Source organism: Girardinichthys multiradiatus, chromosome 23, assembly GCF_021462225.1.
Source record: "Girardinichthys multiradiatus isolate DD_20200921_A chromosome 23, DD_fGirMul_XY1, whole genome shotgun sequence".
Classification (NCBI taxonomy): domain Eukaryota; kingdom Metazoa; phylum Chordata; class Actinopteri; order Cyprinodontiformes; family Goodeidae; genus Girardinichthys; species Girardinichthys multiradiatus.
In genome coordinates, this window is record NC_061815.1 from 51,660,288 (window position 1) to 51,731,932 (window position 71,645).

The window sequence follows — 71,645 nt, forward strand, 5'->3', positions numbered from 1 at the left end:
TCTATCTAAAAAAAACCTAGAAAGTTTTAAGCCCAGCTGTTACATGTCTGCTGGACTGTGTGTTTTTCTCCCCCCTTGTGTCTCCTGTCTCTCACGGGTTCAGAGTTCAGAGTGATGACAATTTGCCTTGATTGGCTTGAGGGAGCCGATCAGGCAGCTCTACATAAACTGCTCACCTGTAGGGCAGGGGGTGTGGCTTCACCTGGCTGGCTTTTTGGCACATGCTTTGTTCTCCAGCATTGTTTCAAGGTTTGTGGTGGGGGTTTGTGGGCTAGGTAAGTTTGGGGTACCCTGTACATTTCCATCACGTAGGTTTTTCTCTGTTATACACACTAGGTTAGTAGGTTGGTGCCACCCATGTAATATTTTTGGCTTGTTTTGTTAGTCTAGAATAGCAGAGCTTTCTTTTCCTCTATTTCTTCTGGCTTAGTTTAGGTGACAGTTAGGCCCTATTTTGTTTTATTTATTTTTTTGATTTGGCACAACTTAACCGCCCCTTTCCCCCCCACAGGTGGTTCAACCTTTTTGGGGTCTGTTTTTTTTAAAAGAGAAAAATAAATCCCATTGTACCACACTTACAAAGACTCTGACATTTTATTATGGTTGTCCTGTTTGTTCTCCCTCCTTCAACTTGAGGGGGGGCCGTAACACCAGCCTTAAAAGTAGACAGGGTGTCTGCCTCACGGACTAAAACTGGGAGCTGGTTCCACAGGAGAGGAGCCTGATAACTAAAGGATCTGCCTCCCATTCTACTTCTAGAGACTCTAGGAACCACCAGTAAACCTGCAGTCTGAGAACAAAGTGCTCTGTTAGGAACATATGGACCAATCAGATCTCTGATGTATGATGGAGCTAGATCATTAAGGGCTTTATATGTGAGGAGGATAATTTTAAATTATATTCTGGATTTAACAGGGAGCCAATGAAGGGAAGCTAAAATAGGAGAAATATGATCTCTCTTTTTAATTTTCATCAGAACTCTTGCTGCAGCATTTTGAATCAGCTGAAGGCTTTTAACTGCATTTTGTGGACATCCTGATAGTAAAGAATTACAATAGTCCAGCCTTGAAGTAACAAATGCATGGACTAGTTTTTCAGCGTCACTCCTGGACAGGATATTTCTAATTTTGGCAATGTTCTGGAGATGAAAGAAGGAAATCCTAGAAACCTGTTTAATATGGGATTAAAATGACATGTCCTAGTCAAAGTTAACACCAAGGTTTTTTACTTTATTACCAGAGGTCAATTTAATGCCATCCAGGTTAAGTGATTGACTAAGCAGTTTCTTTTTTAAAGACTCCGGTCCAAAGACGACAACTTCTGTCTTGTCTGAATTTAGAACCACAAAATTTAAAGTCATCCAAGTTTTTATATCTTCAAGACATGCTTGTAGTCTATCTAACTGGTTGGGCTCATCAGGATTTATGGATAAGTAAAGCTGAGTATCATCAGCATAACAGTGAAAATTTATCCTATGCTGCCTGATAATTTGACCTATTGGAAGCATATATATAGTAAAGAGAATTGGCCCAAGTACTGAACCCTGTGGTACTCCACAATTAACCCTGGAGTTTAAAGATGATTTATCATTTACATGAACAAACTGGAATCTGTCAGACAGATAAGATTTAAACCAGCCTAGCGCTGTTCCCCTGATCCCTACAGCATATTCCAGCCTTTCTAAGAGAATATTATGGTCGACTGGATCAAATGCAGCACTAAGATCTAACAGAACCAGAACAGACACAAGTCCATTATCTGAGGCCATAAGAATATCATTAGTGACTTTCAGCAGAGCTGTTTCTGTGCTATGATGAGCTCTGAAACCTGACTGGAACTCTTCAAACAGGTCATTGCTGTATAAATGTTCACACATTTAATTAGCAACTATTTTCTCAAGAATTTTAGATAAGAATGGAAGATTGGATATAGGTCTGTAATTTATTAAATCATCTCAATCAAGCGAAGGTTTCTTAAGTAAAGGTTTAATTACAGCTAACTTAAAAGCCTGAAGCTGCTCTAAAATTTTAGAGCAGCTTTAATGTAAATTAAGGCTGGAGACGGTGACAGCATCTCAGCTTATGGTCCATTTATTTAGTCTCATATGATCTTCAGCAGATAATGTTCTGAGCAGTTTAGATGCACATTGGATCTTCATGTTCATGTTTAGGAGCCACTTTAGCTTGAGTTGTAACACAAATCTAAATGAGGTTTCCTGATTAATTTTTTACTGTTATTCCACTTAACTGGATTGTGTTGGAGCTGAAACTGCAGGGATGTGAGGTGCTCTTCCATTTTAATGACTAAACAAACTGCTGCTCAGACAAAACACTGATTTAAACATTAATGCTGCTGCAGATGTCGATCCAGAGGGGGGAAATGGGGCAGAAGGCTGACGGGAGGAGTCGCCAGGCTTGGGAAGGGCACAGTAAGTGCTGGAATGAACAAAACATCCATACATAATGCAGAAGCATCCATTTATCATCTTTGACTGTGAGCGTGACAGACAGCAGGGACAGGCTGAAGGAGCGCTTCATTATCGTCATCCTGAAAGAATAAACTCTGGAGGAGGTCTGAGTATGGGCAGCGTTGACAGATTTTTAGGGGATTATCCCTTTAAAAGGAGAAATCCCAGGTACCAGCAGCAGTGGCACACCTGAGCCTGATCCAAGGAAGTGCTGTTAATAACTGCTGCCAATGCTGTTAGATGGGCTGTGCATTAACTCAGCTGCAGGGTCCTAATTATCCCCTCAGGATTAACTGTTGGACGCCATCAGCTGATTGAAACTTCCTTTAATCACTGATGGAAGACTTTCTGAAACTCAGTTACGTGTCTCAGGTCCGTTGTCATGTTTACGCCTCAGAACCAGAGCAGTTCTCCTTTGCACCAGGTCTTTCTTTCTTTCTCAAACACTTCATTCTCCGTGAATAATAATGAAAACCGATAATATGAAGGAGGAAAATATCCTCCCACAGAGATCCAGAGATTCTTATGAAACAAGCTTAATTACAGAGCAATTAAAAGTTAGGTTGAACTGCACGGGGAGACCCAGAGCATGCTTCATTACCGAGAGAATAAAGAGTGAAGATTAATAAAGGAGGAACCAGTAGACAATAATTATTATTCTTAACACTTTTCTTTGCATCAGCTGCAGAGGATGTGATCTACACTGATAGCATACACACCTACACAACCTGACACAAAACTCCTCCCTGTTAGTGTTTAAAATGTGCACACCTGCTGCATCCCAGCCGAGTGCACGAACTATCCAACCTTTCTCTGTTGATGTTCACCGTCTGCCTGCAGGCTTTAAGCTGCAGCGGTGTTAACAGAAAGAGCCAGAGGAGATCTACATCCATACACTTCAAAGTCCCAAGACGGGATGGCTGAAAAAACTTTCTGAGCCTGATTCAAAGCAACATTAATCTGTCATTAACTCATCTAAATACCATCCATCTATCCATTCATCTAAACTCCTGTTGTCTATTGCTTATCCTTGTATCCTTGCAGGGTCGTGGACAGGTCGCTAGTCTATCACAGGACAAACAAACATACACACTTATTCCTAAGGTCAGTTAGAGAGGCCAATTAACCTAAAGATTGTGTTTTTGACTGTGGTAAGAAGTCAGAGTACCCGGAGAGAACTCATTGATGCAGAGGGAGAACATGTTAACTTCATGCAGAAAGACTCCAGCATGGGGGTTCAAACCTGGAACCACCTTGGTGTAACAACGCTAACCACTGACCTCATCATCACCCATAGCTTTAGCTCCCTCCGCACGCAGGCAGGCAGGCAGGCAGGCAGGCAGGCAGGCAGGCAGGCAGATTGATCAAAAAAATGAACAACACCCCATTATCATCACAAAGAGCTGCAATTTTAGCAAAGAGTCAAGGATGAAAAGCAGCAACACATTATAAATCAGGTCAAATGGAAACACCTCTGGTAAAGACAAAAAGGTGACAAATTAGTGATCCGTCCCACAGGCGGACATGTTTAAAATCTGACACCATCAGTGTCTGGTATTACTGCTCAGCACAGTAAAATATATCATCCCCACCAAAAATAACAGATACAGATTAACTTACACACTAAAGGGATGTGAACGTTCAAATACAGCAATTTAGGAGCATTTTCAACTTTTTCCTTGATCCAAATAAAGACGGAAAACAGTGACTTCAACAACAATTACCCAATCAATTTTAATTAAAGTCTGAGGCAGAGCACCAGCTGAGGGAGACACAAGCTAACACAACTCACAGTTAATGTTGTATGTTAGCAACATGTGGCTAAAATTATACAAGAACAATGTAATACCATCTAGCAATTTATTTTAGAAATGTAAATGACATTTAAAGATAATTCAGATTAGAAATAATATGAATGTGTCCTGGTTGTTTTAAACTTGAAGAAGAATTATTAAATAGCCTTAATAAATATTTAGAAAATGTATTTCGGTAAGAAAATTCTTAATAAAATCAGCTCTGTTGGTTAAAAACTTAAGTGTACAGAAATAAACCAGAGATGAGAATATATAACAGGTTAATGTTAACTATGTGAGGCTAAAACTGCTGGAATAATGAGCTGAAAGCTTTTCTCCGCCTTAAAGATAATACAATGGCATTAATAAATACATTTATAAACAGTAATAAGACATTTCAGGTAAATTAGGATTTTATTTTAAAAATGCAGCGGTGCTACACTACTTCAGTTTACTAAAATTGATCACAGGACAAAATGATGTTAATGATGATGATTTTAATGTTAATTATTCTGTTGTTTTCTGTCTGATAAAGAATAAAACATTCTTAATATGTACTAACCTATTTTAGTTACCTTAACATTCAAAATATTAAGGTTTGGTGCTAAACGACCTATATAACAAACTAAAATATGAGATAAATCACATCATAAAAATAATTATACTTTTCCAGTAATTTAGAGGGAAATATCTTTTGTTAAATCAGAGGAAGAACATTTAGAGGGAACATGAGCAGCTACACACTTTTATTCTCCATATTTTCATTGACAATGACACCTTTAAATATAATGTACATGAGCTCAGTCATGGAGGAAAGTACCACAGGACATTTTATAAAAGTAGCCTAATAATAATAATAATAATAATATGGAAGCAGAAAACATATTTGGCATTCATCTAGATTCATCTTTCAGTCTTTTTCTGGGCTAAATGAACAATGAGCACCCGACAAAAAACAGGCACATATAATGACAATAATATCTACAAAACTAAACTATAAAAGATACATTTTCCAATTCCCAAATGAATAAAAACCATATATATATTTTGAATTTTCAGTTAAACTTCGGTGTGTTTACTAATTAGTTTAAATCCATTGTAAAACACAAGGTAAAATTAAAGTTACATCTAGTCCAATTAAAGTACTGCTAAAATGATCTGTTTATTGTTTGATTCACATTTTACTGAATATCTCAATGCTGCAGAAATTCTCCTCAGAAATACATGTTTTCAGTAGGCAACCAAGACCTGCTGCTCAGATATTACAGTATTTCACATAATTACTGTTAATACTGTTACTGTTCATTTATTTTAACCAATTATCAAAGCGTAAAAAAAGAGAAAACAATCCGTTACTTAATAATCATTAAAACTGTTCGCATATCTAACATGATGACGTTTTCTAGTGGTCTGCAGCGCCACCTGCTGTACCACCCGCCGTACTACCTCAGCGCTGATAAGATAAATCATTTATTTAATATTTAGTTTTGACCTGAATGTTTGGATGTTAGAAATGATTTTATGCTAAAGGTCTGAGGTCATTTGGAGGTTGTTGTTGTGATAACCTGCTGGTGGAGAAAAATATGAAAATAAAAATATTTATATTCAAATGATTTAACTAAGTAAATTAGAACGATCTGGAATACACAATATTAAAACATTTGGTTGAACATTGTGTGTTTTATTTTATGTTCTACTCTCCTTTATTTATTTATTGTTTTATTTTATATTTGACCTCCAAGCATCATAAATCAATTATATTCAGAGATAATAGTTTGCTTGACGTTTTTGCTGATTTTTGGTGGTTAAGTCCTCATTTTTTAACAAATATATATTTTGCTTTATCCCTAAAAACCAACTTTTTTCATGTGAAAGTGGATTTAACAATTTTCAAATGAGCTTTAAATCTAACTGTAGTTTTACCTTCTCCTGATTTCAGGTTATGTAAATTATGTTTAGTTTTTAATTGAATATTCAGAATCATTGGATGTAATTATCATCATCATCTGTAGTCTAAAAAAAGCCTTTGTGCCATTGTGTGGTGAACTTCTCTAAATGTATTGCTCTGCATGTATTAGAATATATGCTTTTATGGCATTTATTCCCGTTTTCTGCCATTTTTCTGATAAATCTTTGAAGGTTTATCATCAATGCATCATATTTTCTGATATAAATCGCATAATGTTTATATTGATCATTAAGCTGTGGCATTATTTAGGTTTCTGTCACCTACAGCTCTCATCACAAAGAGAACTGATCCAGAAATGACTGTGAAAAACGCTCGTACAGCGCCATCTGCTGGTTTGAATCAAATAATAAATTCTGTTCACGTCTTTAAATACGAGAAAAAGACATTTAAAAACGAATAACACATAAAACGTACTTCATCCATGTTATTGCTATGTCTTTTTGCATTATTTGTAAAACTGATTGTCTTTCCAGATTTGGTGATTGATTAATTGGCCCAGTCCACAGAGGACTGTAAAAGTACTGAAACGGATCGAACCTTTCTACATTCTGTACCGTTTCAGCCACAAACATCAGCGTCTTATTTGGATTTCATGTGACGGACAAAGCAAACCATAAATATGAAGTGTAAGGAGGATGACACATACTTTTATATATTTCTAACCAATAAAAAACTGAAAAGTGTGGCATGCATTTGTATTCAGCCCCCCTGATTAAAGGTTCATGGGATATGACTCCATTTGCAAGGCAGTGTAAGTCATTAAATGACATTAAACTGACCAAAAAAAAAAAAAAAAGCAGGTACAAATTTAAAAGTCAACCTGTCAATAATACTATAAAAAAAACACCTCAATAAGGTAATATACCTCAGGCTCATATAATAAAATTAAATTTTAGTGTTTTACTATTACTTTTTAAAGCTTCTCACTTCTCTTACTTTTTAATTACAATTTCATCATTATTTATAGATGAATTTATATCTGTTCCTAGGAACCACTCTTTTTTTGTGAAACCAAAGTCAAATAGTTTGTGCACACATTCTTGGCCAATAAAGCTGATACTAATTTCAACCTGAAAAGACTCACAATAAGAAACACAAAGATGGCGATTAGAAAAGTTTACTGATAAAAGTTAATATCTTTGGCGCTCAGACCCTGGAGGAAGACATGAATGCTGAGAATGACATGAGCTTGAATGAACGTCTTAGGCTTGGAATTAGATGAGTCTTCCCCCCTTGGGATCCGATACTGATGGTGGAGTGAAGGCCTCAGAAGGTGAGGGAGCAGGGAGGAGTATGGGAGGGAGATGGTGGAGGTGGGGCGGAGGAGGGCCAAAGCTCAGCTGAAGAGCGTGGAATCCATGACTGGAGGTCCTTAAAAGTGAAGCCTCGGAGGATGATCGTTTGAAGATACATGCGGATCTAACGCTTATTGGATGGAGGAGAGACGCACGGTGGAGTCATAGGACGGCCGAGGGGTGGAGGTGAGTCTTTCAGTTTGAATTTTCATCAAAACTCCATTATTTAAAATTTATGAAGATAGTTTTTCCTTTTGACAGAAATAATTATGTTAAAATCTTGTATTTATTCTGCTGTGAACATTTAAAGATTCTGTATAACAACCATTAAACATTGAACAGACTATTGATTTAGATTATTTGACAGTTGCCGAGGGTGTCTGCATGCATGTCTGCTTGTCCCTATGTGTCTCTGTGTTGTCCTGTGATGGACTAACCTGTCCAGGGTTCCCACTTCTCGCCCTCTGACCGCTGGAGATAGGCACCAGCCCCCCAGCACCCTGCTGATGGATGAATGTTGGTACAGCTCTGATGAAGACAGGGGAGCAGCTTCAATTATCATTTCTTACAGCAGGTGGCGGTAATGCACCATAACACAGTTTGTAAACCCCCAGTAAAACCAGTAGAAAAGAACGAAATGAGCTCTGTTAACATCTCCCTGTCAGCTGGTGTTTTCTTCGGCCATTTTCGCCATTAACTGATATTTTTTATATTAATGTGAGAGTGTGTATTGAAGGCAGTTGGGTGTTCCGTCTGAAAGTCCGTCCAGTTGATCTGAGGTGAGTGTGCCGGATATTACTGTCCGCTGTTAGCCCCGCAAGCTAACTGTTAGCCCCGCAAGCTAACTGTTAGCCCCGCAAGCTAACTGTTAGCCCCGCAAGCTAACTGTTAGCCTCGCAAGCTAACTGTTAGCCCCGCAAGCTAAGTGTTAGCGCCGGAAGCTAACTGGCTAACAGATGTAACTAAAAATTAGGTTCTGCACATTCACGGGGAATTTAGTTTGTACGGTACGGAGCCCGCGAAGGGAGATGGGGGGATTTTTCTTTTGCGCCCCACGCAATAGCCTTTGCGTTTTCTTGTAATACTTTGTGGTCTAGTTTCCAAACCAGATAACTGCAAAAATTGAACCAATACTGAGCCCGTTTTTGAGATTTATTGAGTTTTATTTCGAGATTGGCCTTAAAGACAGTTATTATCCACCAGCTGTCAGACTACTGAACTCTGGACAATAATACTGCAGTAAACTACATTGGTGACACTTTATTAGCTTATTGTTGCTGCATGATGTGTACTTTGTTATTGTACGTCATTAGTGCTTTTGTTTTTATAGTTAGGGGTTCTTCTTACAAGCATTTCATTGCATTGTTTGACTGCGTGTTAACCTGCATATGACAAAGAAACCATATTAATGTTTGTTTTAGGAGCAGTTTATGTGTACTGCTGTTCCTAAATGCACAGCTTTCTCAATGTAATAACTTTTGCGTGGTAACGAGAAAGTATTGCGAGAAAACGCAAAGAAAAAAATCCCCCCTGTCCTCTTGTCTGATTGAAGATCCTTTTATTTAAGGCCGATTTCAAAATAAAACTCAATAAATCTCAAAAACGGGTGTAATGTTTGTTGCATTTTTGCAGTTATCTGGTTTGGAAACTTTCCCACAAAGTATTGCAAGCGAACCCAAAACAAATCCCCCCGTGTCCCTTCGCGGGCTCCGTACGTTTGAAACTAACTCGGTTCTGTGCTTTACTTCAATCGCTTCTATCTGATTTTGGACAGAAATAATTATGTTAAAATCTTGTTAATTATACCATAGCTTCTTTGGTTTCCTCTACGTTTTATTTACTGTCAGACAGCCTGAAGCCAAAATGTTTCCTGTTCTCTCTGCGCTTACCTTATTATCCACCACTTCCTGTTGTTCGGTTGGACATTGTCCGGTCCAGACTCGGCACTGTTGGACCTGAGAGGGCAACTAAACGTTTTGGTTGAATCAGAGTTTGTCTGCTAATGTTGTTCTGTGGGTTCCTCCAGGTTCTGCTAAAGAACTTTGGCACGAAATTCTATGGGAAACAATTTGGATTTGATTTATTGAATAAAAAAACCAAAACGTTTTTAATAAACAAAATAGATATTTTATATAAATAATTAAACATTTATTGCCTTTTATATATTATAATTTTTATTAATATGTATATTAAACCCAGCTGTATAATTTGTAGTAACATCTTATTGAAATATGTTAAATGTATGTTTATACAGTAACTGTCCTTTTTTTGTGCGATTTATTTTCAGATTTTAAGTCATTATTGTATTTTTTTATGAATGGAATTTTGTGTATAAATGTCTAATTGGTATCTATACATATATTACGCACAACCAATCAAAAGTTTTAGATACACTTTCTCACCTAATGCGTCTCTTTATTTTCATGACTATTTACATTGTAGATTCTCAGCAAAGGCATCAAAACTATGAATGAAGACACATGGAAATATGTAGTAAACAAAAACTGTGAAATAACTCCCAACATTTTTATACACTGCTCAAAAAAATAAAGGGAAGACTCAAATAACATCCTAGATCTGAATGAATGAAATATTCTCATTGAATACTTTGTTCTGTACAAAGTTAAATGTTCTGACAACAAAATCACACAAAAATCATCAAAAATCAAATTTATGAACCAATGGAGGCCTGGATTTGGAGTCACACACAAAATTAAAGTGGAAAACACACTAGAGGCTGATCCAACTTTGATGTACAGGTCCTTCTCAAAATATTAGCATATTGTTATAAAGTTCATTATTTTCTATAATGTCATGATGAAAATTTAACATTTATATATTTTAGATTCATTGCACACTAACTGAAATATTTCAGGTCTTTTATTGTCTTAATATGGATGATTTTGGCAAACATCTCATGAAAACCCAAAATTCCTATCTCACAAAATTAGCATATCATTAAAAGGGTCTCTAAACGAGCTATGAACCTAATCATCTGAATCAACAAGTTAACTCTAAACACCTGCAAAAGATTCCTGAGGCCTTTAAAACTCCCAGCCTGGTTCATCACTCAAAACCCCAATCATAGGTAAGACTGCCGACCTGACTGCTGTCCAGAAGGCCACTATTGACACCCTCAAGCAAGAGGGTAAGACACAGAAAGACATTTCTGAACCAATAGGCTGTTCCCAGAGTGCTGTATCAAGGCACCTCAGTGGGAAGTCTGTGGGAAGGAAAAAGTGTGGCAGAAAACGCTGCACAACGAGAAGAGGTGACCGGACCCTGAGGAAGATTGTGGAGAAGGGCCGATTCCAGACCTTGGGGGACCTGCGGAAGCAGTGGACTGAGTCTGGAGTAGAAACATCCAGAGCCACCGTGCACAGGCGTGTGCAGGAAATGGGCTACAGAGAAGCAGCACTGGACTGTTGCTCAGTGGTCCAAAGTACTTTTTTCGGATGAAAGCAAATTCTGCATGTCATTCGGAAATCAAGGTGCCAGAGTCTGGAGGAAGACTGGGGAGAAGGAAATGCCAAAATGCCAGAAGTCCAGTGTCAAGTACCCACAGTCAGTGATGGTCTGGGGTGCCGTGTCAGCTGCTGGTGTTGGTCCACTGTGTTTTATCAAGGGCAGGGTCAATGCAGCTAGCTATCAGGAGATTTTGGAGCTCTTCATGCTTCCATCTGCTGAAAAGCTTTATGGAGATGAAGATTTCATTTTTCAGCACGACCTGGCACCTGCTCACAGTGCCAAAACCACTGGTAAATGGTTTACTGACCATGGTATCACTGTGCTCAATTGGCCTGCCAACTCTCCTGACCTGAACCCCATAGAGAATCTGTGGGATATTGTGAAGAGAACGTTGAGAGACTCAAGACCCAACACTCTGGATGAGCTAAAGGCCGCTATCGAAGCATCCTGGGCCTCCATAAGACCTCAGCAGTGCCACAGGCTGATTGCCTCCATGCCACGCCGCATTGAAGCAGTCATTTCTGCAAAAGGATTCCCGACCAAGTATTGAGTGCATAACTGTACATGATTATTTGAAGGTTGACGTTTTTTGTATTAAAAACACTTTTCTTTTATTGGTCGGATGAAATATGCTAATTTTGTGAGATAGGAATTTTGGGTTTTCATGAGCTGTATGCCAAAATCATCCGTATTAAGACAATAAAAGACCTGAAATATTTCAGTTAGTGTGCAATGAATCTAAAATATATGAATGCTAAATTTTCATCATGACATTATGGAAAATAATGAACTTTATCACAATATGCTAATATTTTGAGAAGGACCTGTAATGTCCTTAAAACAAGTCAAAATGAGGCTCAGTATTGTGTGTGACCTCCACGTGTCTTTATGACCTCCCTACAACACCTGGACATGCTCCTGATGAGACGGTGGATGGTCTCCTGAGGGATCTCCTCCCAGACCTGGACTAAAGCATCCAACTCCTGGACAGTCTGTGGTACAACGTGACGTTGGTGGATGGAGCGAGACATGATGTCCCAGATGTGCTCAATCGGATTCAGGTCTGGGGAACGGGCGGGCCGGTCCATAGCTTCAATGTCTTCATCTTGCAGGAACTTCTGACACACTCACACACAGTGTGAACCTGCTTTCATCTGTGAAGACCACAGGGCACCAGTGGTGAATTTACCAATCCTGATGTTCTCTGGCAAATGCCAAGTGTCCTGCACGGTGTTGGGTTGTGAGCACAACCACCATTTGTGGACCTTGGGCCCTCATACCATCCTCATGGAGTTGGTTTCTAACCGTTTGTGCAGACACATGTACATTGGTGGCCTGCTGGAGGTCATTTTGCAGGGCTCTGGCAGTGCTCCTCCTGTTCCTCCTTGTACAAAGGTGGAGGTAGCGGTCCTGCTGCTGGGTTGTTGCCCTCCTACGGCCTCCTCCACGTCTCCTGGTGTACTGGCCTGTCTCCTGGTAGCGCCTCCAGGTTCTGGACACTACGCTGACAGACAGCAAACCTTCTTGCCACAGCTGGCATTGATGTGCCATCCTGGATGAGCTGCACTACCTGAGCCACTTGTGTGGGTTGTAGAGTCCGTCTCATGCTACCACGAGTGTGAAAGCACCACCAACATTCAAAAGTGACCAAAACATCAGCCAGAAATCATCGGTACTGAGAAGTGGTTTGTGGTCCCCACCTGCAGAACCACTCCTTTATTGAGTGTCTTGATAATCACCAAAGATTTCCTCCTGTTGTCTTTTTAATTTGAACAACAAGATGTGAAATTGATTGTTAATCAGTGTTTCTTCCTAAGTGGACAGTTTGATTTCACTGAAGTTAGATTTACTTGGAGTTATATTGTGTTGTTTAAGTCTTCCCTTTATTTTTTTCAGAAGTGTAGTTTAGGTTCTTCCTAACAGCCTCCCTTCGCTCTCTTGGCGTTCTCTCCAGGAGCTTCTTGAGGTGCTCACCTGGAATGGTTTTCCAGAGAGTCTTGAATGAATTTCTCAGAGGTTAATTGAGAGAAGGTCAAAGGTTAATATTTCAGTCATCACAGCAAAGGGCAGCTATTTGAAGGAATCTAAGATATAAAACATATTTAAAGTTATTTTACAGTTTGATGCCTTCAGTAAGAATCAATGAACAATGCAAATAGTCATAAACAGAAAGAAAACCATTAAATGAGAAAGCTGTTCTAAAACCTTTGACCGGTAGTGTACATGAGCACAAGACGGCAGCTTTGTTTATAAAAATGTAATTACAAGTGCCTTGACTTTCATGATTTGGTCGGTCATAAACTGCTCTAAATCCCCTCAAATATAATCTCAATGGGTTTGATTCACATCCAAAGAAATGTCATATTTTTTATTGAGTATTTGAAAATCCATCTTTCTGTGGTTAGAAAGAGACATAATTTATGTTTTAACTAGACTGTTTGGGATGCACTGATGAAGCTCCATCTACTTTTAATGAACCCAGTCCAGAAAGAGTTGTTCCTGTGCAGCTTTTCCACTTTGCCATTGTCCAGTTTCTTCTTCCAACAAATAAAAAAAAACTTGAGGCACTGATGATTCCGATCCACAAAGAGTTCTGGGTTTCATCTTTGTCCCGTTCTTCCTGAAACGTGTTTTAAGGTGTCCAATTGTACAGGGTCACCATTCAACAGTCTCTGATGGGGGCAGGTCAGTCCATCGGCCGCACCCTCTTCTTCCTCCGCCATGCCTTGGGAATGTGTATTTTCCAAAGACTTGGTGAGACACTCATGGACATCCCTGGAAAAGATCAGGAACGCTGACTGCAGTGTGGAGCAGTGGTGCTGGAGGTAAGAGTCACTTTGGGACGTCAGACTGAAGAAACTCAGTAAATAAACATCAGCTGAGCAGCTCTTTGTGTAAAATGTTGGAATGCACTCTAAGTTTCTCTGCAAAGTTTTCTGGTTTTGAGTTTGATAAGAGAAGCAGCAGGAGGATCAAACTTTCCTAAATTTCCCTGAAACAAAGAGAAGAACAGAGCTCTGATCTAATATTGATGACCTTCTTTTCTCCTGACGACCAACGTTTGGTCCTCTCATGTTTCATCAAATATTAACGAAGCTCTGCGTTCCTTCATTCTCCTCCCTCACATCCCATAATGCATCTGTAATGTTGTGTCAGGTGAGGCATGACGGGAGGTGGGATGATGGAGAGGAGCTCCTGGAGGGAAGAAGGAGGATAATTTCTGATCACAAACAGCTTGTGGAGGTTTTTACCTGAACCCAGAGGAGCTCAGAGCATGTCTTCATGCTTTACCTTCAGCCTGACTTTCTGCTCTCAGGGTTCAGGTTTTCCTTCCAGCAGACGGATATGAACCAACGACAGTAGGAAGTATCGCTCTCCTGAACTAAGCTGTCAAATCATTCAGGAACCGATTTGTTCTGGCTGCTTTCTGAAGTCGGAACCTCAAAGCTTTCTTCGTGATTCCTCCACATCTTGACCTTTTCTGATCTTCCTGCTCAGATTTCACAAACATGTAAAACAATGCTGGATGCTCCGTTTCCTCTTTGCTCCACTTCTTCCAACAAATATGGAGAACTGATCCTCCACTGTGTGGTGGTCCATCTCTGAGGTTAGGAGGAAGTTTCATCTGCTTATGATGGAACTGGATGCAGAACTGTGATGGATAAGAGACCACAGCTGGCCAGCTGAAGCTGCACCTTGAAACTCCTCCAGGTTCCTTGGATGGTTTCATGATGTTCTGCTCCAAAGAAGGTGAAATCCTCAAGTTCTTCTGATCTTTTTTTTTTTGTCAATCAGTAAAATGTAAACAGGAAGTGTTTTGGTTTCACTCTGTCTGCAGGTAAATCTTACTTTTCGCGCCTTAAAAAGTTTCGGTTTACCGAAGATCTTGAGGCTTGAGGTCTTTAGATGTTCCTCAGATGTTCTGGTGCCTCTTCCTTCCAGCTGATGGTTTTATCTTCATGCAGTCAGTTTTCTGTTTTGTTGCAGGTCTACTTGTCCCTGAGCTTCAAAGCTTATATTTTCTGTCTTTCCTGAAATTTCTGTTTACAGGAAACGCCTCAAACGTTTTTCCACAGGCTCCCATCATGTCCCACAACTACCCGTACCGCCAGCCGGCCTCTGACTCTGACCTACGGCCTGATCCACGGCGTTATGGTGCTGGAGCTGACAGAGACTTTTACAGACAGCCTCAGGAGTCTTTCTCCTCCTCTTCCAGGAGCTCAGCAGCACTGCAATCGGCTCACGGCTCCCAAGATGGAGTTCTGAGCCTTCTGAGCAGCTGCGGTCTGGAGCCTGAAGATCTGTCCGTGTTAGCGAAGCTTCCTGAAGACATCCTCACTGTTGAGTCTCTTCCTCAAATCCTGAAACACATCAAAGGGAAGAAAGGATCGGTCCAACCTTTTGCTCCCAGATCTCCTGAAGATGTTGAGTTCACAGGGAAGGTCGGAACCATTAAACCTTTGCCTACCAGAGCTCCTACTTCCCCACCATCGTCCTCTGCTTCATTTAAGCCCTTAAGCTCCGGCCATTGGCCCTCCACCAGCACGGCCTCCAGAGACTGGGAGCAGCTCCGCAGGCAGCCGGTCCAGTACCCGCTGCACCTGATCTCCTCCTCTTCTGCTCCGCCTGAGTCACAGCTGGACCGCTGGGTGGGTCATAAGACCATCGGCTCTGTCAGGTCCCCACCATCATCATCCAGACGTGCCGTAGACCACGACCACAGGCCACGCCCCCCTAGTTATGGTAAGGAAGGTTCTTCTTTCAGCACACCAGGATCAGTGGACAGAGCCCGTCCTTCTCGTTTGTCCACTGCTGGATCGGCTGATTACAGATCAGTTCCTCCTCGTCTTGACGAGGATCGCCGTGACTCCAGGTCGTCCTACAGCAGCCGGGGCCCAATGCCTTCCAAAAAACAAGCTCTGGACTTCCATGGAACATCGCCAGCGGTGTTCCCGTACTCATGCTCTCTGTGTGATATCACGGTTCTTTCAGAGAAGGTAAGTTCACCCGTTCTTCTCCAGTATGTGTCTGCAGGTGAGTGGGTGTGCGTGGTCACTGAAGGATAATGGGCGGTGTCGAGGATGAGTGGGAGCGTGGCAGTGGAGGCAGACTAACTTCCTGTTTGTGTTTCAGGCTTGGATTCAGCACATCAACACCACTGGACATGCAGATGGACAGCTCAACCTGCTGCAGCAGTGAGTCACACACATGGACACACATGGACACACATGGACACGGTTACCTTAACTCTGTCTCCACTGCAGGTTTCCAAGGTGGGACTGTCGCCTGGGAAGAGTTGGGAGGTCAGTAACGATAATCAGAACCATTGTCCTGATCCGAAGCTCTCCAGGCTTTAGCTGCTTTTTTTACTCGGTCCTTTGAGCATTTGTCAGCCAGGTGTGTAGTAGCATTAAAACATCTGGCAATCTGATCTAGAACCTGGTAGACGCTCCATGCTTCAGCTCATCGTTAACCAAGATGAATCAGTAGCTTATTAGATGATGATGGAAAGTCTGGAGGTTTCACACCTTAAAGTCAAGAAAGAGAAGATCTGTCTATTAAAGCAACGTTCCCTGCAGATATGTTCACTCTTTACAGTAAGAGCACCATCTTTAAACAAACCGGAGAACTGGGTCAGAACCATGAGAACCAACCTGCAACACCCATCACCCAGATGTTCACACATCCAGACTTTTCTATTGCTTCATGGAGGAGTTAGAAGACCTCTGCTGTGGTGAACTCAAAGGAACAAGGGGCATCTTTTCTGTCAGTGTGAGAGGAGGAGCTCTCAGGGTCAGAGGTCAGGAACCTTATGCCAGGATCTCAGTTAGCAGCGTTCTGGGAATCAGCTGTTTGGAGATGTATGTCCTGTCAGAGTGAACTTGAAACCATTACAGTGAGGATATATATGTGTGTGTGTGTTTCAGGCTGTAATGATGGCGTTTACAGAGAATGGGTCGGGTCGCACTAGAACCTGCTTATCTGAATAAAACCTTTTTGTTGTTAAAGGGACGATAACCAATCAGACCAGCGGAAAGATGGACCAAGGCCTGCCCCACCAACTCCCAGACCCAATCAGAACCGAGGTAAGGGCTCCCAATTGAGATGACTCTGTGGTTCTGATCCACGTTGAAAGTCTAACTGGTTGTTTGTATTCGGCAGATCCTCAGACATCCAAAAAGCAGCAGAAGGTAAGAACTGGTGTAAGTTTCTGTTCAGGCCTGAGAACATCTGCTGCACTTTGGACTTACCGTGTGTGTGTGTGTGTGTGTGTGTGTGTGTGTGTGTGTGTGTGTGTGTGTGTGTGTGTGTGTGTGTGTGTGGGGGGGGCGGGTCAGGCATCTGATAAGGGGAAGGTGGTGTGTGCCAAGTTTCCTCCTCAGTCTGTAGATGAGGTGCGTCTGAGGAAACTCATCGAGCCATTTGGAAAAGTTGGAAAGATCCTCATGTTTCCATCTCTGGTGAGTCCCTCTCCTGCATCTCCACCCACTCAGTGTGTCATGGTGGTGGGGGGTGTTTAACGTTCACCGTTGCACTGCAGGCGTTTGTGGAGATGGGCTCCTGTGATCAGGCGAAAGATGTTGTGAAGTTCTACAGCAGCTCTGATAAGGCTGCCAGGAAGGAGAAGATCGAGTTCAGCATCTCCAACGCCTTCAGTTTCCTGCAGGTAGGACACCTGAGAACACACACCTGAACTGACTGAACATTGACGCTCAGGTCGGCACGGAGAGGATGGAGACGAGCTTCCGTTTTTATAATCTGCAGCAGGAAATGTTTCTTAATGAATACCTTCAGAGACATCTTCCCGGTCCAAACACGCCAAGCTCCACCAGGTGTTTCCTTCAGGTCAGGAGCAGCAGTGTGCTTTCATCCTGGCTGTGGAGAACAGGAGTTAAACAGAACTTTCAGAGCCACATGTACCAGAACCACTTGGAGGTTCTAGAGGAACAACAGCGTTAAAGAACCGAGTCAGCGGTTAAGTTTCTAGACTCGGTGTAAAACGTAATAAACAGTTTGGGTTAAATGATGCTAATCTGATCATAAACTAAAAAAGGCCCACGCTACATGATTGGCTGTTGTTCCCTGTGGGCCCGCCTTCATCTTCTGATGAAGAGGTTCTTTCCTCTGGTCTAGCAGTGAACTAGCACCAGCACCTGCCAAGCACTGGAACCGGTTTGACGGAGAAGGTCGCTCAGGTTTGAGTCCACCCAGGGACGCTGTTACATGCTGTTCTCTGTGTCACCAAAAGAGGCGCTGTTTTCAGCTTGTTCTCAGTGCATGCCGGTCTCCTTCAGAGCTGTTTGTGGTGTTCAAAGACCAGATGTCGTCATGGAGATGAGGGACCTCCAGGTCTTGTACTGGAGCAGCTGGACTGAGAGTTGGATCCTCTCAGTCTAAGGCCTAGGTTGTTATCTATGGTCCAATGAGACCAGTTGACCGCTCTGGGTTAAACTTCTCATCTGATGTGTGTGTGCTTCATCACATCATCTGGACAACACTGGAATGGTCCTTCTGGGGGTGAGTTTCTGCATCAACAGACAGAGGTCCATATCCCGATGTTCCTGAGTGATGTCAGGATGGAGATGGTTAGATGAACCAGAGCTTCATCTCCTGCAGTGAAGGTGTTCCAGTCTATGGAGGTGAGAAAATGAGCCAAACTGATGCTGTTTGTCTTCTCAGAGCTCCCAGGTGGTAAGCTTCACTCCAGCTCCAACAGGTGAGGACGGACGCTCCGACCTGATCAGCATCGCCAAACGCTTCGGAGAGCCGCTCTACACGCTGTTCCTGCCGTCCAAGGTGAGCTCGGACACCTGAGACAGGAGGGGAACGGGTCCGTTCGCAGTCTGTAATCATTTAAAGTGGTTCTGATCAGTGGTTCTCCTGGATTTTAAAGAACCTTTTCCCACCAGAATGATTCATGAGTCAGGGTTCCTTAAACCTGATCACCTGAAAATGAGGATGAAACAGCCAAAGATCTTCAGGAAGTCTGGAGAACTGATGGTCCAGACCACTTTAATGGATCACCAACAGATTGAGATACAAAAGGTCCTGGTTCTACAGTGACTCTGCAGAATGACTCAGAACTGATGCGTCTCTGATGTGTTTTCGGTTTCAGGCGTTTGTGGAGATGAAACTTTCTGCAGAAGCTCAGAAGTTGGTCGATTATTACTCATCAAACCTTCTGAGGATCAACACAGACACCATCCAGGTGTCCTTCTCATCAGAGTACAGAACCCTGATGTGAGTGGAACCCAGTCCAGAGGAGGTTCTGATACACACCTTGTTCACTTTCACTGACACTGTCCTGTTCTGCCCTGCAGGCGGGTTCCATCGGCCCAGAAGTATGAAGACGAACCAACCGAGACAAAGGAGTCCAACAGAGACCAGAGGACCAGGTCCAGAGAAAGGTCCAGGGAAAGAAGCACAGACAGAAAGAGAAGAGAGACCAGAACCAGGTCAAGGTCCAGAGATAAATCCAGGATGAAATCCAGCCAGGAAAACAGGTCCAAATCCAAAGAACACTTCAGTTCCAGGTCCCCCAGACAGAGCCAGTCTGAAGAGAAGTCTGAAGAACCAGAAAACTCAGGTGAGGAACCAGAACCACAAACTGACTGAAGAAAGCAGCCGACCCGTTCAAATTAAAGAAGATCAGGATCCGCAAAGCTTTACAGTTTATCATTGTTGGCCAGTGGTCCACACTACATCCTGGTTACCGTAGCAACAGGCAAACTGTACCCCAACAATAACAGTGTAACTGTCCCAAACATCCCATAATAAGGGAGCTGGGATGGAGTTGGAGAACCAGAGATCAGGATCTGAGCAGAACTTGTTTATTATTACATCCCGAATGAGAGGTTCTGATAGATGTTCGCTGGACACGTCTTTCTTCTGTTTGATGCATGAAGGTCAGTGTCTCCCTCTGCTCAGAACCCAGATCTGCGGAGGAACCTCAGAAGGATCAAGGTGTCTCCACCAACACAGAGGCTCCTGCTGAGGAGGAGGAGGAACAGATGGGTGGTGAAGATCGGTGAGTTCAGTTCAGATTCCAAACAAAAAGCTGATAATCCAGCAGACGCCTCCTGATTAAAGATGCTCATGTCTTCAGGTCAGCCGCAGAAGACAGCGACCTCGAGGGGATGGAGGTGATCGCTGAGGACGGAGAAAACGTGGAGGGCGAGGACGACCTGGAGAGTCAGGAAGAGAAGAACCAAGAGAAAAGTGTCCAACCAGAAGAGTCACTTGAAGCAGGTAGAAGCTGAAATAGAAACCACCAGAACACAAAGAAATCCTGCAAATAAAAAAAAAATGATTTCAGGAAAAAATATTTTCCAGATGAACAAAAGCTGGAGAGCTTTGAAGCTAATAAAGACAAACCAGAGCTCCAGGAGATGGAGGAAACGGAAGCTAATGAGGAGAAGAAAGAAAGGACTAGTGAGATGGAGCAGGAGGAACCTGCTCACATCCTGGATGAGGTAAAACATCTCTTCAGTAGGTACCATTGTGTGTAAATGGGATGTCTTAGTTTGAACATGAATATTTGCAGGTTCTCTGGAAACAGGAGCAGATGGTTGGTTCCAGAGAACCTGCTGAGTGTTCAGCTGATTTTCCACTAATTTTATCTTATTTGAAGCAAACTGTATTTCTCCAGCAACGTGATCTTTGTTCTCTCAAACATTTCACTGTCAGGCGTTCAGGACGGCTTTCATAAGAACATTTATTCAGACCTTCAGATGACCTGTGGAGTGCCACAGGGTTCTGTACTCGAACCTCTGTTTCAGTAATATTTTTCCCGTATGAATCATGGTGAAAACACGAGTATTTGAGATGTTCTGAGATAATTCTACACCACAGAATAAAATAACATTTAAGGAGGATTTCTGAGTGAAAATAAAGGGTTTGAAATCATGGAGACCAGGTGGATTTCAGGAGTAGTTGGAACATCTCCTTCCATGACAGTCAGACCTGAGGTCTGAGCTGTGAAGATCCAGTCTAGCCAGAATGGTCTGATCTCTTCTGCTCTCCTCCTTCATCGGGCTGGTGAGGTATGCCATTCAGTCCCAGTTCTTGCCTGGTTGGCCAAACTGGTTCTAATGGGAGCATCAGACCAAGCTGTGCTGTGACTGGTTCCGGCTTAAACCCTGAAAGTTCTTTTCTTGAACCCATGGAAAGGAAACATGATGTTTTCCTTGTTCCTGAACAGGAAGCAGAATTCCCGGTGGACCTGGAGAACTGCATCACTCTGGATGAAGTGAAGACGGATGATGAAGGTAACGGAGAAACACTCAGCGAAAACATGTCCTGGTAATGTTTGGTTTGACGGCTTTTTTCTTGTTCTGTCCCAGATGAAGGTCCTCCTGCTGATGGACACTCTGAGGTTCGTCTCAGTGAATCCGAGCAGAACCTTTATCCAACATGGATCCTCGCAGATTAATTAACCGGGCCTTTCTGTCTGCAGGGAGCCTCAGAGTCCAGCAGGGTTCTGTTCTTTAGCACAATGCCTCTGCAATACACCGACATGGAGTTCATCACACTGATGAGAGGCTTTGGGACGGTGGTCCATTACCTCCTGATCCAGAACCGACAACAGGTCAGAACAAAAGTTTTATCATTTCATGTTTGCCCTGCTGACTCAGAAACACGCTTGGTCTGCTAGTCGACTCGGTTTGACCCGATCAAGCCTATAGACCTTTTCCACCAAAGAGGTTCCAGTGCTTAAATAGGGCCTGGTTCTGAATAAGTATTGTTGTCTTCACCACCACCTGAGATCCAGGTCGGAGCCACATCAGTCTAAACATCTCATCCGGTTCTTGGTTGGTCCTTCAGTTTTATTATGGGTTTTTATGAAGGAGTTCGTGGGTCATACAACACAACACTGAAGTTTGAAGACATCAGCAATGACCTCAAAGCAGTAACTGTTGCTGCCCATCAACCAGGAAAGGGTCATAAGGTCATCTCCCCAACCCTCTGAAGTCCATCATTCTGCAGAAAGAGGAAAACATCTGACAGCTGCCGATCTTCCTAAGAGTGGACATCCCAGTAGATTCAGCCCAAGGTCAGAACGTGAAGTTCAGAGAAATGACCAAGAGCTCCAACTCAGACTCTATGAGCCTGAGTTGGCAGGTTAAAGGTCATGACACTGAACCACTGGCTGTTTGGAAGGGTTGAAGGAGAAAGACTCTTCTCTCTGAAGACAAGATGGCAGCAGGAGTTTCAGTTTATTTTATTTCTATAGCGCCAATTTACAACACATGTCGTCTCAAGGTTCTTTACAACAGTCAGGTTCATACATTCCTATTAATCGTAATCATTGAACAGTTCAGTCAGATTCAGTTATTTATTCAAATTGGATAAAAAGTTTTTCTATCTAAGGAAACCCAGCAGATTGCATCCAGTCAGTGACTTGCAGCATTCACTCCTCCTGGATGAGCATGTAGAGACAGTGGACAGTCACTGGTGTTGACTTTGCAGCAATCCCTCATACTGAGCATGCATGTAGCGACAGTGGAGAGGAAAAACTCCCTTTTAACAGGAAGAAACCTCCAGCAGAACCAGAACCAGGCTCAGTGTGAACGGCCATCTGCCACGACCGACTGGAGGTTTGAGAGAACAGAGCAGAGACACAAAGAGAACAAAGAAGCACTGATCCAGGAGTACTTTCTATGGGAAGGAAAAGTAAATGTTAATGGATGTAGCTCCTTTAGTCGTTTCATCTAGAAAGAAAGAACAGATAAACTCTGATCCAGTTTTCAAGGTTAGAGTCTGAAAGAGAGAACATAGAGTTAGTTACAGTAGAAGCTCAGTCAGTAGCCATGTCTAGGAGAGAGAAAGGGTTAAACACTGAAAGACAGGGCCATGTGGATCATCTGTAGAAGGTGAGCATTAAGTTGTTGCCAGCAGAAGCTCGGACGATGCCCCTCTCCAGAAAGGTGTCACAGGTAGATACAGATTCAGGCCAGGTGTACCTTCTAGGAAGAGAAAAGAGAGAACAAAGTTAAAAGCTGAAATAACAACAAATAATGCAAAATTAGAGAGTAGTATGAGAATGTAGCAGAGAGGGTGAAAGTGGTCAATATGTCCTCCAGCAGCCTAAGCTTATAGCAGCATAACTACAGAGATAGCTCAGGATAAACTAAGCCACTCTAACTATAAGCTTTATCAAAAAGGAAAGTTTTAAGCCTAGCCTTAAAAGTAGACAGGGTGTCTGCCTCACGGACTAAAACTGGGAGCTGGCCCCCAAACGTGAGATAGTTCGAACCGTAAGTCCTACAGATCTAAAATTTGGCACACAGGTAGAGGTCCTCAAACCAAGAACAAAGTCTCTTGGGGGTATGCCCTAAAACGCACAGGAAGTCGGCCATTTTGTATTAAAAGGCAAATTTTTGGCTGTTTTTCACTTTTCCTCACCTCGCACTTTAACGAACTCCTCCTAGGGATTTTGAGCTATCGGCTTATTAGGTCAAGATGGAGTTAAGGCATGGGGGATTAAAAGTTATCAAAATCGTGAGTTTTCGGCCATGTTTAGGGGGCGTGGCCGGGTCACGAACTTGGCGTTCGCTCCAAAAGTGAAAAATTGCAATAACTTTCCCAAAGAAATGCCAAATTACACCTAAGTTGGCATGAAGGAGGACCTTCGGGTTTCCGACGATCCTATGGTGTCATATGCTGACATCATCTGAGCCCCGCCCCCTGAGAACAGGAAGTCACTTTTTTTATTGGGAAAGGTCGCTATCTGGCTGTCTACACCCAATCAACTTGAAACTGTGTCAGGTGACTGATAACCAGTGGGTCTAACTTCGTTTGAAGCACAGTGACTTTTCATAGAAGGGCGTGGCTGTGGTGGCGCGGCGAAGTTGGACGTCACACCATGGCCATACGTTTGGCTTTAATTTCCACATAGATCATCTGATCTTCACCAAATTCAATGTGATTGATCCTTGTCCAGTCCCCAACAGAGATCTGATGACATATGTGGTGGGTGTGGCCTAATTCCTCCACGGCGACCCTAGAAAATAAAAACAAAATCAGCTTCAAGCCATTCTTTGACTGAGGATTCTGAAATTCGGTACACATATGTATCTTCTCAGGACCTACAAAAAAGTCTCTGGAGCATTGGTCCAAACCCCACAGGAAGTCGGCCATTTTGGATTGAAGTTGCTATTTTGACCCCGGTTTTGCCCTTTCTAGCCCAGATATCTGAGCGAACTCCTCCTACAGCTTTTGACTTAGAGACTTGAAAATCACTCAGTTTGGTCTTAAGGGATTGGGGATCAAAAGTTATCAAAAGCTTTTAGAGACATGAAAGCGTGTGGGCGTGGCAGCATGGCGAATTCTGATGTCACACCATGCCCATACGTTTCGCTCTAAATTACACATGCATTGTCTGATTCACTCCAAAATAAATATGGTTGATCTTTGTCAGCCCCCAAAAAGCTCTATTGGATTACATTGAATATGGATCAACAGCGCCCCCTAGCAAACTTTAAATGCTCTGTCTCCCTCATACATCATCGGATTAACTTCAAATGTAGTATACATGATCATGGGTCAGTGCCGAACATGTTGCCACAGTCAATTGATGACAACACTTTAGCCCCGCCCACTTAGAAACAAGTGAGTGCAGCTTACATTAGGAAGGTCCGATTTCCCAGAAAATGTGAATACCTCGCCAGACCAGAACTCTGCATGACCGAAGACCATATGACATGTCGCTCACAGTCCCATCTAGTGGCGATATGTGGAATCGAACGGCGGCCTCACCGGTGGCGTGCAGGCGGCGAAGCCAGACTCCCGCGGTCGCTGCACAGGCCGAGATGCACTGAGCTGCGAGGACCTTCGATGCTGCTTGCAGATTTAATTCCTGTTTGTTATTGTGGTTGAATGTGTAAAAAGATCTAGAAACGCGGTTCTGAAATGACTTCACTCAGAACTGATTTTCTGATCTGCATCAATTTGTTTAAAAGCAGCTAATCTAGAATCAAGAAGCCTGGTTAGTTTGGACCCTTACAGGTTGTTTTCAGGATGGGTTTCTGTGTTTCCAGGGTTTCATCGAGATGTCGACTTCCTCTGAAGCTCTGAAAGCTGCTGAAGAGCTTCAGTCCAAACCCACCTACATCAGCGGAACCAGACTGATCGGCATCTTATCTGAGAAATTCTCTGGTCTCACCAACGGGTCAGAAAGTGTCTCCTTTTTAAACTCAGTGGTTCTGCTCTGCTGTTGCTCAGCCTGCTTCTGTTTACAGGTGGCCCGTTCCAGAGGAAGAGAGGAGCGAAGAAAGGAGTGGCGGACTGAGCACAGCCACCACCTCAGAACCGGATCAGAAGACCTCTGAGGGGAAGATGAGGTCCAGAGGGACTCCAGAGACAGAGACATCTAAAATAGGTCTGGAGACATCTGACAGTATTTTAGAGATAGAAATGTCTGAGACAATCACTAGAACCCAAAAGGGAATGGAGACTCCAGATAAGATCACTTCAGATGGGAAGACAAGATCCAGAAAGTCTCCAGAGCAGGAACCACCAAAAATAAGTCCAGAGATGCAGATGAGACCCCAGAAAGCTACAGAATCATCTAGAAACACTCTTGAGAAAAGAATGTCTGCTAAGACCTCAGGGAGAAAAACAAGATCCAGAAAGAGTCTGGAGAAGGAAACATCTGAAATGAATCCAGAAGAAGAGACATCTGAGGAAAAACATGAGGCACTGAGACAGACATCTAAAGACAAGATCCCTAGAAATAGTTCTGAGGAGGAACCCGCTCAAAGAAATACTCGAACGAGGAACGCCACCTCCCGAAGCATTCTAGATACCAATGTGGAGAAAAGGAAAGGGTCTCCTGAGAACAACGCAGTGCCTCTGAAAACTCTCAGGACTGAGGAAGCTGCAGAAAACAAAGAAAAGGCTGAGAGGACAACAGAACAAGAAGCCAACGAAGAGAAAAATCAGGAAATAAAGACTGACGTCAACAATCCAGAGGGTCCAGAACCACCTGAACAGGTAGGATCATCTGCAAACTGGTTTACTGGTTTCTCCCAGTTTGGGTCCTTCTTATTCTAACTGAGGTTATCTTATCCTGTTTTAGTCTCTGTTTATCTCCCAGGCATCGGCTCATATCATTTTGGTTCTGGCTCAGTTTGGTTCTACAGTTCTGACCGGCTTAAAGTCCGTAAATGTTTGGAATATGACCTCGGGAAAAAATTTAAATTCTCAGATGTTTTGGGGTTTTTGTTTTTTTTTGTTTCTAGAGGATAAACATTTCTTCTTGCATTGATCTTAAACTTTAACTCAGTGCTCTGAGAACAGAACCAGAGCTTTAAAACTGGGCCTGTGGTCTCCCAACAAAGCACTTTGCAGAATCTGTTTAGTGTTTGATAATCCGGTCCAGCTCAACAGTAAACATTAGCCGTTAATGATGCAGCGAGTCCCGACTGAGCCTGATGCTTTTAGCAGAAACTGTCAGAACCAGCACCAGGCTGCCCTGCTGACTGATCACAGTTGGACCAGAGCCATGCTGGGTTCTTTCTGTGCAGCGTGGCTCTGGAATCATCTCCAGCCTGATCCCTCTGTTATCCTGACAAATAAAAGAATGTGTCATTTGTCCCTCAGGTCCAGTTCACCAGCACCAAGGAGACACTCAAAATAAACGACTAAATCCAAGCTACACGTTTCCATAAAGGACATTAACACTTCTTCTAAACCGGATCGGTTCTGCCCCATTTCATTTATGTTTTTCTAAATAGAGCTGATTTCTTTCACCAATTGTGACCAAACTGAAGACATGTTCTACTTGTGATTGGAAGCCTGTTCCTTCATAAAAAGATGCCACTGTGTTAGTTAGTGACATCACGGCACTGGTGGACATCAGGGTTGGCAGATGGACCAATCAGCTCCCAGGGAAAAGGTCACCATCAAACCAACCTGTCGGTCGTCTGTTTTCAGGAGTTGGGGACTGAGCGAGAGGCAGCACCAGCAGAGGGCGCCACTGAACCAGAGAAACCTGCCAAACCTGTCGGTAAGAATCTGACCCCAAGAACAATTCAGGGTCCACCAACATTTTTATTTGACCCTTAAGGCCCCGAGGGACCAAACATGTATTTGTTTATTTGGTAACATCTCAGTCAGGTTAAAGGTCAGTTCAATAAAACTTTGCAGGATTTGGTTATCTTTAAAGTGTTTATCCTTTTGATTGTAAGGTAGAGTAGAATAAGAGCTGTTTGTTCCTATTGACTCCCATTTTAAAACACATAACTGATGCACTGTAATCCCGACATTTTATAATACCTTCCCATGAGCACCCAAAACAATCCAAGCCTCCCTCTGCCTTCAAAATACAGAAAAACTGTTTTTAGGCGTGATGACCCCCCCCCCCCCACCCATTAAATGACCACAGGGACCATCGCTTGTATTTTTAACGGGGGACACGGTTCTCCAACCTTTCACAATGCATCTTTATACCATCCCAACACAGACAGATGTTGTGGGAAACATCTGTCTGTATGTGTTTGTAATTTGAAGAATTAAAAGCCAAGTTGGTTTTGTTCTTGTTTTCTGTAGGTTTGGGAAAGAACCACAGCCAGAACCTCAAGGACCTTTCTGGAGGCCCTGGCTGTGGGACCAATATTCCACTTTGGTCTTTATTTTTGGGCATTAAAATATAGAAAAGATTTTTAAAGATGACAAACTCTGGATAGGTCTGAACCTGCTAACATTTAAATATTAAATGTTTATTACACTTCTATAAGCAGTAGTGTTTTGGGACCTAAAAGGTAAAAACTGCATATTCAATATAAAGGAGCCTCAAGGGTTAAAGCTTAATCTGTTCAAATCAGAACTGAAACTTTTTCTGGATGAAGAGTAAATGTTGCTAAATCTGCCACCAATCAGAAAGCTGCTCAGCCACGATGCGTTCACTGTCCCTCCGGGGTTCTGTTGCAGGAGCAGAGTTCGTTCGTCCTGTCGTCGGTTATTTCTGTAATCTGTGTCAGCTGATCTTCATCGATGAAGATGAAGCCAAGTTCCAACATTGCAGCACACCGGCACACTACAGGAACTACCAGGTCACTATGGAAACCAGCAGTCCAATTAGCCATTAGTGGTTCTGTTTGCAGCGGTCTAACTTTTTTTTTGCTTTTGTTTTAGGAGAAAACAGGCAAGGATCCGTGGATGGGCTGAGTTACCGGTTATGGATCAGAACTGAAGAAGTTTTATGTCTTAATTTGATCAGAGACCTTCAGTGTTCAGAGGAACTCTGTTCTTGCTGCTGTAAATGTGAAAAAGATTGAATTAAATCAATTTCAAGTCTGAGGAATCAGTTTATTGAATAAAACCTCCAACTTTAAAACGTTCTGAACAGAAGATCCACATCGTGACTCACAGGTACCTGCTGGGACTAGTTCCTGATTGGTCAGTGGTGTCACCATAACAAACATCTAATCAAACTACACCAAGTATAAAAAGGAAACATCAAACTCTTCTTCTGGTGTTTTCACGCCGTCGTCTTCAGCTTCTTCTTCTGTTCCTTCTCCAGATGTTTCTGGATTGAAACAAGAAACGAGATCAATAACCCTGCCAGAGACAGGTCATGTTTACACTATAATTTAATACTACAGAACCTTTTCCCGGGTCATTCAGATTAGCAGGGCAGAATTTAGCCCAGGAAAGTTTCTGGTAGGAAGGCAGAACTTCATTTACCAGGAAGTGTCTACATCTCATTTAAGATCTAAAACACAAACATTCAATATATTGATCAGGTGCAAAAAGAGTTTAACCTCTGAAGACATCTGGGATAAATGTGGGATTAAAACCGGTCCTTTATCTGAGCTACATTGGTCAACGTGGCGGTTCACAGCCAAGTCAGAACCACCAACCAGAACCTTCCTCTGGGACTCACCTCACCTTGTAATGAAGAGATTAACATCTAGATAAAATTGGACCGGAACTTTGTTTCAAAGGCAGAAGACCGTAGAACATCTGTAAATTTCTTCTGGATTTACAGGACGATGAAGAGTGTCAGAACCATCCTCTCTCCAGCTCTGGTCCAGTTCTGGGCCCTCGTGTAGAAGTGTGCGTACACACAAACACATTGCGGCCCGTGTTTTACACACAACTCCACATGTACAAAAATGAATGGAACCATCCGGTACCAGGTCCGGTTCTCACTACGCTGCGGTCCTTTAAACCGGAGCTTTTCAGAGGGAGCTGACTGACAGGTCGGGTATTTAGCAGTCATCCCTGAACCGGGCCTCATCCAGATGTTGCTCAGATATAGACAGTTATAGAAACTGTGGCTCTCGTTGCAGCGAGGAGATGATTTCTGAATGTAATCAGAGCTACAGACTGGACCCATTCTGCTATAAGGGCCCCATCTGGAAGTCAATATGCTTTAATGAATAGAAAACATCTTGATTCAATATATGGAAACCCCCAGCAGGCTCCGTGTGCGATGGTGGCTGCTACGTCATTATAACGTGACGTCCTGAAGGTTAAAGTTCAGTGTGTGATGACGGTCTTCCTGATAGGAATATTCACCTCATAATGACCAGCATTGAATTATACAGGTGCTGCTCATAACATTAGAATATCTTGAAAAAATTGATTTCAGTCATTTCATTCAAAAAGTGAAACTTGTAAATTATATTTATTCATTACACACACTGATATATTTTAAATGTTTATTTCTAGTTCATTATAACTACTAATGAAAATCCCAAATTCAGTTTGAATGTTGAAGACACCTGGTGCTCCACACTAATCAGCTAATTAACTCTAAACACCTGCAGAGGCCTTTAAATGGTCTCTCAGTCTAGTTCTGTAATCATGAGGAAGACGGCTGACCTGACACCTTGACCCAGGAGGTCAGCCGTTCACAGAGCGCTGTGTCCAAGCACATTAATAGAGGCGAAGGGAAGAAACAGATGTGGTAGAATAAAGTGTACAAGCAATAGAGATAACCGCACCCTGGAGAGGACTGTGAAACAAAACCCGGTCAAAAATGTGGAGAAATGCAGCTGGAGTCGGTTCTTCCAGAACCACCACGCACAGACGTGTAGACATGGGTTTCAGCCGTCGCATTCCTTGTGTCAAGACACTCCTGGACTTAAGACAAAAAGCTGAGTGGTCCAAAGTGATGTTCTCTGATGAAGGTAAATTGAGCATTTTCTTTGTGAGCTCAAGGTCCCAGAGTCTGGAGGAAGAGGAGAGGAACAGAATCCACGGTGCTTGAGGTCCAGTTTAAAGTTTCCACAGTCAGTGATGGTTTGGGGTGCCATGTCATCTGCTGGTGTTGGTCCACTGTGTTTTCTGAGGTCCAAGGTCAACGCAGGCGTCTACCAGGAAGTGTTGGAGCACTTCATGCTTCCTGCTGCTGACCAGTTTTAAGGAGATGCAGATTTCATTTTCCAACAGGACTTGACACCTGCACACAGGGCCGAAGCTACCAGTACCTGATGATAATAATGTTCCTATAAATGGCTTTCAAATGTATGGTGTTAACAGACCATCCATAGGTGGGGGTGTTGCCTTTTATATAAATTCATCCCTCCAGGTAAGTTTGTTACAAGCAGAATCTCGTAGTACACAATCTGAATTTTTATTGCTTAAGATTGAAGTTTTAGAGGTTTAAATGTAAATGTGCCTCAAATGCACTTCAATCATTGAAGGATTTTCTATTTAAGATTGATTCAAATGAAATTAACTGGAGAGCTAACCTGTGACTAGCTTAGTCCCAAATTCTGATGATTTTAAAATTCAATTCATTGAGTCATCCAAGTAATAAGCGTTGCCTCCTTTAAAACATCTAGAAACAACGGTAGAGATAATCCTTGGTTTACACCAGAATTAGTAAATGCTTTGCATGACAGAAATGTAGCCTGGGCAAAGGCAAAGTAAACTGGTTTAAAATATGATTGGGATATTTAGCTACACTCACTTGTTTTTATTTAAAAATTAAGAAATAAAAGTACCTCTCGGATCAACAATGCCTAGTCTGAATTTTACTTCTCAACTACAACTGACAGTCTAAATGACCCTAAAAGGTTTTGGAAAACAATTAAACTCACAGGCTTTGTCATATTACATTGTTCATAACAAATATTCATGACAAAGGTGATATGTTCAATGGTTTCAATCAACATTTTATTTTCTCTACACCCTCCAAAAACTCGACTAACCCTGTGATTGCATCTGAGCCAGTTTCCGATGCATCAACATTTAGTTTCCAGCCTTTCACTTTGTCAAATCAATAGATACTCCTGACTTAATTGATTCCTATTTTTCAATAATTGCAGCAGATTTTATAGCACAACCTTTGACTTACATTTTTAACTTAAGTCTGAGCACAATGCCAATTCCTATAATCTGGAACTGAGCTTTTGTCACTCCGTTATTCAAAGGTGGTGATCCAGCAATCTTAAATAACTATAGGCTATATATCAAAGCTTTGCTTTTTATCAAACATTTCTTTAATAAATGAACAGTTGAAAGAATATTTATACTCCAATAACGTACTATGTTTATTTCAGGTTTTAGAAAAGGTTGTTAGCATCATAACAGCAACACTGAAAGTGATCAATAATATTTCGGCAGCTCTTGATAACAAGCAACACTGTGTCGCGCTTTTCATTCATTTGTCAAAAGCTTTTGATTCAGTAAATCATATTTTACTCGAAGAGAATTTGATTAGTATTGGACTATCTAGAAAAGATATTGGGTGGATTTGTGATGACCCTACTGACAGATCCTAATGTATCACATCAGGAAATATTTGTTCTAATATTCTTACAGTAACTAAAGGAGTCCCCCAAGGCTCTGTTTTGGAGCCACTCCTATCTACTATCTATGTGAAGAATGTTGTTGACCTGGTGGACACTAAATACCATTTTTACGCCGATGATATGGTTATCTATAGTTCTGGGAAGACTCTTAGTGCCAGTGTCTCTACGTTACAAAATGCGTTTAACAAAATACAGAATAAGTTTCTACAATTAGACTTTTCTTTAAATTCAAATAAGAGCAAGTTAATGTTATTTTCAAAAACCAAGCCTAATCTGCAGATTAGTTATCCTGTCATCACTCTTCAAGGGGCAGAAATTGAAAGAGTTCAATCTTTTAAATATCTAGATATTTAATCTTAGCTTTTAAGGGTATGTTGAACAATTAACTAGGAAACTGACGGAAAATCGGCTTCTATTTTAGAAATGTTTTTCTTTTAATGCAAAGAGAAACTAGTAGCAGTTACTTTTTTTTTACCCATTTTGGATTATGGCGATCTTATTTATATGAATGCTCCAGCACAAATATATATAATATATTTATATTATATTGTAGATATGTTTATACTGTTTAATTTGTATTATATTGCACCGACTACGCCAAAACAAATTCCTTGTATGTCCAAAAACGTACTTGGCAATAAAGCTTTTCTGATTCTGATAGTATTATATTAAAACCATTAGAAGCAGTTTATGGAACTGTAAGCCTTGCACACATCATCGTGGGTCAGTCTCAGAGACTCCTAGACTGACTCATTGCTATATGTTCATTTATAGAGGTATTCTGTGTCTGTTCTCCCCATATCTCTCTGAATATATTCAACCAAGAGAGGCTGGACTGTAATCTTTACGCTTTCAAAAATCACTGCTACTGTTTGTACCAAGTGTTCACACACAGCCTGGTAAGGTGGCATTTCAGTATTTTGCCCTCACAACATGGAGCCTTTTACAAAATGACTGGAAAGGAACTGGTTCCAATAAGACAATTTCAACTATTGCTTAAAAGTTTGGAAATGAATAGTTTTATGAAACTGTTAGTGTAAATTGTTTTTAATGTGTTGATTTTTGTTGCTGTCTTGGCCAGGACTTCCTTGAAAAAGAGACTGGTAAATCTCAATGGGATTTTCATGGTTAAATAAAAATAAACTGGTTTAGGACCATGGTATCCCTGTTCTTAATGGGCCAGCAACTCGCCTGACCGTAACCCCGTAGAAAATCTATGGTATTGTGAAGAGGAAGATGCAATACGCCAGACCCAACCATTCAGAAGAGCTGAAGGCCACTTTCAGAACACCCGAGCAGTGCCACAGACTGATGGACTCCACGCCACGCCACATTGTTGCAGTAATCCAGGCAAAAGGAGCCCCAACTCAGTATGGAGTGCTGTACATGCTCATACTTTTCAGTTGGCCAACATTTCTAGAAATCCTTTTTTTGTATTGGTCTTAATATTCTAATTTTCTGAGATACTGAATTTGGAGTTTTCATTACTTGTCAGTTATAATAAAAAAAATTAAATATTTGAAATATATCAGTCTGTGTGTAATGAATGAATATAATTTACAAGTTGCACTTTTTGAATAGAATTACTGAAATAAATAAAACCAGGATCTGTAATTGAGCTCAATGCAGCAGCTAGATGGCGCTGTTTGGATCTGATGCAGACAAGCCCTGACTCAGGTTTCAGTTGCTGATGTCATTGAGGTAGTTGTTGGTTTGCCTTAACTGACTACAAACATCCCTCATGGTCTAGTCAAAGTCTCTCTTAGCATTCCTCCACCAAAATAACCAGCTCGGTTCTGTGACTGTCACAGCACCGTTGCCATGGTTATTTGGACACGTGGTGGATGACTTCCGGCTATTTATTCTATTCTGCATATAAACTTAGGGGCGGGGACGGGCGGTTCTGACTCTTCGTACTGCTGAGCCCAATTCACCGCAGAGTGGGACGTATGAAGGCTACGTGGTGACGCGTCTACGCACCGTTTCTACATCTGAATTTCTTTCTGCGTCGCAAGTTGCAGAATTTCTCCCTAAAGCCAATTTTGGTATGAAAGCTGGACACTGATTAGGACACGAGGTCCCTGGTCTCCACTGAGGAACCGCTCAGTAAAAACCAGGAAGATCCTCAGAAAGTCATTACGGGTCACCTTCAAGATTCTGAAACGCTCACAGTGGGCAGGGCCAGGTCTCACCTGCAGCTTGTCATAGTGCGCCTGGCTGCTGCAGTGGGTTTTCTTGGCCTTGTCTTCATTGGAGTAAAACAGGAAGCAGATGCGACAGTAGTAACCCATCTTCACATGCTCCACACCTGAACAACCAATCAGAGGTCAGTATTTTCTTTCTAATGATGTTATCATGGCAGCAGCGGGTTGGGTTTTCTCACCAATTGGAGTGTTGGGGTCATAGGGCGGGAGAACCGCCTCGTTGGGGTTGACATCAGTAGGGGGTGGAGCCTCTGTCTGTCCATTCTGATTGGTCGATGTGTCCATCTCCTCCTGCAGAACAGAAGAGCAGCCCATGGTCCTTTAACCCTGAGGACAGTTTTAAAGGTTCTGCACATTTTCCGGTTCAAAACTCTAGACTCATTTCAGGGCCGAACAAATGACCCAGTTGGATTTTTTTTTGTGGGTATTTTACAACCCAGTTTCAGAACCACAGGCCTAGAGTAAAACCCTGATCTATGAATGTCCAAACACCAGAACAGCAGGGAAACGGACCTTGTTTTGATTATTGCTGTATAATAATTAATTTCTATGGTGTTTTCTTGTGGGTTCTGTTTCTGTGTGATGGGTTCTGGAGATGTCAAACACCATGAAAGCTGGATGGAAATGAAATAGAAATCAGTGTAAGAAACATTTTGAACGTGACTAAAACAAAGAAGATGATTGATTCAAGAGAAACAGGAATAAGTCAAAAACTATTTCTATCATGGGAGAAGAAGTGGAGATGGTGGAGGAGTATAAATACCTCGGTGTTCACCTGGACAACAGACTAGAGTGGAGATGCAACTGTGAAGCCATCTACAAGAAGGGACAGAGCAGACTGTACTTCTTGAGGAAGCTTAGGTCCTTTGGTGTTTGCAGCAAGATGCTGCATATCTTCTATAAATCTGTTGTGGAGAATCAGATCTCTTCTCCATCATCTGCTGGGGAAGCAGCATCAGAACCAGGGATTTAAAAAAGCTCAACAAGCTGATAAAAAAGGCTGGTTCTGTTCTGGGGACTCCTCTAGAACCTCTGGAGATCATTGTGGAAAGACAGATTCTTCATAAAATGAAGAACATTATGGAGAACCCTGAGCATCCTCTTCATGAGACTGTCCTACAACAACAGAGTGTCTTCAGTCAGAGGCTTCTTCAGATCTGCTGTAAGACGGAGCGCTACAGGAGATCCTTCCTGCCCACAGACATCAGCATCTACAACGACTCTTTGAGGAAACCTTCATAATATGAGCTACAACATTTAATTTCCCTTTGGGATTAATAAAGTATTTTTGAATTTGATCTTATTGATACAGAATCATAAATATTTCTCCATGATGGACCTCCTGTAGGAACCCTGAACTCATCCACAACAGCAGCTGAAACACAGAGAAGCTTCTGATTGGTTCTGATTGGTGGGCTTGTATTGATTACATGTTCCATATTCACCCTGAACAGTTACAGTCCCCACTCTCATCCAGAAGAGGGCGCTCACATGTGTCTCTATGGTCAGAAAATGCAGATGGAAACTCTGCCGTTCCACACAGAACGTTTCCACCAACTGTGACCCTATAAAGCATCTTCATGTGGGCCACAGATGGGTCCATTTGCACTAGAACAGGGACAAAAGCTGAGAATAAAAACCAAGATGGCTCCAGGTAGATGGTGGTTCCAATCTGCAGCTTCTTCATTAGAGACCATCAAACACCTCGGCTGTGATAAACTCAACTGGTTTCAACATCTCCAGAACACAGAAAACTGTTCTGTTCTCTGGCAGGACCTGAGATTATTTCACTCTGACCTCAACCAGCAGAACATTTATGTTCAGAACCAGAACCGGTGATTATCAATTAGTCATTCTGAATGTCAGACTCACCTCTTTACTGAGTTTCATCTCCTCAGAATCTTCTGCAAGCTTCTCAGCTAAGTTTTTCTCCACTTTCACATCTTCACTGATGTCACAGTGCTCCCCCGCCACCGCAGCCTCCTCCTCCTCCTCCTCTTCTTCTGTCCCCTCAGCCTTCACTTCTTCCTCCTCATCCTCCTCTGACTCCGCCTCCTGTTTCGGTTTCTTTGCCAGCGGCTCTTCGGCGTCCTTGCTGGATTTCTCTGGGGATCTGCTCTTCTCCCTCTTCGTTGTGTTGGGATAGCGATGACTGAACAAACAGAAGCTTCTGTGAGTGAAGGTCTGCTGACTGCGGCCCTGACTGGGCACTGAGACTCACCCGTGTTTGAGCTGTTTGTATTTCCGGCTCACGTAGATGGTCAGACGTTTCCCGTTGAACTTCAGCTGCTTCCCCTTACAGGCTTCAGCCATTTTCTCAGCAGATTCAGCTTTTTCCATCTCGATGAAACACTGCAGATACACCAACATTCTGTCAGTTAGAGTCTGCACCACAGTCCAGGTTCGACAACCTCAGTCCAGAACCTGTACCTCTCTCCTTAGCCGGTGCAGGAAGTACTTCCGGATTTTCCCATATGGCTCTGCCAGCTTCAGAATGTCCTGGTCGGAGTATTTTATGTTGGGAATCTGACCGATGTAGACGACCCTGCTGGATCCACACTGAACACACAGACACACACAGAAAACCGAGGCTGTGAACACGATCATCCTCTCCCCAACATTTCTATTACACTCCGTCCAGTTTGATTCTAGCGATCACGACAGAAGTCATCTCTACGCAGGTGATGCAGTCACCTCAATTCAAGCTCGCAGACTGAAGAGTCTCCACTTTGACCCTAAAGAACATCAGTAGCTCCATTACCAGACATTTACATGTTTCTGAGATGTTTCCTCATTTTAACTAAATGAGGACATTTTAATTTTAATATAACTAGGGTAAGAATTAGCATTATAAAACAGCTTGGTATCAGCTGTGATATCTGCCTATCTCCTTGGTGACCTTCAGCATTCTGGGTCCAACTAGCTAAATATTACATTAACCCATAACGCTTGGAACATATCAGCTGTAGGTCTGATACTGATATTGCCATGACGATATACTCGGGATATTTTGTGCAGCTTTAGTTTCTTGAGGGTTTTCTGCGCTCACTTGTTGCTGCCTGTGATGTGTAACCATAGGAACAGGGGAGTATTACAAGCAGGATCAGCTGATCGATTTCTAAACTCTCAACAAAGTCTTGATGATTTAAAAAGGGAACAATGTGGATGCAGAGCAGGAGCAAAGTGTTCTCCAGAACATTGCCAAAATTAGAAATATCCTGTCCAGGAGTGACGCTGAAAAACTAGTCCATGCATTTGTTACTTCAAGGCTGGACTATTGTAATTCTTTACTATCAGGATGTCCACAAAATGCAGTTAAAAACCTTCAGCTGATTCAAAATGCTGCAGCAAGAGTTCTGATGAAAATTAAAAAGAGAGATCATATTTCTCCTATTTTAGCTTCCCTTCATTGGCTCCCTGTTAAATCCTTTAGTTATCAGCTCCTCTCCTGTGGAACCAGCTCCCAGTTTTAGTCCGTGAGGCAGACACCCTGTCTACTTTTAAGGCTAGGCTTAAAACTTTCCTTTTTGATAAAGCTTATAGTTAGAGTGGCTTAGTTTATCCTGAGCTATCTGTGTAGTTATGCTGCTATAGGCTTAGGCTGCTGGAGGACATAATGACCACTTTCACCCTCTTCACTACATTCTCATACTACTCTCCAATCTTACATTATTTGCTGTTATTTCAGCTTTTAACTTTGTTCTCTCTTTTCTCTTCCTAGAAGCTACACCTGGCCTGACTCTGTGTCTACCTGTGACACCTTTCTGGAGAGGAGCATCGTCCAAGCTTCTGCTGGCAACAACTTAATGCTCACCCTCTACCAATGATCCACATAGCCCTGTCTTTCAGTGTTTAACCCTTTCTCTCTCCTAGACATGGCTACTGACTGAGCTTCTACTGTAACTAACTCTATGTTCTCTCTTTCAGACTCTAACCTTGAAAACTGGATCAGAGTTTATCTGTTCTTTCTTTCTAGATGAAACGACTAAAGGAGCTACATCCATTAACATTTACTTTTCCTTCCCATAGAAAGTACTCCTGGATCAGTGCTTCTTTGTTCTCTTTGTGTCTCTGCTCTGTTCTCTCAAACCTCCAGTCGGTCGTGGCAGATGGCCGCTCACACTGAGCCTGGTTCTGGTTCTGCTGGAGGTTTCTTCCTGTTAAAAGGGAGTTTTTCCTCTCCACTGTCGCTACATGCATGCTCAGTATGAGGGATTGCTGCAAAGTCAACACCAGTGACTGTCCACTGTCTCTACATGCTCATCCAGGAGGAGTGAATGCTGCAAGTCACTGACTGGATGCAATCTGCTGGGTTTCCTTAGATAGAAAAACTTTTTATCCAATTTGAATAAAAAACTGAATCTGACTGAACTGTTCAATGATTACGATTAATTAGAATGTATGAACCTGACTGTTGTGAAGAACCTTGAGACGACATGTGTTGTGAATTGGTGCTATAGAAATAAAACTAATTGAATTGAATTGAAGAGAGTGGAAGATTGAAACGGAGATGAGATGAATAAGCTCGCTAGATTCCCCGCCAGTGTATCTGGAAGGCAGAACCTCACCGAGCTGCAGATGCAGGATCATATCCTCAACTCCAACATCTCAGCCTGGCTTTCAGATGAACCAGGAAGACAGATCTGAAGAAGAGTGTTGGAGCTAAAGACCGTTGATTAGCAGGTCTCGTCAACAACATATGGAGTAATCCAGGATATTCAACCATCATCTCCGCATATTGAGCTGTAAGCTGAAACTTCTCATCTATATCCCTTTCCAAGGGAGTTTATCTGTGCCATCTTAGCAACAGCATGAATCCATCACCACCATCAGCTCATGCCGACTTGGCATGTGCTGTCATCGGCTCATGTGTTGCAGCAGTATCTGGATGTTTTAACCACGCCTCTCGATGTTCCACACTTCCGATGTTTCAACAACTTCTTCACCAGAAAAAGTAAAGCATTGTTTTATGCAAAAGTCAGAGATGAACACAGCTCCTGTGCAAAACCTGTTCTCAGCAAGGCAGATTATAACCAGACCTTTTCTATTCTCTGTATAAAGCCTTTGCTCCAATGTAACCCATGACCACGAGAACCTCGGCTACATCAATCTGATGGAGTAGCAGTATGAGAGTCAACAACAAAGCTAAAGCAGCTCATAAATAATGCTGCCACCATTCAGGGAACTGCTAAACAAGGGTGCTTCATAAAATGAAAATTATAAAAGGCCAGCTCAGAACATCCTCTTCACCACACTAACTGTACAACAGTGTCTTTAGACCAAGGTGTATTCTGATACTTTGCAGCCCAGACGAAACCAAGAAATGTTCGGTTTTCCACTGGGATTTCTAAGGTTTCACAGTAACGAACTGAATTCAGCTGAACAAAATCTGTTTCGTCTAAAAGGCTCAAAGTAACAAACTTAAAGAAAAACCTGGAAAACAGCTGGAGTCTGATCCGAGGCTACGGAGGAGCGGCTTTTATGACTTGAAAAGAGCATGTTTTGTTCTAAGGGAGAACAGGAGACGGCTCGTCCTGGAAACCACAGAAGAAGAGATGAAGGACTCACCTGGATGGTGGGGTAGCTCAGAGAGTGGGTGATCCTCACCGGTCGGCCGCACACCGTTGCTGTCACGTTAGCGTTATAAAACTTCGCCATGGCAATGGCATCCGCCTCTTCCTCAAACTGGATGTATGCCTGAGGAAGAGGAGGTTGTAGTGGGGCGGGGATCAGAAAGGAAATGGGATCAGACGTTTCAACAGTTCTGTCTGGGCCTCCATACAGAACCAAAACGTGTCCCTTGTGCTTCCAATACAAGATCACAGTAACTCGACCGACCAGATGAACTGGAACTTAAGACAGAAGACGTTTCTGGAACTTTGTGTTCCAGAAACGTCTGAATTCAGGGACTGATCTAAAATGCTCCACTGATCAGTTTCTGTTTCTTTCTTTCAATACAGAAGAAATGTGGCTTGAGTCCTGGAATAAAACTAGAAGCTGTACGTTTTAAGCCAAAGTCGGTCTGTAGGAACCGCACTGGCTGATTGGAGTGAAAACAGATCAGAGTGGGACTGTCCGGATCCGTGGATGGATTCTATTTCTGTTTTCCTCTGAAACACAACATATCATTCCTCTCCGGAGGTGGAGTGAGGCTACCTTCACACTGCAGGCAAATGTGACCCAAATTCCATTTTTTCACCACCAAAATAACCAGAATCGTGCCACTCCTGCATGTGGTACTAAATTAGACGCGTATCAGACGGTTCTCAAAGCATCCACGGTCAGAATGGTATTGTCTCATTTCATCAGACTTTTAAACCATCTTCCTGGTACCGACCAGCATCCAGACGACCCTACAGCAGCAGCATTGCTGCTGCACTAAAAGACGCTGGTAGCTGAGCTGTTTTCTGACCTTTCTTCATCTTGTTATGATGTGATCAGAAGGTTGTCGGCTCCCGTTGATCAACAACTTAACAACACAGGAATGCCGACATCCATTACTTCCCTAAACAGATGCTGCTGTGTGACATCTACAGTCTATGTAGGTCGCTTTGGGGTCACCGACATCAGACTCAGGTCTGACGCTTCATTAGTAGTTTGAAGATCTATGCAAAAAAAAAAAAATAGGGGTGGTGCATCAAGACCTGTAGTGTGAACCTTAGATGCAGACAGGTGCACGTACCTCAGGCCTCAGGTCCAGAACCAGGTGTTTGACCACCTTCCCAAAAGGTTTGGCTAGCGCCAGCATCTCGTTGAGAAAGTTGTACCCACGCCTGAAGCCGAGGATGTTGACTACCCTCATACCCTGAAGGGAAACACATTTAGATCCTTCACTGCAGAGCTAACATGTCTCATCAGTGATGAAGGTGGTGCTGAGGGATCAAGGAGAGCAGGAATTATTGAAACTGTGCTGAAAGGAAACCAAGACGTACCCCTTTCCTGGTGTTGTCTGCAGAAATCAAGAAACAGAAGAAGAAAGTTCAGCTTGTTTTCAGATGAAACTGCAGCTATAATCTGATTGTTACTAAAACTTCTCAATAAACGGATTACAAACCAATGCCGTCGGACTCTCCGCAGGCATCGCCGTCATCTTCTTCCAGCTCGTCCAGAGTCACAAAGTCCTCCATGTTCTCTAGGAAGCTCTGATCAAACTAAACACACATGGACCTTCATCAGAAAAGAGAGAAACCAGGCAGGTCATACTGAGAAGGATCATCTCACCTCATCTTCAGGCTCATCTCCTTCGGCCACCTCATGGCTCTCTTCTGCTTCAGCACCTTCTTCCTCTTTGTTTTCTGGCTCCTCTGCAAAACCTCTATGTTCAGTTGTTCCCTCTGACTCTGCCTCCTTCTTAGCCCCGCCCTCTTTTGTGTCATCATCACCAGAATCCTGTTGCTGGAATGAGCAAGTTGCTAAGTTCCTGTTTATAACTGATGAAATGAGAGTGCCTGCTTGTGGTGAGACCCAATCATGAACCGACTGTGGAGATGTATCTGCATGATGTCATGAAAACATGACATGATGGTAACAGTGTCATTACCAGAAGTTTCCTCATTGCTCTCTTGCTTCTCTATCATCATGTTGTCTCCCAAACTCTCCTTGACCTTTCCAATGTCCACCTCATGTCTGGCCATGAAGGACAGTTGAAGTCCAAATATAAAGTACAGACCAGCATCATTTTCCTGTATGGCACTGAGATATTATCACGTACCAAGTTTTGCATCCTAGAATCCTTTTATTACTGCACACGCTGGTACTGAAATCATGCTCCTTCTGCAGATGTTCTTAGACACAAGGTTTTCATTTAAAAGTGCATCACAGTTCACAATCCACTGGTGCAGTCAGAGCCACCTGGAGCTACACCCTCTCTAGACAGCGGAGATGATGGTGGACGTCCATAGAACACCACTATACTCCCAACCCTCACCTTTACATCACTGTGTCTACTGTGGACCACTTCTGGTTCCTAGGCACCACCCTTTCCCAGGACCTGTGTAGGTCTAAGGTCAGGAGAAGGGCAGCTAACATGTCTGCTGACCCCACACACCCTGGACACTATTTGTAGACAGTTTCTACCTCCAGGCTGTCTCTCTGAGGAACCCAATCATCACCTCTCAGCTACTCTGCTGGGAACTAAATGCAGATGTATAAGGAAGAAAAGATGGCTGTACATACATGTACTGCTCCTCTAAAGTTGATGTAACTATACTTCATGTCTGCACGCTCACAGGTTGGCCAATAAAGCTGATTATGAACTTTGACCTGCTGATCAGATGATAGCTTCCTTACTGACAGTTAAAGTTGTGTTTTCCTCACCTCCTCCTGGTGCTTCTCCTCCTGCTCTTCCTCCATCCCAGACTCTGTTCTCTCAGGCTCCTCCTCATCTGTGTCTCCACTTATAACTCCCTCTTTCTCTCCCTCCTGCTTCTCTCCTGGTTTGTCCTCTTTGCCCTCCCCCACTCCTGCAGATTTGTCTTTGTCCTCCTTTTCATCCTGCTTCTTCTCCTCTCTGCCCTTGGATGAAGACTTGGATGCCCTGGCGGTGTCTGACCTACTGCTCCTCTGGCTCTGAGCATCTTTTTCCTCCTGCCTGTGGCTCACACTGAAAAACAAGAACCAACAATAGGATTTAATCCTTTTCTGACTCCAATAAACCAGCAGCGCCACCTTCAGGTGCTTTCATGCCAGCAAGCAGGACTGATTTCTTGCTTTACTTACTTGAGGGTTTTGTATTTGGTGCAGATGTTGAGGCGGATCAGCCTTCCTTTGATGATGAGCGGGTTCATGCTGTAATACTTCACCAGCATCTCGGCGTCCTCCACAGTTCCCAGTTGAACAAACGCCTGAAACGCACCAACATGTTGACTCAGTCCGCCGCTCCAACATGGCGGCTGCTTAAGGAGCAGTAGAGCCACATTCCAACGTGCAGAGCTTTCATCATCATCATCAACAAACTTTAAAAATGATAAAAGTATTCATTTATACTTCAATCACCGGGCCGGCAGCAGGTAGTAAGAACTGTCAGTTTTATGATTTAATAAACGTTTAATAGACGTTTATTAACCGCCTGAAAATGATCAATATTGTTGTTTAGTGATTTTCTGACATTTACTAATAAAAAATGTTTAAATGACTGATTTATAGATAATCCGGTGTACGAGTTGTACTTGAATGCACCATAGAAGCAGATGCTGGGACGGACGTCCCTCGACACGGCGCCGGTCCAATGTCTGCTGCTTCAATGCTACAGGAGCCTGGATTCAGACTTTGTGTTTTCTTCGGAACCGGTGATACGTACAGTCTGCTTGATATCATTTGAGGCGAGAAATTCAACTTTTGCTTTGGTTCGGTCCATCTTTGCAGTTCTGTAGCTGAACCAGAACCCTCAATATTCCCAGACCTCTTGCTTGGTTCTGGTATTTAAATTTGCACCTTGGAAAGTTTAGTTTTGGACTTTAGTTCTACATAAACATCCTGCATGTGATCAGGATTCAAACAAGGCTGTAGAACCGAACTCACCTAAAAACAGGATTCAAGTTAGAAACATCTCGACTCTACAGAACCTGCATCACAAGCTTATCTGTAACCCAAATGATTCTCATCAATGCCATTAAACAGAGCTCCAATAATCAGAATAATGATGATTATTGGTTTGGCCCTTTCCAAACAAACAGACTCTGTGACAACCGGACCTTATCTGTTCCTGCTACTGACCGTTAGTAATGTCCCTCTCAAATGAATCTGTTCAGAGGCCAGGTTCTGCTGACCCAGTCTGCTGCTGCACTGACACATCCACTGTGCGTTCATCATGTCTGCGTGAACTTCTTCAAAACCATCGCAGCTTCAGTGTCTCCCAGACGGATAGGGTGACATTTCGGACCCTTTGAGACGTTGTAAGACCACCAGAGTTTAAATTAAGGACCAACATAAGTTTCAGAAATAATAACTTGTGTTACATGATTTGACACAAGCAGTGGACCTTCAATACGATCTGCTTATTGATCAATTTAGAGTAAGAAGAAAAGTGAGACCTGCTCTGATTACATCATAAGCATGGCTGCAGAACCAACAGGCCTCAGGTGGTTCTGCTTAGAGTAAATAGCTGGTTTTACCTGGTCAGTCAGGAACAAGTGTTTCTCCACGGTACCAAAACGTCTGGCGATGGTCAGGAGCTCCTTCTTCTTCTCATCATCTTTGGGCAGGTTGGCGAAGAACACCACCTTGCTGCCGTGGCCCACGATGTCCCTCACAGGTCTCTCCACCGGCAGATCAGAAGACCGGTGAGCCTTCTGGGAAACAGAGGATGTGTGAGCAGAGTTCGTTCCATTCCTCACGTCAAGCTGAAAGCCCTGTCACAGTTACCTCGATGACCATCAGCCTCTGGGAGAGGTAGAAGGTCACTGGTTTTCCATACAGTTTGGTTGGATGCTGTTTGTAGTAGTTGACCATGTTTAGAGCTGCTTCATGAGTCTCCATCTCCAGGAAGGCCTGAAGAAGAAGCAGAGAGTAACTGAGCGGCAGCAGGTTGGACAGTCATGGTGCTTCACTTGACCTTTACATCAAGTGCCCAACCGAACCAGCTAATGGGTCGGATAATTCAAGTCAGAACCCGCCTCTAAGGCTGTTGACAGTCTCAACTATTTTACTCCTCGATTCCCAGTTTGGGAAAGTCTGAATCAGACTGCAGAGGTTTGGGTCAGGCTGTTAGTATGAGAGAAGATGGAGACTGGGAGGGAGTGGAACAGAACCAACCTCAATCGCAGTACAAATCAACCTGTTGGACCCAGTCAGAGTGTGAACTGATCACTGACACCAAGCCTTCTCTCTCTCCAGGTAGCGGAGCGTCGTGCAGGTAAACAGCAATGACACCCCTGCTCTAGTCTTTCCCACCTGTACTGGTTTTATTGTGCCTTTCTTGCTCTTTTGGTTGGTAGAAGCTTGGTGTATTTTGCTCCTGGGTCACAAAGCATCACACATCCAGGAATTATCCCCACTGATGGTATCTACCAGTCATCTTGGAAATAAAATGTACCCCCTGCAATGTGCTCACATACCTCCAGGGGTACGAACCTCCGGTTAGGAATCACGGCTTTAAGTGACTGGAAGGAAAAGGTTCAACCAGTTTGAATAATATGAAACTTTGTTCCTCAGTGGTCCAGAAATTTCATCTCTATGGCAACAGCCTGGATTCATCTCTGCTCTTTAAAAAGACCAAAACTTAAGGTGCTTCAGAGGAACAGCTACAGAACATCTTTATCATGTACATCTTGATCCAACTGACTGAACTCAGCTTTGGTTCCAGGAACTGGTTCTGAACCAGAACTGCAACAGTGCACGGCAACACAGGGGCTGTTCAGACAGAACCCACTCAGCCCGAGGAGGCGGAGCCTGTTGGTCTACCTTGTTGGTGAGAATCAGGTGCTCTCTGAGGCGGCCGAATGTCTCGGTGAAGGCAAACAGAGTCTTGTTGCTCAGAGGCTTCCTGTCGTATTTCACCACCACCACTCTGCTCCGAGACTGAGGACACCAAATTCATCATCAGAACATCATGAGCAGCAACATCTGAACTAAAACAGCACATCAACGGGGAGTCCGACTCACCATGTTCTGTCCCATCAGGTTTTCTGAGCGGCTGCGATCTCCTGCAGGCAAACAGGTTCAGTAAAAAAAGGAGATGCAGAGCAGACACAAACATGGAGGGTTCATGATCGATGTCAGTGTCTCACCCCAGCCGGAGGACATCCCTCCTACCGGTCCGGAGGACATGGGGGGTGGTCCCAGCAGGCCCGCAGAAAGGTTGGGGATGTCCCTGTGACCCCAGGCAGAAAACAAACAGTTGGAAGGAGAAATTCTCAGATATGCACCAACAGAAGGCTGATGAGGACTAAAGCTGAAGCAGAACTCTGTAATTAAAAGGTCCAAATGGAGACCGTTTTGTTCCATTTAGAGTCAGAAGTTGAGTTTGATGGTTTGATCCAAAGAAATAAACTTCTGGACTCATCAGTTCTTTTAGAGATAAGGAGAAGTTCAACCACACCAAACAGGTTCTCCTGAGAAAACCCACCTGCGAATAACAACATTGACCAGATCTGATATAATCTGCGGATGATCAGAGAGGAAGATGAAACGTACTTTACACCTGATAAGGCTGCAGCACTTCCATCGTAATCCATTGTGTCAATCAGGAACAAACGTCGATACATAATTTCACGCGTCATTTAAAAAAATGTAAACACTATCGATGTCTGAATATCTGAGTCTCTGTGGGAGGCGCTATGAAGCACATGCAGTTCACGAAGGGGACAGCAGAGGGCAGCACTGCCTGGCGTACCCTATCCAATGATGCGTTGTGGGTCAAAGCAGCAATGGTGGAGGAGAGCAGACAAAGCGGAGTAAAGTTTGATAAATTACTCTTTCTGCGACACTGAATGAACTTCTCAGGTGAGAATGAGGCTGTTTTAAAGCTGAAAGATCTGCTCGGTTCATCAAGACGTGTTCGGAGAGTGGAAGTTAAACCCAGATGTGACTCACATCAGATCCAACGGTTCAGGTTGGGTTGATTTCAGGGTTTCATTTGTTATGGAGTAAATCGGTTTGGCTGCAAAACAGAATATTTAACTTCAATGTCTTACTGGAGAGTTTATCTGGGAATTAATCTTTATTCCTGGAAGTTGATGCTGGGAATATCGCCTCAAAAAGAGAGCAAGCCTGGCTGCAGAACATGTTGAAGATCATCTTTTTCTAATCCTTCTTAAAGTTCGAAAGTCCAAAGGGTTCAATCTTAAAAACATGTGGATCTTTGACTTTTTGGCAGTTGAAAATAAATGTTTGTTAAAATGAAGTCAGTTGAATCTAACATTTATACTTTATCAGTTGTAAAAGTGTTAAATAAAGGATTGGAGACTAGAAGAGGTGAGACAGGTTGAATCACAGGAAGTGATGAGAAATAATCCATAGATTAGACGACTATTAAAATAATGGTTACTTGCAGCCCTGCGGCTGATAATAAACCACTGCAGCTCCTAAGCATCTGGATGGTTGTGTGTTTCTGTGATTTACCTTCTGCTAGGCTCCCAGTCTGGATACCTGGAACAACAGGACATCTATTCATGAAAGACACCAACAACCCTCACAGTTCAGCAAAGCTTCTGAAGTTAAAATGATTTATCTCAGCACCATATGAACAACAGAGAATGTTCTCAGTTGTATTGTATTATGACGTAAAAAAACAACAGGATTTAAAACTATTTGACAAGATGAATTATTCCCGGAAATTGGCACAGCTCTCAAGATAAAGTCTACCTCCTGTAACATCCTGAACTGGGTTTGTAAAGCTGGTGGAGCAACAGGTTGCTTTTCCACTTTTTCTTCTCCAGCTTTCAGCAACTAGGTCATTCATGCAATCTGAGAGACGCAAGCAGCTTCAGTCTTAAAGAATGCTTTGTGCTCTGGCTTTACCTTACTAGCCTAAAATGCTGCACAATACTTCCTGTAAGTGTGGGTAAATGAGAGGATTGTCCTTGGCTTCACAGTCCAGATGTAGGAGCAGGTCTTCTTTGTCAGCACTGAGAAGTAGATGGACAAGCAAACTGTCTTGGTGTCCATGAAGGATACAGGTTTTTCTGTCCCATTCTTCCTGCAAACACGTCCCAACATGTCCTACAGAACATGGCCATCGTCTAAACCATCATCCTGTGTCTGGACCAGGTCAGGACTGCCTCAGTACCCTCTTCTTCTTCAGCAAGTCAGCCTTTGAAATGTGGTTTCCCGTTTTCTTGATGAAAAATGCAGATGCTGCAGGTAAAGAGGTAATATATAGGGGTTGGACAATGAAACTGAAACACCTGGTTTTAGACCACAATAATTTATTAGTATGGTGTAGGGCGTCCTTTTGCGGCCAATACAGCATCAATTCATCTTGGGAATGACATATACAAGTCCTGCACAGTGGTCAGAGGGATTTTAAGCCATTCTTCTTGCAGGATAGTGGCCAGGTCACTACGTGATACTGGTGGAGGAAAACGTTTCCTGACTCGCTCCTCCAAAACACCACAAAGTGGCTCAATAATATTTAGATCTGGTGACTGTGCAGGCCATGGGAGATGTTCAACTTCACTTTCATGTTCATCAAACCAATCTTTCACCAGTCTTGCTGTGTGTATTGGTGCATTGTCATCCTGATACACGGCACCGCCTTCAGGATACAATGTTTGAACCATTGGATGTACATGGTCCTCAAGAATGGTTCGGTAGTCCTTGGCAGTGACGCGCCCATCTAGCACAAGTATTGGGCCAAGGGAATGCCATGATATGGCAGCCCAAACCATCACTGATCCACCCCCATGCTTCACTCTGGGCTTGCAACAGTCTGGGTGGTACACTTCTTTGGGGCATCTCCACACCGTAACTCTCCTGGATGTGGGGAAAACAGTAAAGGTGGACTCATCAGAGAACAATACATGTTTCACATTGTCCACAGCCCAAGATTTGCGCTCCTTGCACCATTGAAACCAACGTTTGGCATTGACATGAGTGACCAAAGGTTTGGTTATAGCAGCCCGGCCGTGTATATTGACCCTGTGGAGCTCCTGATGGACAGTTCTGGTGGAAACAGGAGAGTTGAGGTGCACATTTAATTCTGCCGTGATTTGGGCAGCCGTGGTTTTATGTTTTTTGGATACAATCCGGGTTAGCACCCAAACATCCCTTTCAGACAGCTTCCTCTTGCGTCCACAGTTAATCCTGTTGGATGTGGTTCATCCTTCTTGGTGGTATGCTGACATTACCCTGGATACCGTGGCTCTTGATACATCACAAAGACTTGCTGTCTTGGTCACAGATGCGCCAGCAAGACGTGCACCAACAATTTGTCCTCTTTTGAACTCTGGTATGTCACCTATAATGTTGTGTGCATTTCAATATTTTGATCAAAACTGTGCTCTTACCCTGCTAATTGAACCTTCACACTCTGCTCTTACTGGTGCAATGTGCAATCAATGAAGACTGGTTACCAGACTGGTCCAATTTAGCCATGAAACCTCCCACACTAAAATGACCGGTGTTTCAGTTTCATTGTCCAATCCCTGTACAATGTTTTGACTCTTCTGTTTCTGCACCATTGAAGTCTGTGAGCAGACACTAGAATATAAGTTAGGGTCCATTCATCTGGTCAAATATATAACTGATATGCACAGCGTTTACCTACCAAACATTGCCTCCAATAAGTTATTTGGTATTGCAATAGTTCGCTCACTGGTACTGTGATGGTGACGGCAATCTGATCTATTATGCTGCTCTATCTGAAAGGCTGTAAAATCTGATTGGGTTACAGAGGCAACAGAAAACCCAAATATTTGTCTTCCCAGCTCATCACAGGAGAACCTAAGGCAAGGAGGGTTACATAGAGCCTCCTTGGAGTTCTGGGTCTGGCTCAGAGTCTCCTCTCAGTGGATCTCTCCAAGAGGGTTGAGGGGAGCAAAGTGGGCTGAAAGGTAAGCCCAAAATGATTCATACCTCTGGCAGATTTAGATTTAAAGTAATCTTTTAATGACACCAACATGTTTCCTCTGACTCAAAGTAATATGAACATTTAGGAGCGGTCCAGCCCAAGCCCCGCTTGAATCTGATACTGAACCAAAGATTAGGGTTATAGCAGAAGGCCAGTCAGTCTGACCTGGAGCTCATAAATCATCAAAATATTAGAGGAAACTGGAAAAAGCAGCTCAGCAGCTGGAAGGAGGGTTTGATTGCTGTAATACTAACAAAGATCTTTCCACTGATTAGAGACGAGAGTCAATCATTGTTGAAATGCTATTTTTAAAATGAAATCAATTTTGTTATCTATTGAGCGATGCCCGTCTCATTTCCTATCAGAAACAAACTCAAAGAACATCATTTTTAGGAGATATTAATAATTTTTAGTTTTAATGTTGCTCAGATGCTTGATCCACATCAGCCACCTCCTTTCAGTGAGGAGCAGCAGCTCCAAATAGCGCCACCTCAGGTCTAATACTGCCATTACAAAACAAGGATCACTGACCTTTGACGGCTTGGTGCCAAGTACACTGATGAACCACCATGTGGTCAAACATGAATAGGGATGGGTACCTCTAATATTTTAACAGATATGGTACCGACACCCGGTACCTGGGAACCGACACCCGGTACCTGGGAACCGACACCCGGTACCTGGGAACCGACACCCGGTAACTGGGAACCGACACCCGGTAACTGGGAACCGACACCCGGTACCTGGGAACCGACACCCGGTAACTGGGAACCGACACCCGGTACCTGGGAACCGACACCCGGTACCGGTACTCAACGGTACCAATTTTGGTTACTTTTTGTGTTTCTGTGGTAATAAATGCTAATCTGTTAAAAATAAAATCTCATGTATTTTCAATTTTACATATTTTTTTTCTCAATATATAATAATAATCTAATGTATCAAAACAACATCCAGCCGTCTGTATTGTAACATCTCAGTTGTTTCAAACATTTCTTCAACAATAAAACCTTTAACTGACTACAGTGTAATACACAAATGAACCCCAGCCATGTTGCTGGCTGCAGACGAGTTGCTAACGGATGGAGGCGTGCTGACGGTGCTGAATCCAGAAGTTGTAGCCGTAGATCTGAAACTGACGTGAAAACCTTGAACTTAACCAGGTGTTTCCCCACATTAGAAGTATTCCCGTCGCTGGCCTTGTACTTCGCGTAACAAATATTGCAGCGAACATAATCTGCATCGCATGTTGGAAAGTGGAGCCGTACTTTCTATCAGCCAAGCTTTGTTGATGCAGCTACTGACATCATTACCTTGTGTGTGTAATGCTGTGTTCATGTCTGGCATGGAAAATCGACCTCTCTTCCACTCCCTCTGTGTCACAATGATGCGTTTAGGTACCAAAACATGGTACCGTTTGATTTTATGTGAATCAGTACTGGGTAGTACCAACAGAATTCAGTCCATCCCTATAAAAGTACCGAATTCGGTGCCAATCCCTAAACATGATATTGGTTATGGAAACCCCATGCCTAGCAGAGGTCTAGTAACAAAACACAGCTCAGACTCAGACTGGGGAGGCCTGACCTCCCAGTTACACCCCTACAGCTTATCGCCATCTTTGCCCACACTGACGTCCTCCAGGAAAAACAGAAATCCAAGATTGACCCATTTACACTTTATTATATATGATCGTTTATTAATATAGTAATTATGAAATATTACATGTTTTCCTAATATCCACCCATGTCTATACCCACTTATCCCTGCATGGTCTCAAGGGACGGGTCTCTGTCGGACCACTCTGCACTCTGAGACCAGGAGCCCCAGGATTACAGGGCTATTCCAACAGATCCAGCTTGTAATGATGGAGATTCTGCAGAATAAATACTGGGTTTATCATTGTTACTAATCCTAACTTTATGGGCACACGCATGAGCTTAAAATGCAGGACTGGGTGTTGTTCCACCACCTGTAGATTGGGTTCCAGTATGCATCACTGCTGAGAAAAAGTACCACTAACATAATGACACGTCCTACAGCTGTGCTTGTTATCAACTTCATTGGGTTTGTTCTGGTTCTGACTCACATGTCCAGAAGACGTCGTCTGTTCTCAGCATGCCGAAGGCCGTTAATGTGCTGGTTCCACTCCTGCCGGTAGAGAGAGACTTAATAACACCAGAACACAGATCAGAATCAGTTCAGAACCTGGAGACAGAAACAGTTCTTTAACTTCTCATCATTTGAAGATGCCAAGAATAAAAGGATGAATCTGATGGAAGCTACCGAGGCTCTTCTCTGTCTTTAAATTATTAGCGTTAGCTGTTAATACAGAGAAAATTGGTTCCATGTTGACAAAAAGCCAAATCAACTGGTTCTGTCTCTCTGGGATCATCTTGTATGACTGCACTTATGGCAGAAAAATCCAATCATGGTTCTGTCTGAAGAACTCAAAAGTTTCCTGCTGCCGTTAGTGAGGAGCATATGAAGACTCGTCAGAGAACTTCACTAGACACTGAGGATCTCAGCAGAACAAGAGGCTGAGATGAAGCTGTAACATTAACTGCTTTATGAAAGCAAAGTCAAGATGGATTAGATAAGAACCTGGAGAACCAAATCTAACTGGGACCTGCTGCAGTGCTGCAGCTATGAAGGGAAGAAAACCAAGAAAAGGCTCATTGTGCTGAAAAGAGTGGACTGAGAAGTTTTATGAAGCAAACTGGAGCTCCAGGCTCTGGAAATATAAGGGAGAAAACCACCTCTCATTGGCTGACTGAAAGCTCAAACATTAACAGTTAGTCCCAAAAGAAAAGAAGAAGCAGGCTGGGCGTACTCACCATGGTGGAATGAACATCAAAGTCACAAAGAGAGCACACGTGAGGGAACATGGGGGGTATGACTCCCAGGAAGTCCTGGATCTTCCCGCTTGAAGGTGTGCCCATCCTCCTCTGCATAAAGATGGGCTCTGATGACGGCCCCATGCTGTAACCGGAGCCATAGCCGGGACGCATGGAGCTGAAGCCAAAGTCTCCAGAGGACTGAGCCCGGGCCGGGCCCTGACCCAGAGACGGGTCCCAGCTCTCCCGTCCTCCTCGAAAAGCTGCTTCCGAGGTAGAGGATGCAGCCCCCCGATCTCCTCCAGCCCCTTTACGGCTCTTCAGCTGCATCAGGATGCGGGGCAGCGTCTCCATGCTGATGTCCTCATCAGGGATTTCAGCCAGAGCGTCCAGGTCAGAGGGCGTCAGCCCCAAACTGGAAAACAGCTTCATGTGACGGCCAAGAGGACCACTGCCGCTGCCATGCCGGGACATCGGGCCGTCGCTATCCAGGCCCTGCATCCCGCCCATCCCAACACCCGAGGCTCCGCCCCCCATCGGGCGGCCAGGAGCCTGCTCGTTCATGTTAAAGTTCAGGCCCCGACCCGCAGAGAACGGTTTCTGAGCCCCATCAGACTGAGACTGCTGAGCCATGACTTCACCAACTGGAGGCAAGACAGAGACAGAAGCAGGCAGGAAAGAGTCTGTGGACGCAGAAATCTATGAAAGGGCTCCTCTTCTCCTCTGAAGAATGTCTGAATTCTGCTGAGACACAATGAAGCAGAGACAACCTTCAAATAAAGAGTCCAGAGAAAAGATGGAAGCTGGTGGAGCCACCTGAGCAGGCGGGGTTACTGCAGAGGGAACATGACAGCAGGAGACAGAAAAGGCTTCACCTCAACATGATGTGAAACAGAGTGATGGAGGTTCTGTCAGTGGAGGAGAAGCTTCAAAGAGTCAAGGCATTGTTATAAACCTTTACATAGAAAATCGAGTCACTCCAGTTTGAGATACAGAGAAGAAAAACCTGGTTCTGAAGAAGGATGGATGGAGAAGAGATGCAGTAGCATGCTGCACATCTTCACCATTTCTGCTGCTTTTTAATCATTAGTGAAGTTCTAAATATCTATGAAACCAATTTTTGCTGCCTCCAACTGGCACATGAGATTCAGAAAAAAAAACAGCAGATTAAGTTTCTGTGGATTTCTAAGGTGTCAGATTTCCAGCTTGAGAGAAATTTAAGAGTCTACAATATGTAAAAAAGTTATACTAACACTTTTATTACCTTAAAGTCACAGAAAAACTCCGAAATGCATGTACTGGTTGGTGAACGTTTTGCTGATCAAGTAGAAGAATCTCCACAGACCTGTTTCTACAACCTCAGGGCTAAACTCTGAGGCCGGTCAACAACACTGGGCTTTGATGGAGCTCCCAGAACCTGGTAATTCAGACTCTCTGCCTCTGACACATGAAAATGAACCGTTTCATTTGCCATTTAACAACTTCAACACTATAATATTAGCAGATATTTTCAGGGGCATTCTGGAAGAGGAGGAAGATAAGTTTAGTTCGGATTCTGTCCCACATAATGTTCACTGAAAAGTAAATAAAAACTGGACTCTGACTTAAAAATGTTATCTTCTGGTGATGCAACCAGGCTCCAACACGACCACCTTTGGGAACCAAAAGGCCCAGGATCACTTTGCCAATTCATACTCTAATTCCAAACCTATTTGCAGCTATTTCTGCCCTTGCAACTTGTATCTCATAACCATGTACATACATTTTGACATAGCAGTTTATTTCTCCTGTTATTAATTTTCATGATTTATGGAAAGAAAATCGAAAAGCCCAGTGGGCAGATGGCTCCAATTCGTACCTGAAAACTTTTGTATGAAACGACCAAAACTACGAAGGCACAAAGTGGCGCTTAACCCAGAAACGGGTCATCTCATCAGATCGGAATAAGATGTTGATGTCAGATAACAGTGTAGCTCTCATGATCAAACTGATCAAACATTTCAAATTAATCTACAGGAAGTTATAGACAAGATACTACAAAAACAAAATCATAATCATCTTGTTTGTTCACAAGCTAATTTACTTTTAAATCCAAACATGGAACAAACAGCACGTTTTAACATTTTCTGTGCAGCAGAGTCGGAATTTTATTAAAGATTATGTTTACATATTAGTTGCTGTTCATGCAAAACTGGTGGAGAATATTTTAAGATGAAGTAAAGTGTAAAATGTGGCCATAAATCTGCTCCAACAGCTGAATCTGCTCAACCTCCCCCAGATATTAGGTGACCGCTAGCTTCCTGCTAACGGCCCGACATTTAACAGAAAATACAAATGGTTTAAAACTATGATTCATTTTACTTTGAATCACGTGAAAATAAAGACGATAGACAAAGAGTTAAAGAATAATATAAAACTTGAAAATAAAAGTTTTTATTTATTTTTATCTTTAATATCTGAAGACTCGCCGATGAAACTAACGTTAGCTTTTGATGCTAACACGCGGCGCTATTTTTCGCATTTTGCCTCAGATTCATCTTAAATTCCCTAAACCCGGAACACAGCTGTTCCCCAACGTTACCGGTTAATTATTCTGAGGAAACAATAAAGTAAATATTTGTGTTTTGGTGGATTTATTAACTTACCGCAGATTTTCACAACAAGGCGCAGATTAGACTCTGACTCTTCTTCTTCTTCTACTTAATTTTTTTTTTTGGCGTCTTGCAACCGGCGTTTTATGTGCATATTGCCACCTACCGGAGTGTGTGATCTCAGGGTGTATACTTCTGGTTATATTCCCAAAAAACAAACTTTTAGAATACAAATAGCGCTTTACACCCTTAATTTATATTTCAATTAATAAATTCTTCCAAATTCCATCCTCATCCCAACTCATAAATCCTATCATGCATTATAACTACTCCTCTCATAATCATATTTACTATGCCTCAAAATAATATGTTCTACATCTTCAGGGACACCACAGACATCACATTCATTAGATACACTTAGCCATTAAATAAAGAGTTGATTTGAAGCCCGATCGTAACCTTGAAAAAAATCACTTCCCCTCTTCTGCGCTTTCCTTCATCTTAATTGATTTCTGTATTTTGTAATAATGTCTTGCTTTAGTATCAGTGTCCCACCTGTCCTGCCATATATCCCTCACTACTGCTCTTATTAGTGATATAGCCTCACCTTTTCCAAACAGAACATTCATTATTTCATCAATTTTAGGTTTCAATGTTCTCTTTGCAATCTCATCTGCTTTTTCATTTCCCTCCACACCAACATGTGCAGGAACCCGGCAGAACCCAGGAACCCACCAGAATTGTACTACAATTCCAGTTCTTTGTATTCCTTAAAGTATAAATATTTCCATCAACAAATCATTTCTTGCTGATTCTTTTAAAATCAAAGTATTTAATGCTGCTGTAGAGTCTGAACAAATGTGTGCCCTATCAGGTTATACCTCTAACCATTGTTATCCTAAGATTATAGCAATGATTTCAGCTGTAAATACAGACAGTTTATCATTAAGTCTTATACATATTTCTACATTAAACTTCAGTATAAATACCCCAGAACCCACATGTCCATTCCCTGGATCTTTGGAACCGTCAGTAAATAATTACATGTAACTGTAATAATTTCTCTTCACATATTCTTGTGCCATACATGCAAAATTATTTACACTTCTTTTCCTTCTCTCCTCTTTTTCATAAGCTGTAAGTCGATACTGGGCAGAAGTCTCCACGTTGGAACATTTCCCCACACAGTGTTTGGTCCAAGGTATTTAAACCATATTTAGCTGCTATTGTATTAATATTCCACCAGGTTGTTCTTCTCCAGATCCCGTTTATTCCACCCAGTAAGCCAATGCCAGCTTTTAATGGTAACTCATCAGCTTCCACCAGTAGTGCATTGGTAAGAGTTGTTTTATTGCAGCTGTACTGAGTCTAAGCGCTCTAAACTGAATTCTGGTTAAAGTTTCCAGAGTACCCTTGGATGCTGCTCCATACACCATACATCCATAATCAACACATGATCTTATCAAAGCCCTAGAAATTCTTCTTCTTCTTCTCATTATTATTATTATTATTATAATTGGCAAAAAATAAACTGGTATGGAGTGTGGTTGATGATGGTTTAGTATCTCAAGTGTGTGTCTGAATATAGCTACTGTAAAATCAGATACTAATAATCAGTTGTTTTATTTATCAAAAAATATTTTGTATATGTCTGCTCCCTATGTTTATTTGCAATGTGTCTATTATGTTAAACCTTTTCAGATTCTCTCCTCATAAATATTTTTTCATGCTCATCTTTCTGATATTTCAATATAACATCTTGTATTGTTTCATCCTTCACTGTATTAAGTTTATGTATTTTAAAACGTGTATAATTAGGTCCAAGATGTCCAAATCTTACTCTTATTAAATATTCCTCTCTGCTCCTTCTTCCAGCTCTCATGTCTCCTCCTGCCTTGTTGATCCTATAAAACCAGTTTCTTTTTAATTCCATATCGCACCTTTTCTGCCATTCTTACTTGAGTTTTTTTATGATACTCCTTGCCTCTGATTTACTCGTATTTACTATAAATTTGATACGGCTAATTCAAGTTGCCTTCGTTTCAACCATCTCATTCCCTTTAATCCCATTAATATGAGCTGGTACCCTTAGAATTGCTATCGTTGAGCCCATCCTTCATATTCTGTTTAATGTTTGCAGTATTTCCAATACAATCTCTGTCCTGCTGTCGGGATGATTGTGTTTAAAACAATAATACAGAAGTGTTATATGTCTTCCACCCACTAAAAGGCTAAACAAACTACTAACATTCCTCCTATTTTTATTAGAAACTCTGGTACTATAAATGCATCTCCTATTTTTTCCTTTGTTTTTCATGAGTCTGTTTCAACCTGAATGTACTGATCATAATTATTAACATATTTCTGTACTGTATTTCAATTTAAAATGTTTTTTCCTGTTTCTTTTCCATTAATGTTATATCCACTGTTACCTCTAGTAAAGTCCAGGTTGGTTTAACTAATACAGGTGTAACCAATATAAATAAATGGTTACTAATGTTTCGCAAAGAAACGTTTTTCCGAACTCCCCTTGAATGCACCACAACTTTCTTAGGTCCCCTGAATGCATCATGCTGACCTGAGAAGGGGAAAAGAAAGTTGTAAACGAGGTACAGATTGAGTTGAGAAAAGTGTTAAAATCTACTTCGGATGAGTTTTAAGTTGGTGTTGCCCACCTTTCAGAACTTTACACCCAATCCAACCGTGTGGAGTGGGTTTGTTTATCCTTGAAATTACTATGAGTTAATTCATGTTAAGTAACATACTACCTTCACACGCTAAAAGCACCACTATGTTCTGTATATTGGGATGAAAATACTAAAACCAGTCGGAGCATTGAGCCAAATTGGTAAAGTTCAGTATTAAGTGTTATATTTGTGTTGTTAAGTGCAAAATCATTACAGACACACTGAAGAAATATGCACTTTCATGTTATTTATATTTGTGCCTTTTAAGCACTGTGTCATTTCAACCATTTCAATTCATAACTAAGCTCTGGTTTAAGGTTAAAGTTGAATGATTTGATTTAAATTGCATCTAAAATGTGATTAATAATGAACGATTTTTGTTGTAGGGCTATAAGAAATGCAGTTAGATTTTATAGAAGCAAAGGCAATGTTAAAACAGCAATTTAACTAGATTTTGAAATTTTGATGAGATCTCATTTAAAATTGAAACACTTGTTAACCTTTCCTGTTTCCGTCCCTGACCGTAGTCCGGTAACCAGGGGAGACGCTTCCTCCAGAGTTTCCTCGGGATTAACTTCCTCTGGAGCATGATGAAGGAACAGCATCAAAACACTGAGTTGTTGCTGAGATTCGGGTTTTTTAATGACTTTGCAGCACGTAAAACACCGGGCTAACACACTCATATACCGCCGCCCCGGTCGCCGTCTCTACCCCCACACACAAGAACACCGACCTCACTCCTTCACTCTTAATTCTCAGCTACGGCAGCGCACAGCGCCACCTCTTGTCCGGAGGAATGATGTCAACATCTCACATACACCCCACACTCTATGGAGGGCCGATACTGACAAAATTAAAAATAAAAGCAGAAATATATATATTTTGTTTTTCCTTTTCCTTACACATGCCTTTGTTGTTTTGACATTTCCTCGTCTCTCTCTTCCTTTACCGTATGCATTTCTGCTTCATTATGCAAATGAGGAGGGCTGCCTTCTTCTCTCCAGCTCCTCTCCTATTGGTCAATAACAGGAAGGAGGAGGATCCCTGTGCAGGCCGAGGGTGTGTTCCAATTCAGGGGCTGGATCCTTCCAAGTCCGTACTTGTGGGCTGATTACGTCACAGCGCGGCGCGTAAGGTCTGTCAGATGCTGCCGACAAATGTGTCCTTCTTTTGCCTGATTTGAAGGATGCGTTGTGAGTATCCTTCGCGGTCCATCTTTTCCCATAATTCATTGCGGGTCGAAGCGTTTTGGTCAAACAGGGAAGCCATGGCGGACCACAGTGGCAAAAGCTGTGAGTAAACTGTGAAAAATTACACTTTCTGTGACACAAATGAACTTTTACAATGTTTTTAGTGCGGGAATATAACTATGTAGACGTGAAAAATCTGCTTGATTTATCAAGACATCGCTTAATTTCAAACGTGCTCCGACATGTTCGGAGTTGTCCGCTCCCACCGTAGTAACTGCCGGTTTGCTTCGCCAGTCCTACTGGCGGTGGAGCGAGCTAGACCCGGTAGAGATCTGACCGGACTATCGGTACTGAGCTCCTGCTGCCAGTCATCACAGTGAACGTTAAACACAAGTGATTTCTAACAGTTTATGTTAGTATTATTTTAATGTATTGTGTCATTTGTTCATGTAAGTCGATTTGACATTACAGGTGATATTAAAGATAACCTGAATAAATTGATGATTTTATGTAATCTTACTGTATCGCTGGAGAGTGTGATAGAGAATAAATAAGCTTTTAAATATTCATTTTTGATGAAGAAATGTGCTATATGTGTTTTTAAAAGTATATTTATAATTCAGCTAGCATTATAATTCATGATTCCAGGTACAGCTGAAGAGAAATACACTTTCAAATGCAAGCAAATCTCAGTAAAGAAGTGAAAAGTTTGAAAGAACTTGTTTTAGACATTTGCATAGAAATATTTTAATATGTTCTGTAAATTAAGACAAATGTAAAATAAAAAAATACTTTTTTTTACACTGATATTAAGTAAGATGGTTTTTCTTGTTGTTTTTATTGTTTAGGTACAAAGCAGCAGACGGCCCAGTTTATGAAGCTCAGGGCTGAGAACCACCACCTTTTTACTGGAGCTAAAAACTCAGCCATCGTGGCTTGGAGGTACAATAACAACATTCTTTACAGTCAGTTTCTGTCCAGTTTCAATAACTCCTATCTTTCTAACTTTCATAAATATCCATCCATTGATTAACATACTTCTTTTGGTTTTCCCTCTTTCTTTTTGCTTGTTTAGGACAATTCAGGAGAAGATGGACCAACAGGTGAAGGTCAGCCCCTTGCAGGCCAAAACAATGTGGGACAATATGAAAAAGAAATATAAAGTTTGTTCAGAAGTTCTCATGTCACACACAAATAAAAAATATTTCTAAAAGTCTTGTTGGTTTCTCTGTTTAGTCAACTCTTCTTTTATTCCATCTAACTTTAGGATTGTAAGTATCCAGGGTCAGGAGAGGGAGTCAGTGAAAAGCCCACTGCTGCTACTTGGACCTGGTTTGTCCTTATGGATGAGATGTTGGGTCAGAGGTCTTCCACAACACCTCCTGTCCTGATTGCCTCCATCCCTGAGGACACTCCAGGGCCAAGCGGAGCGGTGGACAACCAGATGGAGAAGGAAGACAGAGAGCCAGCAGGAAGGGGTCAGAAAAGAAAGAGGGACAGAGATGATGGAGTTGATCAGGGAGGACATGAGGCTACAGAGAATGGACAGACTGTTTTCCATCTTAGAAAGAATGGTACTGAAATAAGGTGCTATATAAGAAATAATATTAAGTTTTGTTCAGATAGTTTCTTAAAGTTTTAAGCTGTTCTAATAAATTTCTAAATTGTTTTTGTCACCAATGTATTTTATTTCCATTTGATCTAACAATACATCAACTTCATTTAAATTTCTAAACACAGTTTATTTTGAAAATTACAAATAACATTTTAAACAGAATGTGGAAAGAAACAACATTCAAACAGATCAAGATTATAAGACAAAAGGCATAAAATAAAACTATGTACAAATATTTACAATGGAGACAGCAGGATCAACCTGAATGACTGATTCCTGGAAAAACCTCTTCAACAGAATAAAGAGGCAGAACAGAAAGTCTCTGACGATGTGGCTAAATATTTCACAAGGTCAGAGACTTGGATGGATGCTGCAACTGAGACCTTTGGTTTGTCTTTCTGGATGGTGAGCGAAGCATCACACAGGTGGTCTGCAGATGTTTGTGATTCCTCTTTCTGCTGTCCACGGTATCGTCCATCAAGTTTAAAGGGCTATATATATATATATATATATATATATATATATATATATATATATATATATACACTGCTGAAAAAAAATAAAGGGAAGACTTAAACAACACAATATAACTCCAAGTAAATCTAACTTCAGTGAAATCAAACTGTCCACTTAGGAAGCAACACTGATTAACAATCAATTTCACATCTTGTTGTTCAAATGAAAAAGACAACAGGGGGAAATCTTTGGTGATTAGCAAGACACTCAATAAAGGAGTGGTTCTGCAGGTGGGGACCACAGACCACTTCTCAGTACCGATGCTTTCTGGCTGATGTTTTGGTCACTTTTGAATGTTGGTGGTGCTTTCACACTCGTGGTAGCATGAGACGGACTCTACAACCCACACAAGTGGCTCAGGTACTGCCTCTGTCAGGTTTAAACAACCTAAAATACTTATAACATCACAAAAAGAAGAGAGAGAGACAAATAATTAGTTTTTTACTCGCTGTGAGGAGAACGGACAGAGAGTACAAATCTCCTACCACTCTGAAAAACATCTGTCCGCACCTCTCTTTTTATTATCTTTCGGGGGTCCCTGATTACAAAGAACGTTGCTCTCTTAGTATGGGAAAAACAGCTGCATCATAAACAAGTCATAAACACCATTATCTTGTAACAACACATTTCCACAGTCTCTCCATCATCTTAAGATCAGTGTGTTGTCTGTTCAGTACAATCAGCCTTCATCTTTTATGACCTCCTCAACTGCGACCGCTTCCTCCTCAGCTCCATTTATGATCTTTGCCTGCAAACAAACTCATCACATCCTTTACTCACACAAACATCATGAAAGGTTATAAAAATCAAATAATCAAGTTAAGGATAGGACAAAATATAAGATAAATCTATATTAAATTATTCCAACATTTCCCCCCTGTTTATCTTATATCTGCTCATATTCTCATATCACATAAACAGCCACTTCTGTCAGATTTTTAACTGTAAGAATATTTTCATGAGTACAAAGACAATTATACTCAGAGGTACTTACTGACATTTAAATCACAGAATCATATAGAAATGGATCTGAGTACAGGTCAGAAAAGTGGTCAGTCTCATCCTCATCATCTTCATCATCCTGATGTTTAAATAACGCATAGAGTTGGATAACTCTGTCTTCCAGGAGAAATAGCTGTGGTGATGAGACGGTTAAGAAGAGAACGAAGGCAGGTAATACAACAACATCCACACAATGTCAAAATTTCAGCAAACACTGCAAAGGAAATTATTACTGATGATACTAAAATGTTATACTTCCCATACACATCCAGCCAGGAGTCCCACATCGAGGTATCTACTCCAGAATGCTCCTTCATTTTACCATTTAGAGATCTCAAACCTTCTATGGCTTTAGTGAGGCTGCCATCAGCCAGCAGCAGTGTTGTTAGGTATGAATGTGCAACATTTTTCTCCAAAAATGGCACAAACTTCTCCTTTTTCAGCTAACAACATGTCCAAAGCAATTCTATTCTGGAATGACATCAGGGAAGTTGAAGCCAATTGATCATGGACAGTTTCAAACCCGCTTTGTGTCCAATTTCCTAGTTTTTGTACATTGTAGTGAATATAGTGAATCCTGTCTACGTTTCTGTTCAACGTACATCACCAACAGATACTTGATTCAAATCTTGCAGCTACTTGATCAGTTAATCTTCATCTATAGCATCTATGTATGTAGAGTCTCCCTCAGTCTGCCAAGCTGCTGCTCTGCACTTCCTATCACGCCATCATGTGGATTTAACACTAAATAGTCCATCTGTTACTTCATCTACTAACATAGGATATAACCATAAAGTAATTAAGCACAGAGTCCTGTTACCTTTGAAGGTGATCAATCAAACAACCACCACCAAATATCTCCTCTAGAGACTAGTTTGAAACACTTATTTACTTTTACAATTGTAATACATCATACTGCAATGAGATTTCCCAATTTATTACCTCTCTCTGTCATATTTATACATGTATAGTGTCCAGTGGTGACTCGCTTATGGAAAACTGATTTATCCTTATCTGCTCTAATTACAGGAAAAACAGAATCCCAGTGTTGACACATTTCATTAGGATTAGTTTGATTCATTACTTCCATCACACAGAGTTGTGGTATCACAGCTGGAATTATTTATAATAAAAGCCTTGAACCCAAACACACAACACAATCTCTTTTAGTCATGTTAGCCGCTTGTTCTACCATCAATAATCAGTTATTATTTGTTCCTGATACTCCAGTAATAACCTGGAACTTAGTCATTTATGGTTAACTTTCCTAACATAATTTTCACTCTCTTCGCTTTGTTACCTGGATTACATTATCAGCTTTATGGAACTTAAACAACTTCTTTTAATAACTAGCATAATCAGTGGTGCACCACTCTGGTGTCCAATTATTTCCTTCATCAGCTACCATCATGGACCATGAGGTGTCTCTTCTATCATTAGTTAAGTACCATTTATAACTTCTATAATCCTGTCCTTTCCTTCCTCATTTAGTCAAACTAATGAGTGGATCAGCACCACAGCTTTGGTTTTAGATTTCATGCACACTTGAATACCATAAGTATAAGAAGTTTGTTTAGTACACATAGTTAGGTTATCTTACCTACCTTGATTTAGCGCTACTTGTTTCATATAACTCATAACAGATGTTGTTATATTCTAATTTATCTTGACTGGTTCCCAGAAATACCAGAAAAATAAAAATCAATATAAGAAAAAAATATATAACCACCCAGCATCGGAAAGCATTGTTCATCCATCTAGAAATCATTTTGGCTGAAATTTTGACTCCTCTAAGTGGTTCCAGTGTCTTAATTGTCTTCACTGACTTTCGGGTCTCTCCAGCCTCTAAATGTCTGGGTCCATCCTATTATCAGTCTATAAATCACTTCCCCTGATGGAGCTTTCAACCAAAATGACCTTTTTACAATGTGTAAGGTGAATCCAGGTTGATCTCTCAGTTATTTTACTGCCCTTGCAGTGGTTAATAATAACTAATATGGATCCTCTCACTTAGGTGAAATACCAATGCTTCTTCTTTACACTCCTTATTAACACCCAGTCTCCTGGTTTCACTAGTTGGTTTTCCTGCTGGGAAATAGAACATTCCTCATTAGTTTAAATTTATTTCTGTTGGTTTCTAACATACTCCTCATATAATCAACTAGGTTAGTTTCTTCATCTAACTCCCACTGATTTTTAAACTGTAGTAATCTGTATGGTCTTCCAAATAACGTTTCATAGGGTGTTAACCCTGAGGTTCTTGTAATGTTTAGTTGGAAATAGTTCTATCCGTTTAGAAAATGCCTCTATAATGACTAAACAGAACTTTGTTCCTTCACTGTGATTTAACTCAATAAAATCCATATGAATTGTTTGAAAAGAGTATCTTGGTTTTGGAAATTTTCCCCTTCGTTGTCTTAAATTCCCTTGTGGATTATGTTTTACACATGCTAAACATGTTTTACAAACTTTTTTTAATAAGAATTTAGAATTAAATCCATATGTTATATAATATTAATATATCTGTCCTACTATTCCCCCCTGTTGAGACATTGTGAAACACGATGGCTCAATATTGCCACCCATTTATATAGGTTCTTTGGTAGGACAGGTTTATTATCTGGTCAAATATAGTTTTCATTTTTTAATGCAGCTCCATGTTTTTTCCACATTTCTATCTCCTGTTGTGGGCTTTGTGGTTGCATTTCTTTTAACACTATATATTTTTGTCACCAATGTCCTGTTTGTATCTTCCCTCTCTCATCTTTTTTGGGGAAATCATTCACATAAACTATTTCGTGATCCTGCAAATCACTTCTAGTTTTTTGCTTCTTTTTCTGCTAATTCTTGACAATCATGTTAATTTCATCTTCAGCTTCTACACTCCATCTTAATTCAGACGTCATTTTCAGCTCTTCCTCATACATTAGTTTGTTTAATGGAGCTACTATTTCTGCATAGTTTGGCACCCAGTTTCTACAATAATTAGTTAGTCCAAGGAAGGACATCATTTACTTTTTTGTTACTGGTTTTGGAACTTGTAATATTTCAGTCTTTCTTTCTTCTACAATTGTGTGTCCCCCTGCGCTAAGATTGTGTCCTAGGTATTTAACCTCATTTTTACACAACTGAAGTTTCTTTTTACTAACTTTGTGTCCCTCTTCTGCTAAATATTTTAATAATGCTATTGTGTCATTTTTACAGGTTTCCTCATCAGGAGAGGCTAATAGCACATCATCAACTTATAGTAAAACCTGACTACCTCCTGGAGGGTCAAACTTGGCCATACTTGCACTCATTACCTGAGAGTATATAGTTGGACTTTCACAGTAGCCTTGAGGTAGTCTGGTATAAGTATATCTTTGTCCCTCAAAAGTAAATGCAAACCAGAACTGACTATTTTCATCTATAGGTTCAGAGAAAAATGCATTACTTATATCAACTTCAGTAAATATTCTAGCATCTGGTTTTAGGGAATTTAATAATGTATAAGGATCAGGAACACACGGTGCTCTCTGAACAACTGCATTATTAACTGCCTGTAAGTCTTGTACCATGCGCCATCCTGTTGATGGAGCTTGTTTTTTAACTGGAAAAATGAAGGTGTTACATGGTGAATCCTCGCATTTTATTATCACCCCTGCAGTTATTAAATCCTTTATTACTGGTTTTATTCCTTCACGAGCATCATATTTCAAAGGGTACTGTTTTACACTGGGCCTGTATTCTGTTTTTGCTCTAATCTGAACAGGTAACGCTCCTTTTATTAAACCCACATCAGTAGGGTCTTTTGACCATAACTTATCAGCGACTTCAGTGAAGAACTGTTCCTCCTGTTCAGTAAGGAATATTTCTCATTGATGCTTTGTATGCAAATATATCCCTTCCTGCACTGTCATTGTCCAGAATAATGGCTTCCTAGTTAATCCAGTGGATGAACTGGTTTCTGTATTCATTGATGTTGCAAACCAGTCTGTGGCATCTTTTCCCCTCTGCACTATTCTACTCATATCCTGCCACTTGAGTTCTTTATCCTTGAATAAAGATATGTGTGGAGGTGTCCACATTTTGCAGAGCTTCTTAGTGTCTTCCTCTAACACTACTTCAGCAACTGACGTACTCTTCCCATCTGTATAAACATAAGTTACCATGACTTTGGTAGGGGTTACTTTAGTTAATGCTTCTTCATAAGTTTTATCTGGTCCAGGAGTATTTTTATACCACATGGTAATATGTAGATCATCTGGTGTCATCTGATCTTGTAGTTGAGTTATGACATTTCTTCCTTCTGTTAATAAAGCTGTCCCTATGTCTAGGGGTGGCTTATTCAGAACATCCAGTGAATAGTGGTAATAAGGTGGTCCCACTCCTTTTAACATGAAATAATCTCCTTGGCTGAGTTCTGCTTTTCTCTTTACTACAGTATGTCCTTCTGAGGTCTTAATTAATGCTAACCCCAGATGTAATAATCCATCTCGTCCCAATAGATTCACCGGACACTCAGGGAACATTAGAATAGATAGCTGACATGACTGTCCATTGGGATCTCTTATCCAAACTGGTTCAGACTCACAGACTTGTGTCAATTTCCCACTAGCTGACCTTACTGTTATTTGCTGATCACTAAGTCTGGAATTTGGGATTGTTTCTCTACAGGTGGTCCTGCATGCTCCGGTATCACAAAGAAAAGTAATTTATTTTCCATTCAACAGTAAGGTAACTTCAGGTTTTATGCCATCTAGGGAGAGAAGGTCCTGCCCCTGTGTTTCTGGTTTTTTGTTTTTATCGGTGTCTGAGATACTTGGAACAATTTCACTTGTTATCTGTCCTAGTCATGCTGAATCATTATTTCTCCTCTCAGGACAGTCTCTGATCAGATGTACTGATAGCACCTCGATGTGGGACTCCTGGCTGGATGTGTATGGGAAGTATAACATTTTAGTATCATCAGTAATAATTTCCTTTGCAGTGTTTGCTGAAATTTTGACATTGTGTGGATGTTGTTGTATTACCTGCCTTCGTTCTCTTCTTAACCGTCTCATCACCACAGCTATTTCTCCTGGAAGACAGAGTTATCCAACTCTATGCGTTATTTAAACATCAGGATGATGAAGATGATGAGGATGAGACTGACCACTTTTCTGACCTGTACTCAGATCCATTTCTATATGATTCTGTGATTTAAATGTCAGTAAGTACCTCTGAGTATAATTGTCTTTGTACTCATGAAAATATTCTTACAGTTAAAAATCTGACAGAAGTGGCTGTTTATGTGATATGAGAATATGAGCAGATATAAGATAAACAGGGGGGAAATGTTGGAATAATTTAATATAGATTTATCTTATATTTTGTCCTATCCTTAACTTGATTATTTGATTTTTATAACCTTTCATGATGTTTGTGTGAGTAAAGGATGTGATGAGTTTGTTTGCAGGCAAAGATCATAAATGGAGCTGAGGAGGAAGCGGTCGCAGTTGAGGAGGTCATAAAAGATGAAGGCTGATTGTACTGAACAGACAACACACTGATCTTAAGATGATGGAGAGACTGTGGAAATGTGTTGTTACAAGATAATGGTGTTTATGACTTGTTTATGATGCAGCTGTTTTTCCCATACTAAGAGAGCAACGTTCTTTGTAATCAGGGACCCCCGAAAGATAATAAAAAGAGAGGTGCGGACAGATGTTTTTCAGAGTGGTAGGAGATTTGTACTCTCTGTCCGTTCTCCTCACAGCGAGTAAAAAACTAATTATTTGTCTCTCTCTCTTCTTTTTGTGATGTTATAAGTATTTTAGGTTGTTTAAACCTGACAGAGGCAGTACCTGAGCCACTTGTGTGGGTTGTAGAGTCCGTCTCATGCTACCACGAGTGTGAAAGCACCACCAACATTCAAAAGTGACCAAAACATCAGCCAGAAAGCATCGGTACTGAGAAGTGGTCTGTGGTCCTCACCTGCAGAACCACTCCTTTATTGAGTGTCTTGCTAATCACCAAAGATTTCCCCCTGTTGTCTTTTTCATTTGAACAACAAGATGTGAAATTGATTGTTAATCAGTGTTGCTTCCTAAGTGGACAGTTTGATTTCACTGAAGTTAGATTTACTTGGAGTTATATTGTGTTGTTTAAGTCTTCCCTTTATTTTTTTTCAGCAGTGTATATATATCTACAGGGGTTGGACAATGAAACTGAAACACCTGGCTTTAGACCACAATAATTTATTAGTATGGTGTAGGGCCTCCTTTTGCAGCCAATACAGCATCAATTCATCTTGGGAATGACATATACAAGTCCTGCACAGTGGTCAGAGGGATTTTAAGCCATTCTTCTTGCAGGATAGTGGCCAGGTCACTACGTGATACTGGTGGAAGAAAACGTTTCCTGACTCGCTCCTCCAAAACACCCCAAAGTGGCTCAATAATATTTAGATCTGGTGACTGTGCAGGCCATGGGAGATGTTCAACTTCACTTTCATGTTCATCAAACCAATCTTTCACCAGTCTTGCTGTGTGTATTGGTGCATTGTCATCCTGATACACGGCACCGCCTTCAGGATACAATGTTTGAACCATTGGATGCACATGGTCCTCAAGAATGGTTCGGTAGTCCTTGGCAGTGACGCGCCCATCTAGCACAAGTATTGGGCCAAGGGAATGCCATGATATGGCAGCCCAAACCATCACTGATCCACCCCCATGCTTCACTCTGGGCATGCAACAGTCTGGGTGGTACGCTTCTTTGGGGCTTCTCCACACCGTAACTCTCCCGGATGTGGGGAAAACAGTAAAGGTGGACTCATCAGAGAACAATACATGTTTCACATTGTTCACAGCCCAAGATTTGCGCTCCTTGCCCCATTGAAACCAACGTTTGGCATTGGCATGAGTGACCAAAGGTTTGGCTATAGCAGCCTGGCCGTGTATATTGACCCTGTGGAGCTCCTGATGGACAGTTCTGGTGGAAACAGGAGAGTTGAGGTGCACATTTAATTCTGCCGTGATTTGGGCAGCCGTGGTTTTATGTTTTTTGGATACAATCCGGGTTAGCACCCGAACATCCCTTTCAGACAGCTTCCTCTTGCGTCCACAGTTAATCCTGTTGGATGTGGTTCGTCCTTCTTGGTGGTATGCTGACATTACCCTGGATACCGTGGCTCTTGATACATCACAAAGACTTGCTGTCTTGGTCACAGATGCGCCAGCAAGACGTGCACCAACAATTTGTCCTCTTTTGAACTCTGGTATGTCACCCATAATGTTGTGTGCATTTCAATATTTTGAGCGAAACTGTGCTCTTACCCTGCTAATTGAACCTTCACACTCTGCTCTTACTGGTGCAATGTGCAATCAATGAAGACTGGCTACCAGGCTGGTCCAATTTAGCCATGAAACCTCCCACACTAAAATGACTGGTGGTTCAGTTTCATTGTCCAACCCTTGTATATATATATATATATATATGTATATATAGCCCTTTAAACTTGATGGACGATACCGTGGACAGCAGAAAGAGGAATCACAAACATCTGCAGACCACCTGTGTGATGCTTCGCTCACCATCCAGAAAGACAAACCACAGGTCTCAGTTGCAGCATCCATCCAAGTCTCTGACCTTGTGAAATATTTAGCCACATCGTCAGAGACTTTCTGTTCTGCCTCTTTATTCTGTTGAAGAGGTTTTTCCAGGAATCAGTCATTCAGGTTGATCCTGCTGTCTCCATTGTAAATATTTGTACATAGTTTTATTTTATGCCTTTTGTCTTATAATCTTGATCTGTTTGAATGTTGTTTCTTTCCACATTCTGTTTAAAATGTTATTTGTAATTTTCAAAATAAACTGTGTTTAGAAATTTAAATGAAGTTGATGTATTGTTAGATCAAATGGAAATAAAATACATTGGTGACAAAAACAATATTGAAATTCATTAGAACAGCTTAAAACTTTAAGAAACAATCTGAACAAAACTTTATATTATTTCTTATATAGCACCTTATTTCAGTACCATTCTTTCTAAGATGGAAAACAGTCTGTCCATTCTCTGTAGCCTCATGTCCTCCCTGATCAACTCCATCATCTCTGTCCCTCTTTCTTTTCTGACCCCTTCCTGCTGGCTCTCTGTCTTCCTTCTCCATCTGGTTGCCCACCGCTCCGCTTGGCCCTGGAGTGTCCTCAGGGATGGAGGCAATCAGGACAGGAGGTGTTGTGGAAGACCTCTGTCCCAACATCTCATCCATAAGGACAAACCAGGTCCAAGTAGCAGCAGTGGGCTTTTCACTGACTTCCTCTCCTGACCCTGGATACTTACAATCCTAAAGTTAGATGGAATAAAAGAAGAGTTGACTAAACAGAGAAACCAACAAGACTTTTAGAAATATTTTTTATTTGTGTGTGACATGAGAACTTCTGAACAAACTTTATATTTCTTTTTCATATTGTCCCACTTTTTTTTGTCCTGCAAGGGGCTGACCTTCACCTGTTGGTCCATCTTCTCCAGAATTGTCCTAAACAAGCAAAAAGAAAGAGGGAAAACCAAAAGAAGTATGTTAATCAATGGATGGATATTTATGAAAGTTAGAAAGATAGAAGTTATTGAAACTGGACAGAAACTGACTGTAAAGAATGTTGTTATTGTACCTCCAAGCCACGATGGCTGAGTTTTTAGCTCCAGTAAAAAGGTGGTGGTTCTCAGCCCTGAGCTTCATTAACTGGGCCGTCTGCTGCTTTGTACCTAAACAATAAAAACAACAAGAAAAACCATCTTACTTAATATCAGTGTAAAACAAGTCTTTTTTTATTTTACATTTGTCTTAATTTACAGAACATATTAAAATATTTCTACTCAAATGTCTAAAACAAGCTCTTTCAAACTTTTCACTTCTTTACTGAGATTTGCTTGCATTTGAAAGTGTATTTCTCTTCCGAACATGTCGGAGCACGTTTGAAATTAAGCGATGTCTTGATAAATCAAGCAGATTTTTTACGTCTACATAGTTATATTCCCGCACTAAAAACATTGTAAAAGTTCATTTGTGTCACAGAAAGTGTAATTTTTCACAGTTTACTCACAGCTTTTGCCACTGTGGTCCACCATGGCTGCCCTGTTTGACCAAAACGCTTCGACCCGCAATGAATCATGGGAAAAGATGGACCGCAAAGGATACTCACAACGCATCCTTCAAATCGGGCAAAAGAAGGACACATTTGTCGGCAGCATCTGACAGACCTTCTTCACCGTAATCTGTGATGTAATCAGCCCACAAGTACAGACTTGGAAGGATCCAGCCCCTGAATTGGGACACACCCTCGGCCTGCACATGGATCCTCCTCCTTCCTGTTATTGACCAATAGGAGAGGAGCTGGAGAGAAGAAGGCAGCCCTCTTCATTTGCATAATGAAGCAGAAATGCATACGGTAAAGAAAAAAGAGAGACGAGGAAATGTCAAAAGAACAAAGGCATGTGTAAGGAAAAGGAAAAACAAAATATATATATTTCTGCTTTTATTTTTAATTTTGTCAGGATCGGTCCTCCATAACACTCAGCTTCCAATCACATATAGTTCATACAATTCCTGCAACACACTGATTAGAATTATTTCCTTAATTGTTCAGTACTCTATGTGCAGTCTGGTTTTTAGTGGTCCCTGATCTGATCTTGGAGTTGATTTTTGATGTTGATGAATCTCATAGCAGATTGGCCAGCTGCTTAGGTTCCTGGAAAGGATCTATGGACCTGAA

The 71,645-nt window shown here is 41.8% G+C and overlaps 2 protein-coding genes and 1 long non-coding RNA gene across 8 annotated transcripts; 1 reads left to right on the forward strand and 2 right to left on the reverse strand.

Annotated features, from left to right (window-relative positions):
- Positions 1-8,153: 8,153 nt before the first annotated feature.
- matr3l1.1 (matrin 3-like 1.1) lies at positions 8,154-28,293 on the forward strand. Of its 3 annotated transcripts, none has more exons than XM_047353538.1 (23): positions 8,157-8,303; positions 13,630-13,817; positions 15,043-15,989; positions 16,126-16,187; positions 16,257-16,295; positions 17,002-17,078; positions 17,155-17,183; positions 17,331-17,453; positions 17,534-17,659; positions 18,673-18,789; positions 19,109-19,233; positions 19,314-19,579; positions 19,921-20,020; positions 20,099-20,241; positions 20,326-20,465; positions 21,194-21,260; positions 21,336-21,367; positions 21,449-21,580; positions 25,032-25,162; positions 25,233-25,986; positions 26,929-27,001; positions 27,925-28,046; positions 28,129-28,293. In XM_047353538.1, exons 3-23 carry the CDS (start codon positions 15,078-15,080, stop codon positions 28,159-28,161), a joined length of 3,603 nt encoding a protein of 1,200 aa, XP_047209494.1. In that variant the 5' UTR covers positions 8,157-8,303; positions 13,630-13,817; positions 15,043-15,077; the 3' UTR covers positions 28,162-28,293. The 3 variants fall into 3 exon arrangements, with proteins under 3 accessions (XP_047209492.1, XP_047209494.1, XP_047209493.1); XM_047353537.1 differs by having other exon boundaries at positions 8,159-8,303; positions 13,646-13,817; XM_047353536.1 differs by lacking the exon at positions 13,630-13,817 and having other exon boundaries at positions 8,154-8,303.
- matr3l1.2 (matrin 3-like 1.2) lies at positions 28,282-58,276 on the reverse strand. Of its 4 annotated transcripts, none has more exons than XM_047353541.1 (22): positions 54,955-55,050; positions 52,310-53,050; positions 51,562-51,623; positions 47,024-47,050; positions 45,691-45,773; positions 45,566-45,606; positions 45,365-45,481; positions 44,327-44,452; positions 44,077-44,253; positions 42,683-42,807; positions 42,281-42,566; positions 41,186-41,353; positions 41,019-41,115; positions 40,897-40,913; positions 40,647-40,769; positions 39,533-39,661; positions 36,395-36,523; positions 36,186-36,316; positions 35,837-36,116; positions 34,144-34,255; positions 33,953-34,068; positions 28,282-28,522 (listed from the first exon to the last, which is right to left on the reverse strand). In XM_047353541.1, exons 2-22 carry the CDS (start codon positions 52,940-52,942, stop codon positions 28,475-28,477), a joined length of 3,027 nt encoding a protein of 1,008 aa, XP_047209497.1. In that variant the 5' UTR covers positions 52,943-53,050; positions 54,955-55,050; the 3' UTR covers positions 28,282-28,474. The 4 variants fall into 4 exon arrangements, with proteins under 4 accessions (XP_047209497.1, XP_047209495.1, XP_047209496.1 ...); XM_047353539.1 differs by having other exon boundaries at positions 41,186-41,359; XM_047353540.1 differs by having other exon boundaries at positions 41,186-41,359; positions 52,310-53,053; positions 54,955-54,980.
- Positions 58,277-70,271: 11,995 nt separating this feature from the next.
- Positions 70,272-70,735, reverse strand: LOC124860958. Its single transcript, XR_007036518.1, has 2 exons — positions 70,545-70,735; positions 70,272-70,411 (listed from the first exon to the last, which is right to left on the reverse strand). It is a non-coding gene; the product is annotated as an uncharacterized LOC124860958 (long non-coding RNA).
- Positions 70,736-71,645: the final 910 nt, after the last annotated feature.

What these genes read in the sequence shown, in the direction of transcription:
- matr3l1.1 (XM_047353536.1), top strand. Translation starts at nt 15,078, where the DNA reads ATGTCCCACAACTACCCGTACCGCCAGCCGGCCTCTGACTCTGACCTA. An exon ending in CGCTGTTCCTGCCGTCCAAG is followed by an intron (nt 18,790 to 19,108) that starts GTGAGCTCGGAC and finishes TTTCGGTTTCAG; the next exon opens with GCGTTTGTGGAGATGAAACT. An exon ending in TGAAGAACCAGAAAACTCAG is followed by an intron (nt 19,580 to 19,920) that starts GTGAGGAACCAG and finishes CCCTCTGCTCAG; the next exon opens with AACCCAGATCTGCGGAGGAA.
- matr3l1.2 (XM_047353539.1), bottom strand. Translation starts at nt 52,942, where the DNA reads ATGGCTCAGCAGTCTCAGTCTGATGGGGCTCAGAAACCGTTCTCTGCG. An exon ending in ACCTGATGGGACAGAACATG is followed by an intron (nt 45,482 to 45,565) that starts GTGAGTCGGACT and finishes TGGTGTCCTCAG; the next exon opens with TCTCGGAGCAGAGTGGTGGT. An exon ending in AGATGAAACTCAGTAAAGAG is followed by an intron (nt 34,256 to 35,836) that starts GTGAGTCTGACA and finishes TCTGTTCTGCAG; the next exon opens with GAGGAGATGGACACATCGAC.